At 39.0% G+C, this 72,089-nt stretch overlaps 2 protein-coding genes across 3 annotated transcripts in view; one reads left to right on the top strand and one right to left on the bottom strand.

Moving 5' to 3' along the window:
* Positions 1-11,942, bottom strand: part of CD83 (CD83 molecule) — a 16,958-nt gene extending 5,016 nt beyond the window's left edge. Inside the window, exons 1-4 of the mRNA XM_070942494.1 lie at positions 11,900-11,942; positions 11,599-11,729; positions 5,259-5,472; positions 5,061-5,167 (exon numbers count right to left, since the gene is read on the bottom strand). Of these exons, the coding sequence (XP_070798595.1) occupies positions 5,061-5,167; positions 5,259-5,472; positions 11,599-11,729; positions 11,900-11,942 (495 nt within the window). The remainder of the gene's footprint in view (positions 1-5,060; positions 5,168-5,258; positions 5,473-11,598; positions 11,730-11,899) is intronic.
* A 22,821-nt stretch (positions 11,943-34,763) lies between these two features.
* Positions 34,764-67,367, top strand: RNF182 (ring finger protein 182). Of its 2 annotated transcripts, none has more exons than XM_070942493.1 (2): positions 34,764-34,847; positions 66,033-67,367. In XM_070942493.1, the coding sequence occupies exon 2, from the start codon at positions 66,242-66,244 to the stop codon at positions 66,980-66,982; it is 741 nt and encodes a 246-aa protein (XP_070798594.1). In that variant the 5' UTR covers positions 34,764-34,847; positions 66,033-66,241; the 3' UTR covers positions 66,983-67,367. The 2 variants fall into 2 exon arrangements, with proteins under 2 accessions (XP_070798594.1, XP_070798592.1); XM_070942491.1 differs by lacking the exon at positions 34,764-34,847 and adding an exon at positions 35,139-35,212.
* Positions 67,368-72,089: the final 4,722 nt, after the last annotated feature.

The raw sequence follows: 72,089 nt of genomic DNA, 5'->3' as shown, positions 1-72,089 counted from the left end.
GGTAATTCTTTATAAATTCCAATTCGTGAGCCCCCCAGTTGCACAGAAGTGTAAAAGGATTTTTGCAGGATGTCATTTCTTATTTCTCTATCTGTAAAATATATGATCACATCTCTGGGCAATTGTCTTTGTCTGGCCACCCAAGAATTCACTCTGTAAATTTTATCTATTTTGTGAAAAACCACATCAGGATTAACTTGTAGAATCTTGGCCAGGGCCTCAGAACAAACCTGTCTCAAATCCTGTCTTTCCTCTTCTCGAATTCCTCGAAGCCGTATGGCAAACTCCATTGCCCTGAATTGTACCATCACAATCTCATTTTCAACTCTTTGCATTTTATTGTCAACATCAGCAATTTTATAATCATTGTCTTTCATCTTAACATTAACTTCTGATTTAAGTTCTTCAACTTTAGAATCAACTTTCATAATAAATTCTGCCAGGCCAGACGCCACTTCTGATATTTTTTTGGTCACCTTGTTTTGATTCTGTTTCACCATATCTTTAACTTCATTAATTTCCTGCATAAATTCCTGATGTGATTTTTGAAGTTTATCATCTATCTCCTGTTGAGATTTTTGAAATTTATCATCCAAAGTTTTAGAAATAAATTCTTTTAAATCTCCCACATCAAAATCTTTTTTCTGAGTCTGTATCTGTTGTGCTGGGGGAGGCTGTGCTTTATGTGTGGGAGATCCACCTCCTGTTGCCTTCGCTTCCTGCTTCTTTGAGGCCATCCTGCCACGTAGGCTGGTTTTACTAAAAAGGGAAGTTCTTCTTCCTCTCCCACCTCCACAAAGACTTCTGAAAAAGTCCCCCAGATTTAATCAAATAAGAACCAAAGTAAAGCAAAGTCCAGTATTGAAAAAGGAGAAATTTCTCTCTTATTTCTCTTGTTGCAAGCGAAGCAACTTCGTAGCAGTTTAGAAACTTTGTAACAAAGCAAGATGAGTTCAGCAATCCACACTCGCCAGCTCATTAACTCTAAGGCTAAGCGCCATGTTTTTACAGTTCACTTTCACTCATCCGCATTTTTTCACTCAGATTAGAAAGCCAAGAAAACTCTAATACTTGCGATTCCGAGTTTCAGGGTTCAAGTAACAGTATGCTGCTTATTAAGGCTGGTTCCTTTTCTTTCAGTTAGAAGTTTCCTGTAGCCGGCTTGTTCTGCAGAAGCAGACTTGTCCCACGCCGCCCGGAGTTCCAGCAGGTTGAATGGGAGCCGCTCCTGTTCCCTCCCCAGAAACTATTCCCTGGGGGGGTTGCAGGGGCTCAACCTGTGCCCTGCGATCTCTCTTCAAAAATCCTAGAGATTTTTGAAGTTTTCGAGCCGCTTCTTAGTCGCGAAGCGGCTCTACAAGCGGCGGGGCTGGCAGAGCTTCAAAAGGCACCCCCGCCGCCGAAGACAAGGAAACCGGAAGTCCCGTAGTCCAGATTCTTATAGAGACCTTAAGGCTTAAGCTTTCAATAAACCTTTATATTCATTTGAACTGCCTGGATTTTCTGATTATCCCAGCACTTGATATTCAGGCTTCATTATCTGGAAGTTCTCTAAGCTAATTATCATCATTACATCTAGGGTTACTATATTCCACAAGTTAATAGTATTGAGTTCTGAAGAGAGGCATCATCTATAGCCTGATTATGCCGCCAGTTATTCTTAAAGAGTAATCTAAAGACAAAAACACCTCCATGGGTTTCCTCTTCTCCTTTCATATTGATTTTAGTTTTATAAGCCTGTATACAATCCTGTCTATTTATCTGAAAGGTAACTCATAAAGGGGAGTTACCATAAAAGTGAATATGTTGGTCCTGGCTTAGATGTCCCTATCCTCATTTTGAAACAATATTAATATCTTATTGCCGTGATGGCAAACCTATGTTACGTATGCCAGAGGTGGCACACAGAGCCCTCTCTGCTGGCACATGTGCCGTTGCCCCAGGTCAGATCTCCATGGCGTTTCTTTCATGAGCTTCTGTTTCCCTGCAAACGACGAAACAGAAGCTCACAAAAGAAAAAGATCTTACCTCTTGTCGCGCTGCCAGTGTTGGGATGCCCCGCCTCCTGTTGGCCAGCTGGTCTTTGGGTTTCTGCTGCGCATGTGTGCATGTGTGTGAATGCACATGTTTGTGCATGTGCATGTTTGCACACATTTGTGCATGTCCGCACATGTCTGTGCATGCACATGTCCGCACATGTCCACACATGGGCGCATTTGTGCACATGCGCACCTTTCAGTTTGGGCATCCGCAGGCGTGGAGCTTGGGCACTCGGTGTCTAAAAGGTTTGCCATCACTATCTTATTGGGTCCAAATACTGTTGTGGACTATGTCTATTAAATTTAACAAAAGGTGTGCAGGCAATGTAAGTAATAAATAAATAAAATAAAAGTCTTAAATGTTCTTTTTTTAAATTTAAGCAGTTGGAAATCCACCTAATGTAAGTTAATTTTGTGCAGGTAAGGCTTTATTAACATAAAGAAATATACCATACCATTTTTTTTCTTGAAATAGTCATTTCTAGCATAAATCTCAGCTTTCTTCAATTTAGAAAATCCCACTACATTTCTACCTCAAATAAAGTTTAGGGTTATTGTTTTCTTAAAAAAAAAACAACAGGAGAAACAAGAGGTACTATAGAAATAATCTCAATTATTTTCAGGCAAGCGAGCAGAAAAATACTATTTTTCTGTTCTGTCTTCCTGTGTTTCAATTAAGCAATTTCCTTCAACATTTATCAAGCCAAATTTTATACTGAATGGCACAAATTAAAACCAAAGATTGATGATATCAAAATATAAACATATAACAGCTACTTACAAGATCAATGAGAGGCAGATTTTAGCTAAGATAAATTATCTCCTCAGCAGATAATGTTTGATTTATGCCAATGGATATGGTAATGAAGCAAAGGCAGAAATTATACATGACAGCCAATTTGGTATATGGGTAGAAACTGGGAGACTGTGAACTCTAGTTTTGCCTTAGACATGAAAGTCAACTGGATGACTTTGGCCTATTCACTTTTTCTCAGGCCTAGCAAGAAAGAAATGGCAACCACTTGCCAAAGAAAACTGATTAATTCAGGCAGTCATGAGAATCAACAATGAATGCAAAGGCAAGCAAGCAAGAAATTATGTACAGTACATCATATATATTGTATTTGATGTTACTTTACTTTATCCTTAATGTGGTTTATTTCAGACATACAGTTCTAACCCATCCTTGATAATAAATCAATTAGCAATAAGGTGGTTACTATGTTTTCCACTTCATTGGGTACAGTTTTTTATTTGATGCTCTTTCAGTGTACAGTACTTCATCAATAGGATGCATAGGACTGCAGTGGCCTCTCAAAAATATTGGATACAGTTGCAGGATCCCTCCAAAAGTTGTCACCAAATTGTCATTTTTAATGTGTTTGAGAATAAGAGAAGTATTACAATCATTGGGTGTAATTTTAATTGTCCTTAATGGATGTACTGAGGTTTTAATATAAAGCTCCTTGAATCAGCTTTAGTATTTTGTTCTGGCCTTTCCTGTCTCAGAAACCAAATACATTTTCAATCTGAAAAAAAAAAAGATCTAAAGTGCCTAATTTGAAGGGTTGTGTAGTCCACCCTTTCACCTATGATGAAAGATCAAGAATGAGAGAGAACAGGAAGTTGCCTTTCAAGACTGAGCAGATGAAAATCACACTATGCAGGTACTTGGATCTCTTGATTAATCATGTCCTTAATTAGGACAAAGTCTCTTATATTAATGATTTCTAAATTAGCACCTATACATTAGTATCTATACATTGGCACATATACATTTTGTGTGCATTTCTATATCTTATCTTTTCTCCTCCTCCTCCTCCTCCTCCTCCTCCTCCTCCTCTTTATTTTGGCTGATGCATCTCTTCATGTATGTAAGCAGCCACCCTTAAAAGCAGCAGATTGAAACAGAAGTTCTGAAAACTCTTCAGAAGCTTCAACCATCTTTCTCCTTTTTCTTCTGAATGATATTCCATAGTGAGGCAGCACCAGGACTCAGGAACTGAATTTGCTCTGTAACAGCAACTTCCAAGGAACTGGATTTGATAATACAGGTAGTCCTCAATTTACAACCATTTGTTTAGTGACCATTCAAAGTCACAACAGCACTGAAAAAAACGATTTATGACCTTTTTACACACTTACCACCATTGCAGCATCCCCTTGGTCACATGATAAAAATTCAGACACTTGGCAACTGGCTCATAGTTATGCTTACAGTGTCCTGGGGTCATGTGATCACCTTTTACAACTTTCTGACAAGCAAAGTCAATAGGGAAACCAGATTCACTTAATGACTATATTACTACTTTAACAACTGCAGTGATTCACTTAGCAATTGTGGCAAGAAAGGTCATAAAATGGGACAAAATTGATTTAACCTCTGTCTCAGCAACAGAAATGTTAGGCTCAATTGTTGTAAATCGAGGACTACCTCTATAAGGAACCTATAAAGGCTTTCCATGTGTTTATTTTTTTTTCAGTCCATGATTAAAATAGCTTTGTTATTGGCAATTTTCACTAGGCAGAAGTTGTTCCCCTAATTCAAGGTATTTTACAACCCATTGTTAATGCATTAGGAACCTCAGCTGCACTTCACTATTTATGCAGGCAGTCTGTTTCCTTGGAGGTATTTTTCACCCTTCTGTGGTTAGCGTGACCATTTCAGCTCCATTCATTATCTGCAATCATCTCTCCCTCCCTCCCTCCCTCTCTCTCTCCCTCTCTCTCTCTTCCCTTGCCCAGCACAGAAGCTTAGCATCTTGGTCAATGAACTTCCAATGGCCTGTATTTGTGTGTGTCTTACTTAACAACCAATAATGCTCCACAATCATGCTAGAAACTTCCTTCAGAAATTAATCCTCTAAATCCTAGAAGACTGGGAGTGAAGCAAGATAATAAACAGGAGATGGGGAACATGCCAATATATCTGCATTTTCTTGTTATGCAGGAAGGAAGAGAACACTTGAAAAAAGGCAGTAAATAAAATCCTAGGGTTAAAAAAAAGTGGAAAACACTTACACAAGTAAGGATGATAAGTAACAAATAGAAGGTCCCAATAGAGCTCAGCAACATAAGTTCTGTGGTGTATTTTTTGAGTTTCAGATTTTGTGATTCCTCAGGACAGCCTGCAAGGCAAAACAATAATCTTTACGTGATTAAAGTACTTTGAAAGTTCCAAATGCAAGAAAAAGAAATTGGCAAACAAGTGTATCATACCTATTATTCTGAGTATAATTGTACTTTGGTTGTATTTCCTGACTGGTTCCAGTAAGATACATTTATAAGTTCCACTACTTAAGTGTGTAGCATGTTTAATCTTCAGAAAATGCCAGGTGCCATTAGAAATCTCTAAGGAGTCATTAAATCCTCTTGAATATTCATGTTCTTTATTATACTCCACATCCTTCAGTCCTTTGTTGTTTTCATCAATCTATAAAATAATGACAAATTAACATAGAGAGTTTTGATTGCAACTACATGAAAGTATTTATACGCCAGTGCTAAACCATTTCAGCAGCCTTCCCACTGTGCTGCCCTTCATAGGTGTTTGGACTGCAATACTCAGAATTCCAGCAAGCATCTAAAAGACTCGGGACTGGAAAACCTTGTTTACAGGGTTTGGTTATGCTACATTTTAACAGATTAACAAGACTTTGGAGGTCTTCTGGTCCAAACCCCTGCTCAGGCAGGAAACCCCATACCATTCCAGATAAATGGTTGTCCAATCCCTTCTTAAAAATTTCCAGTGTTGGAGCATTCAGAACTTTTTGAGGCAAGTTGTTCCACTGATCAATTGTTCTGTCAGGAAATTTCTCCTTAGTTCTAGGTTGCTTCTCTCCTTGATTAGTTTTGAAGATTTGCCTTTAAAAACCTCATCTGTCTTAAACTTCAGCAACTTCGGTCACTTATATTAATTTTCAATTAATATTAAATATTTCTCGTTTGTAGTTCCTATAATACCAATAGCACTTCTTTGCATCCTCAGAAAGAGTTTCAAGCTCACCTCTCACTGCCACCAGCCTGAATATCGGAAGTATGAGGACCAGATTAAAGAATGCAATAGGTAGATTCCACTGCTTTTGCTGTCCTCCTTCCAAATGTTATTAACCAGTGGGAAAACACCTACCAATCATAGTCATGCTGCAGAAATCAGGTGGGTCTGATCAGTGGTGGGATTCAAGTAATTTAACAACTGGTTCTCTGCCCTAATGATTTCTTCCAACAACCAGTTTTCCAAACCGCTCAGAAAGTTAACAACCAGTTCTCCCAAAGTGGTGCGAACTGGCTGAATCCCACCACTGGTCTGATTGTAAGATTCTATGTGCAACTTTATGCTCATTCCTACACCTCTCTTCCTATGCCCTATTCTAACATAACCCAAGTAAAATAAAGTTTTAAAAACAACAGATAGATGCCACAATGGCAGCTGAGGGTACAACCCAGTGGTGGGTTCTACTTACCTTTAGTACCGGTTCGCAACGGGAGCGCACATGCACAGAAGCTTCAATTATGATGTCTGGGTGGATGGGCGGAGCCTACCGCCGCTTTTACTACTGGTTCTAAAGAACCAGACAGACGGGGAGCAATTCACCACTGGTACAACCACATATCCCCTACACTTTGGTCCCATTAATTAAGGATGGATCTATATCAGCGGTCCCCAACCTTTCTGGCACCAGGTTTTGTGGAAGGCAATTTTTCCATGGATGGGGAGGGGGGGTTCTGTTTCACTTGTTCACCCGCCACTCACCTCCAGCTGTGGGCCCAGTTCCTAACAGGCCACTGACTGGTACCATAGGATGGTGATCCCTGATCCATATAACACAGCTTTCCTCTTATCTATATTTTTCAATATATTAAGCAATCAATCTACAGCCCGTATAGTCAAAGCTGCTTTACTTCAGGTTTTCTTGATCTGATGTGGGGGTTCCTCTTTATGAATGATTCCTTATGAATGGTTTTTGTCACTTAGCCAGTGATTGTGGTGATGGTGTGCCAAGGCTCATGGCCATTTTGGTTTGTGCTGCTGAAATGTGATGATAATACAAGGACAGGAGCAGCACAGCAAGACTTGTAGAGGAAACTATCACGAAAAGGTTGTTTTAAGCCGACAGGTTTCTTTAAAGAAATCCTGGCATGTCACTTCCTTAGCACTCGTTGCTTTAGTGATAGCAAAGGATCTCTATATTGCAACCTGAGAATCAGATTCCTGTATAATTCTTCATGTGTGACAGGCAACTCAGTGCCTAGAGGTCCTGGTCTCCCATTTAAAGAGTACTGGTTTATCTGCTATTATTTTAAAAAGGCCCTTTATAACGCAAAATACAGCATTCAAGAGATAATTAGAGCTGTTCTTAGAATTCATGGGTTCTGTCAATGGCTAAACCTGCCATCCTAAGCTCGCCCAGGGTAGAGTGACTGGTGAAAGCTTTTCCTGCAGTGAGGGAAATTTACCAATTGCTGCACTTTAACTTGCCATTTTTAAACTTTCAAAAGGGTATCACTCACTGATTAGAGACCAGCTCCCTAGACAAAGCAACTTATATTTCTATATTGTGCTATCTCAAGCAGTTGGAAAAGAGCACGTCCAAAGCAAAAAAATATTGTCAAAACAATTTTTTTACCATGGATAGATGCAAGAGGGGAAAGGCTCAAAGTGTTGCAAAAGCAAACCATAGTTTTACTGTAATTTTGGCTGCCTCAGAACTGAGCTGGAAATAAAAGACTCAACTTCCAACCCTGCTGACATTCTAGAATCAGACAGACACAAGAATTGCTTTCAAGTCACCACAGAACCCTGGTATGGAGCTGTTTATTGCTGCTAATGCAGCTTTAAATTGATGTTGTTGCTGATTATGAGAATGAGCAGTGGGCAAGAATGAGGGGCACCTGCCTGAAATGCTTTGTGCCTGAGGTGCTGTTTCAGCTAAGTCTGGCTCCAATTTGATTAATATTTAATACATATTTTAATCTCTTCCATTTGGATAGTCCTGGTGGCAGAGTGGGGTGGCTCAGATGAAGCAGGGCCAAAAATAAGCCATGTTAGAACTAGACAAGTAAACTTTAAGATAGGAAGCCTTTTCTAACGATTAAATAATCTGCTTTAGTAATCTGCTAAATCCAGTGTATATAGGAAAACAAGATATAGAGGTAATATGTGCAAACTGTTATACCTTCATGAAAAAAATGACAGACCCCCCCCCAAAAAAAATGGCATAAGGCAATTAGTGTCCTTTCCAGCGACAATTCTTCGAAAACATAAATGCAATACACTTATTTTTCCTTTTAGGATAAATTCTTTCAAAGCTATCTAATAACATTTGCCTGTGGGGACATCTAGTGGCCATGTCTTGGTTTGACAAGAATTATTTTTGCCCTGATTTTTTACAAGGAAAAGCTTTCTTTGTTTTTATATACTGAAATTGTTAATTGGAAACTGTATTATAACCACTCTTTCTGTATTATAACTTTTAGGTGCTATTTTTTTTAACTTCTCTGACATACGGTGTGTGTGTGTGTGTGTGTGTGTGTGTGTGTGTGTGTGTGTGTGTGTGTGTGTAAAAGAATAGTATACTAAAAATTCAGAGTATAAAAATGACTTTATAAAAGAAAAAGTGGGGGTTTTTTTGTATTTCTGTTATCCTAAAGGACTTATGAGGAGTCTTATAAAATGGTTTAAAGTCTTCTTCAATAAATTTCTGTAAAATCCCTAGAGAGAAAGAGAACCTAAACAGTTCGTATATGAAGTTTATATACAAACAGTTTGTATATAAATTATTAATATTTAATAATTATTATAATTCAGAAACATGATAATTAGTTTTAAAAACTGCAAAATTTTACAATACATCCCAAAGTATCAATAGCCAATAATTCTGCCATGAAAAATTGCCACTATTAAATGTGTATTTATTATCACTGCTAATATTGCTCAGTATCCAGTTCAATAAAGTGTACAGAACCATCATTCATCTATCTCATCAATCAATTTTTTGGAAGCCAGCTAGACAGAATACAAATGGATTATTCCTCCTGCTAATCCAGAGCACCTCATTTCAATAGTCCCATCCTGAACCTTTATTTTTTCTGAAATAAGAAACTATTTTGGCATAATGTCTAGGAAGGCCATCCTACACCCCATGAAGATCATGGAGCTGCCCTTACTCTCCTACTGATTTGCTATAACCTCTTCCTTATGAGGTCATTATGAGAGGAATTCACTATCCTCAACTTTAAACTATTGGCTGCAATTTACAGAAATGGGAAAACAGCAACCTTCCAGATATATCAGATTTAAGCAACTTTTTAGAATATACATCTCCCAATATTATCTGTTTTGGGGAACTTAACTGATTTATTCTGTCTCTCTTTTGGTTATTTGAAATCACAGAAAAGTTTGTATTTTTTTTTTGAATTGCAGCTCTGCAGATGGGTGGTGTTTTTTTTTCTTCCATTCCTAGGAACTCTTTGTCTTACTCATCTCCCAGTCATCACTTTCTCTTCTCCTTATCTCCTCCATCCCTCCCACACAAAGGATTCAGTATTTGGTTCCTGGAACTTGTCTCTTCCTGTATATTTAGAATTTACCTCACCCTGCCATTGATACAATCACCACAACAACATGGAACCATTATACAGCACCTAGGGGCTAATTTGCTGCCATATTAGTATTCCACCAAAGAGCTAACATGGCTGGAAATCTTTTGGAAACAACCACAACAAATTGAATTTGTTTGGCTGCAAAGAATTTTCCTAACAGGTGTTTTTTTTTTGTTTGTTTGTTTGTTTTTTTAAAAATTTACAGCAAAAATGCATAAAAATTTATTGCATTTATTACAGTCTAAAAGATAATAGATATAGTCTGGCTTCATCAGATACCATGCATTGTTTTAGTTGTTAATTGATAATATGGTTACCCTTCTGAAAATTAACCTGGATCACTATAATCTTGTTATATGTTAAGATAAGTTGATGTGTATTTAACACAATGTCTATTCTAAGTCTTTCATAGGTACAGTATAACTATTAAATAACTGCATATATATTGTACATCTTATTATTTCTGAAAGAAAAAATGCAGTGTTTTCATTCATTTACATTTTGTATCCTTTGTTATATGTTAAGATGAACTCCAACTAGTGTTTTTAACCCAGCTATAGGATGAGCCTTTAACATATTTAACATATCTAGTTAATGGGTTATTGTTATTTTAGCTAGGAGAAGATCTTTTTAACAATGTATCACACAATAAGCTGTAAAATCTTGTTTTTGTTACAGTCTGATCATTAATTTGACACGAAGTGCAGTACACCCTGCAGAGACACATTGTTCTCATAATTCTTAAGCAGCAAAGTCAAAGGTTAATTGTTTGTATTTACTACATGGTTCACAATTATCCCGTACTTGTGACTTAACCTAAGAGCTATTTGAACTTTACAGTGCAAAATGTCATGCGATTTGTTGGAATTATTATTTAATAGTCCCCTAGAGGGCTTAAATACACTGCTTATTGATTAGGCCCTTAATAGTTTTTTAAGTGATTAATTCTACTATTTGCCTGTTTGCCTGACTACATTCTATCATGTTTGCAGCTCAGTGCTGCCATTATCTTGAAATAATTTCACTTATTTCTTTTTTTAAATGCAAAAGAGAGAGAGAGAGAGGCAACATGGAGTGTTATTCCAGCTGTTCAGAACTGGTACACAGAAAAAAAGACATCCTTGTTCTGAATGTTAGGATCTCACGAAATAATTTTGCTTTCATCTGCAAAAGCCCTATTCTTCAACCTGGAGACCCCTGGGTGTGGGGAACTACAGCCTGCAAACTGTGTTAGTAGAATACAGGTAGTCCTTGACTTATGACCACAATTGAGCCCCAAATTTCTGTTGCTAAGTGAGACATTTGTTAAGTGAGTTATGACCCACTTTACGACCTTTTGTGCCACTGTTGTTAAGTGAATCACTGCAATTGTTAAGTTAGTGACCCGGTTGTTAAGTGAATCTGGCTTCCCCATTGACTTTACTTGTCAGAAGGTTACAAAAACATGACCATGGGACACTGTAGCCATCATAAATGTGAGTCAGTTGCCAAGCATCTAAATTTTGATCCCATGACCAAGGCGATATTGCAATGACCATAAGCATAAACAACGGTCATAAGTCACTTTTTGCAATGCCATTGTAACTTTGCTCACTAAATTGCTTAACGCATTGTAAACCGCCCTGAGTCTCCGGAGAAGGGCGGCATATAAATTAAAGCAAAAAAAAAAAAAAGGACTGTTGTAAGTCGAGGACTATCTATATTAGAAGTTGTTCTTCCTAATATTCATGCAGGCCCACTCATCAGAGTATTATTTAACCATTTTCAGATAAACACTCATGGAGGTAATAATGCAATATATGAACTGAAGCATCTGCAGCAATCTATATGATTATCGCAACATATTTTTCACCCTCTCAGTATGGCATCAAAAATCACATATAAGGCATGAAACAGAATCCAGGCAGGTGTGGGAAATGAGAAGAAAATGAATTGCAGCAGTTTGGGTTTTTTTTACCTTATACCAGGAGATAGTTCCAGTTGTGAGCTGTAGATCCTGGAAAACCTTACAAGGGAGAAAAGCATCTTCATTACAGGTTGCCTCAACTTCTTGTGGGACACCAACTACTGCACGAAGCCCACACCAGACTGAAAAACAAAAGATACCAGGAAAAAAAAGACATTAAAAATGAACAGCTATAGAATGGTTTTTCAAATGAAGGATGCTTTTTTTTTTTTTCAAATCAAGAAAGATCCTGAAGGTGTGGAGAAAATGAAGAGGCAGAGAGTAATAAAACATTGAAAAGAAAACTATTTACTTTGACTTAGGAAGACAAGCTGATAGCAACGCATTGAGGCCATGAATGCTCAGGAGAAGGGGCGATCTTGATTCTTTTCAGGAGAAGGCAAGAAGTGAAAGAGACGCTGTCTAGCAGCCTGTAAAGATCACAGGAAACACATTATTGGGGATTCCCCCTCCTCCCCAACCCCAAATTAAGGAAGTCTTAAAGGCCACAGGCTGGAGGCAGAAAGTCCCACAGGGTAGCCTTCATCTTCTTTTTAATAATTTAAAAATAAATATAATAAGAGATGTCGTATTATAATAGTCTTATCATAAGGCCCATAAGCCTACTTCGGAAATTATTCCACATTTTTCCCAAATGACCCCTCAAAAACTCAGTAACTCACCCAATCCTTCACTTGGGACGTTTTGCAATATTTTTATATGAGGTTATTCTAGAGAAGGGATTTTTTTCCACCCTTCGTGGTTTTTTCCCCACACTTCATGCAATATCACTTTCATGGTTGAAATATCATTAGGCAGCAAAAAAAAAAAAAAAAAAGGAAAAGAAAAGAGTATCTCACTCTATTATGGTAATTCCCCTTTCCTGTGAATTTGCAGAGTTGTAGATTCAAAAGGGAGAAAGTACAAGCAGGGGTATGGCAGACACTTATATTGCTCCTGTCAGCAGCTAATGAAATCAGCGGTATTTTTTTTCTCCAGAATCATGCAGCTACCCTCCAAATATTTAAATTTATCAATAAAACATTGTAAGGAAAAAGCCTCCATTCAAAAGTAGGAAACAAGAGACTATGCAAAATGAACGATCTGGGGAATGAAATTTATCCATTCTTTTGTAAGCTCCTGTCAGGCACAAGCAAAGAGATTCATATGTGAAAGGTTGAAGTCGACTACTTTATTCTTCCTAGGTATAGTACAAGGATCTCCCCAGATTACTCACCCGTCCTTGGGAACAAACAAATAATGTTCCATGGAATTTAGGGGATGTCAGTCCTAGATCTCTTGCAACTGCACAATGACTGAAGGCTAATTCCCTGCTTGATCACTCCTCCTTGCCCGACTGATAGTTTTCCAACATTTCCTTTACATATTCAATATTTCTATTCCAAAAGACATGGTAAAGTTGATGATACTCTATCAACTGCCATGCTATTCAGTTTTATGTTATTTATTTTCTTTTCCTTCTTTTGTGTAGAGCAGTGGCTCTCAACCTGTGGTCCACAGATCCCTCGGGGGGGGGGTCTGCGATGTCCATGAAAGCTTGAAGAAATATTGTGATTTAAATCTTGAGTTAAGTCTTGGTGGTTTGGGGCCATGGTCAGGGGCCACAAAAGGTATTTAATGGGGGTCCATGCTGAAGAAAAGATTAAGAACCACTGTTGTAGAGGATATGGGAGGGGGGGGTTGTTTTGTTTTGTTTTGATTTGATTTGTTTTGCTACTTTGGTACATGCAACAGCTGAGGACGGAGCAGTGATTTTTGCTCCTTGTTCCCAAGATTTCAAGTCAGCAAAAGAAATGGCAATCAGGGCTTTCAGAATATAGGTTGCAGAGTAAAACAGATTGTTGAAAGCCTAGTTAAAAGGTAAGAAATGCATGCAAAAGAAAATGGGTTCATGGAATTATAGAGTCATAAGGTTGGAAGGAACCTTGAAGGTCTTCTAGATCTCATTCCATCATGGACAAATGGTCATCCAATCTTTTCTTGAAAACCTCCAACGATGAGCACTCACAACTCTGGAAAGTAACCTGTCCCACCGCTTAATAGGTCTCAGGGTCAGGAACATTTCTTCTTATTTCCAGGTTAGATCTCCCTCTGAGGAGCTTCCACTCATTGCTTCTTATCCTACTCTCAAGTGCTATAATAATCATCACCTTCTTTACTATGGTAGCCCTTCAACTATAGGAAGATAGCTATCATGTCTCCCCTCGGTCTTCTTTAAGTTAAACATACCTAGTTCCTTTAACTATTCTTCACAGGATTTAGCCTCCAGACCATTCATCGTCTTGGTTGTTCTTCTCTACACTCTTTTTAGGACCTCAGCATCTTTTTTTGTATTGTGGTTGATTAGAACTGGATGGAATATTCCCAAATGTGGACTCAGCAGTGTGGGATAAAGCGGTACTATCATCTCCCTTGATCTTGATGCTATCCCTGTCTTGATACAGCTCAAGATTGCCTTGGCTTTAGTTTGGCAGTTACAGCACAGTTCTAATTTATACTTAAGCTATGACCCATCAGTACATCTAGATCCCTATCACAGTCATTACTGTTTTTAACTAGGTACTGCCCATCCTGTACCTATGCATCTGGCATTTTCTGCCTAAGTACAAGACCTCATTTTCCTTGCCACTGAACTGCATCTTATTAGTAATTTGTTCCCCATGTGGGGAAAATTCACATTATAAGTTTCCAGCCAGTGACATAATGTAGGGGAGTCATTAATTTAAGGTGATTGAGGTGACAAATTGTGAAAGAAGAAGCAGAAACTCTGTGGTTTTAAAAAAAGTAGAGTGCAGTGGGAAATTGGCATTTGTTTTTTTTTAAAAGAGGAAATGAAAACTATAAATTTTATTTAGTTACCAAAATTGGACTTTAGGTATTTTCAAAATTGGACATAATGAACTAGCAATTTTTATGTAAACTAGGAGAGCAGGTTTCTTTGAAATTCTAATGGCACTTCTCATACATTTCACAAAATCTATTGACAACAATGTTGAGAGCGAGGGAGAGACGCAAAACTCTCTCTGTTTCAGTTAACGTTTAAAATTAGCCAGGAACTTTTAAAATGTGCTGAACACAAACATTATTTAAATTAAAATGTTCTTTCTATTTCCTTAAACCAGCCCTAGGTGGCAACAATACATCATATATGATTGCCCTAATTCAATCTAAGTGTCTTTGAAAAGTTAGAATTGTAAAGAACATTTCATGTAAACATATTTGTGATTTGGGGCCCTGGGACAAGCCACAATTCCAGAAGCTTTTATTAGTTTCAGTAGAGTCGCTTGATAAGCAGTGAAAAGAGATTCATATTTCACATCCCTGTACAATTCCTGTACATTTATCATACAACAAGGTTAAGTCACTGCTCTAAGAGTCTGCATTTCTCAGAGAGCGGGGTGAGTACCTGAGAATTATACCTATGCTCATAAACTTCGAGGGCTACCCAGTCTAGTACTAGGCCTGGGTTCTTGGTGGGTTTTTATTTATTTATTTTACACTTTTTGTATGTCATCCCAATCATTATAAGCAAAGACAGAAAACATAACAGAAAGAACAGAAAGAATATTTTTATTACATTGATTGATTGACTGATAGACTGATAGATTATTTGATTGTTGATTGATTGATTGATTGATTGATTGCTTATGTGCCATCAGCATCCACAGAAATAGATTTTTTCCATGACAACCTGTTCCCGACCTAGCCCTTCTGATCTTCCAAAACTGTACAGTTAGCCCTTGACTTATACTAGTTCATTTAGTAACCGTTCAAAGTTACAATGGCACTGAAAAAAGTGACTTATGGCCATTTTTCATACTTACGGCTCTTGCAGCATCCCTTTGGTCACATAATCAAAATTCGGGCACTTGGCCACTGACTCATATTTATGAAGGTTGCAGTGTCCCAGAGTCATGTGATCACCTTTTGCGACCTTCTGACAAGCAAAGTCAATGGGGAAGCCAGATTCACTTAACAACCGGGTCACTAACTTAACAACTGCAGTGATTCGCTTAACAATTGTGGCAAGAAAGTTTGTAAAATGGGACAAAACTCACTTAACAAACGTTTCATTTATTAACAGAAAATTTAGGCTCAATTCTGGTCGTAAATCAAGGACTACCTGTATTCAGTGCTACTGTAACTGACTCTATTCCCCTTGATGGTGGTTGACCTCTTCTTCCCTTTTGGTCTGGTTTTGCTATCATTAAAGCCTCCTCCAGAGAGCTAGGCCTTTGCATAATATGCCTAGAATAGCTTGGCAATTTTTATCTTGATTGAAAACTCTGGGTTGATTAGTTCAAAAATCTCTTCATTTGTTTTTTTGGCATTCTTAAGTCTTTTTCCAACACTAAATTTCAAAAGCATTAATACACTTTCTGTCCTGCTTTTTCAAAGTCTAATTTTTGGTTTCACGGAGTATCACAGAGAATAATACCACTGTTAGTATTCTGAATTTTGAAGTACAGACACATCAGGGCATATGAAAATCTTTTTCAAGGCCTTCTTGGGTACACTATCAAATACTAGTCTACAGTGCATTTCCTGACTGCTTGTTCATTTACTATAAATAGTTGATCCTAAAAAAGCAGAAGTTAGCTACCACGTGCATATCTTCATTGTCATTTCTAAGGCAGGTTGTTGTACCCATTGCCATTAGTTTGGTCTTCATTGTATTTAATTGTTATGTCAATCAGTGCAACACAGTGTTTCTTCCTCCAGTTTTAAAAATACACTCTTCTTCCAGTCTAGTTCCCTTAATATTGTACATATTCAGTATATAGTTGGAATAAATAAAGAGAGAGTATACATGTATGACCCCTTTTTTGCCAAGCAAAAGCAAGTCATTTTCTATCCAAATTGCAAAATCTATACACCATATAGGTTTTTTTCATGAAGACAATGAGATTTTCTGCTTTTCACATTTTTCTAAATATATGCCGCAAGTTGATGTGATCAACACAACTGCGGGTATTTCTGTAATCAATCATACACATACTGACTTTTTTTCCTTAGTCTTTGTCTTTGTCTTTGTCAATTATCCAGCATGCAAATTGCAAAACCTATACACCATTTAGGTTTTGCAAGAAGACAATGAGATTTTCTGGCATTCACATTTTTTCTAAATATATGCCACAGCTTGATGTGATCAACACAATTGAAGGACTTTCTGTAATCAATATACACATGCTGACTTCCCTCCCCCCCCAATTATTCTTTGTCTTTGTTTTTCTCAATTATCCAGCATGCAACATCAAAAATCAAAAATAACAATGATGATGATGATGATGATGATGATGATGATGATGATGATGATGGAAAAAATCATGAAATATCGTAACCTGGCCATCAAAACTACGCAATTATGGATGAAACATGTAACAGTGATACCCATTTTCATTGGGGCACTTGGTACAATGTCCAGGAATTTAAATATATATATCAAGAAATTGCATCTTCCTACAATAACACCAGCGGAACTGCAAAAAACTGTGCCACTCGGAACATCGTACATTTTAAGAAGATACTTGATTGATACCTGGGATACTGGCAGCAACCTGTATCAACCATCAGCACCACTCAATGATATTTGTGATACATCTTTAAATGTTCAGTTGACTGAGTTTCATGTTATAAACTTTCATTATAAACTTTTATTCATTAAAGTTTATAATAATAATGTTTTGTGTTCTGATGTCTTTTCTAATGCCATCTTGAATATCTGGCATCTCTTTTTCCATACAGAGCTCTAATCTGAATTGGATGAACTTTAAGCATTATTTTGCTAGTATGTGAATTTAAGGATATTGTACAATAATTTGCACACTCTGTTAGGTCTCCTTTTTGATATTGGAATGAAGATTGATCTATTCCAGTCTGTTGGCCACGATGTTATTCTCCAAATTAACTGGTTAATTTGCATTAGCTGGTTAGATCTGATTCTGATTTTTCTTCTGTTGCTTGTCATAATTCTGCGGGATTTATACTTCTGTAAATTATGTTTCTTTCATCACTAAAGAGGATCAAATCCATGACCATTTTTGAAAAATATTTTCCCCCTCGAGAACTTCTGAGAAATTATCTGCACAGAAAATTATCTGTCCATAAATCTAGTGGAAATTTGAAAAGTCATTTATGCTCAACTCCGGCTACAAAAAACAGCAGACAGAAAGATTCCTTTGTTTGTAAATTCAAAAGATCTATGTACACATTTGAGTGAGCATACAATTTTGAATTAGGTTGATAGCTTAACTTTCATTTGACTACATTTTAATACAATTAGGAAATAATTGTATTTTAAGTTATGGTTACTCTCTCCTGTGCATTCTTTCTACATACTATGCTGAATGAACTAATCATACATTTACCCAAAGGGCACAATTTAACTAAAGTTAAGCACTTGTCTCATTGATTTCACTGGTAGAGAGTTAATAATATATTTAATTTTCCAACAGAAATCAATGGGACTTAAATATGTTAAACACTCCCTGCTTTATGTCAACATGTCTAGACAGATCAATTTAAATACAATGGATTTTTTAGCAGCTGTTTCTGTCATAAATCTACTTGTTGCTTAACAAATTGCATCACTTTTAAATAAAACATTTGCTGCTTTGGGATTTTAAAACGAGCTTGATAAATTTTTTAAAAATGCCAGAGTGAGAATAGACTTGGTGAAACAGAAGATGTAGCAGTAAGCGATGAGTTAAAGTGTGTAAATTGTATGGAAGTGATTTCAATGCAAATATGTGAGGAATCTAGTGATTTTATGTTTACGTGGATTCTTTATTTTAGTCTAAATTAGTCTTGAGGGGTAATGAAAAAAGGGCTAAAAATCCAGATCTGATTCGATGCTTGCAATGAATTCTGGAAGTTGAAGTCCAGACACGTTGCCTAAATTGAGAAAGATTGCAGTAGACCAATAAATAAACACAGTTGTACAGAAACACTCTGGTCACATATTGATTTCCTCCCTCCCATTTAGACTGTTTCCCTTTCTGTTGTTTTACATCTTTTTTCTAAACCAGCTTGTTTCTTTTGTTTGGAGGGCATATGGAACATTCCTTCACACGCTCCAAAGAATGCGTAATCTGCAGTCCACGAGCAGCTTCTGGCAATCGGTCTTCGGTGACTTGAAAAGCTCCTATTTGATAGTCTCGGCCAGTAGCTGAGCATAGTGACAGCAGCTAAAATTTATAATGCAGCCTGAGAGTTGTGTTCGAGCTGTTGGTCTGCTTCCCATCCTGATCTGTACAAAACTAAGAGATTATTATTATCAACTTCCTTTCAAGAATAAAGAAGCATGGAAGAAGAAAATCAAGCAAACTAGCTCGTGATATATTGCTGAGAGCATTAAATTAAATAACAGAGCAAGGAGACAAGGGAAGAAGACTTAGAAAACTTGTTTCTACTACATACAAAGAGGGCTGGGGGGCAGGGTAAAACAAGATTTGTTTAAAAAGAATAAATGAACAGATTGTTTACATTTAGTTTTAGCATTTTAAGATGCACCGAGTTATTAAAAGGGCCCAATGTTCTATAGAATCAGAATGAGGCCTGAATAATTTGATCTAAACCTTATATATCTGTTCTGTGATAGTAATACTCTGCTGCCTCTAGGTAGATCTTTTGAAATATACATGATTCAGTGATTATATAATGATAGCCACCCACCTGTAGCAACCCTTAGCTGTTAATCAGCAGTCCCTTATCAGCTCCTGGATAGACTGTTAGAATTTCCAAGGCTTCAGATCATAGATGACATCAGTCTCCATTCTCTGGAACAGGAATCCCATATAACGTGACTTCATGCCTCAATATACATGGGTGGGCACATATCAACCTGGTCTATTCCAGTATTTGAGGAGCTGCCACCAAGAGGAGGGGGTCAATTTATTTTCTAATGTATCAGAGAGCAGAACAAGAAACAATGGAAACTAACCAAGGAAAGAAGCAACCTGGAATTAAGGAGAAACTTCCTAACAGTGAGAACAATTAATCAGTGGAACCGCTTGCCTTCAGAAGTTGTGGGTGCTTCATCACTGGAGGTTTTGAAGAAGAGATTGAACAGCCATTTGTCTGAAGTAATATAGGGTCTCCTGCTTGAGCAGGGGGTTTGACTAGAAGACCACCAAGGTCTCTTCCAGCTTTATTCTCTATTGTCTTTATTTTGGAGAAGATGAGACATGATATGAAAATGGAAGACATTGCCATCAGTCACTTTCATAGTCAGATCATTCATAATGTATATCACAGATCCCTGGATTTCTCTGCATGGGTAACAACTCTTTAGATGGGTCCATCCTAGGCAATTAATTGAGCCAGAAAGATTCCAGAGGGCATTGAGGATTTCTCTGACAATTTGGCAGACTGTTTCATCTCATGCCTGGCAGATCTTTGAAACTCTGTGAAGGCTAGAACTCTGGGTGAGTTTGCTCCTGCAAAGCCTTTTCCAAGTTTTCCCCCCAAAGCAGCTTTTTCGATTTCCTGGGAAGCTGAGGGACATGAAGCACCTACAGGCACTTATAGTAATGGGGGGAAATACCAGAAATAGATGCAACTGCACATTGGTAAGAACCGATGTTTGGTAATTGTGGCAAAGTATCAGCTTTTCTCTCTACTGACTATGCCTACAGATTTCTGCCTGGTAACCTTATATAAAATGTTCTACACCCTTTTAAGAAAGGATAGATGCAACAAAGTTCCTGAAAGCTTCCCAGATGAATTTGCAATTTTCTTAAAAGATAAAGTTGCTTATTGGATACAACTGTGGCAAGCAAGGAGTCCAGGTTTCAAAAGCGGTAGAACCTCAGGAAATAATTATAGTTCTCTGCAGTGTGAATTTTGTCACCTGCAGATTAGACAATGTACCACCTAATTCCTTCAGATAGAATATGAATGGCTTTCTTGAGAGGAAACCTAATGCTACTAGGTTCTCTCTTGAAAAGGTCTTACTTGAATCTTCAGTCTTTGACAACTTCTGCTTGTTCTCCAACCTTCTTTTTTCAAGAAGTTTATTCAGAAGGTGATAAAATTCAGCCATAAGGACTATTTGAGTTGAAGGTGTCATAGAAAGCCTATGGAGGTAGTCAGGGACTAGATGTGGCAAAATCTCATTCCATTTGATGGGATTTAATCTAGCTGAGATTAAATCCCATCAAATGGAATTGTTGTTGATTATGAGACTTAAGTCATCCCTGAGAGGTTTAAAAACTCTTATCTGAAGGTAGCCCATGCTTTGATCACAGTTTATTTGTACCACTATATTAATATGTTGTACATGTTTGCCTTTAGAAATGACTTGGAAGCTCCAGGTGGTACAGAACATAGTACTTAGGCTGTTGGCAGGTCAACCTTTCCACTGTAGGATATTACCAACTTTAAAGTCACTGCATTAGGTATCAGTAGGCTTTGGTTCAAATCAAGAACGCTGGTGAATACCTATAAAGCCCCATATAGCATAGCACCAGAATACATCAGGCATCATCTTACCAGAATTAATTGGCACATCTTATTGGATAGTTAGAAAGGGGCTACAAAGAGTCCCTTCTGCATTAGATAAACATGGGATGCGGATCTGATGGCAGGAATTCTCTATAGTACATGGACATTCTAGAAAATATCCCTCCTATGCTTAGTCCTTTTGCTTCTGCATTTCTCAAAATGGCACAGCCTGTTTTACTCCATTGTATTTTAAGCCTTAATTGGCTGTGGGCACCCATCTTCAGTTGTATGTCTCATTTTTTAAAAAAACTGGTTGTTTTTATATCTGCCTTGCTGTTTACTGCCCTAAATCTCAAGGAATGGTAGCATTCTACAAATATTGCAAAAAATTAATTATGTTGCTAGGCCACCTCTCCTTCCTTCTATCTTTGGATAAAAATATATTGTGTATTACTTGCTCTCAATAACTTCGTTACATCTTTTCCCTATTCAATTTTTCAAATTGTTTAAACAGAAGTGGGCATTAATATTGACTTTTGCCTGACAAGGCTGCATCCGGTTAATTGGCACATAAGAGTCCAGAAACTTCTGGTAAGTAACTTCTGGTAAGAAATTTACTGTAGAAAAGCTAGGAATCTATTAAATAGGAAGTCACTCTGGAAACTGCACAACAGTACACCATAACGAGCCCTATTTATTGTGAAATGAAAATTCATAGTTTGGTGTTTTTTTCTCCTGCCAAAGTATTGTTTGCAGTGAGCTAAACAGCCTTCCATGTTCAGTAAGAGCCCAATTTTTCTGTTTCTTACTCTAACAATAGACAGGCTTTGTTCCTCCTTAGTTTGGATAAGAACTAACTCTATTAGATAAATAGAAGTAGTGCAAAATCAGAAGATATGGAGAAGCCTGGCCCATAGAATCTCCAAGAGTCGGATATGACTGAATGGGTAACATCAGTCAGTTATCTATCGTTAGATAAATGCACACCTATAAACAGGCTATGCTTGATTTTTAATAGTTCAGAAAGGGTTTCTGATTTCCAATTTTTTATAATAATAGCAACAGAATTATTGTTCTCTAGCCTAAATTGTAGTGGCAAAAGTGTTTGGAATATACAGATAGAAGCATAGACTATCTTGAATACATCTCAAACTTCAATCTTGATATTACTTTTATAGAACAGTTCACTTGCACTTTGCTCTCACTGATGGATTTCATGACTTGTTTTTTTTTTTAAGGTGAAAATCTAGTCACATTAATTCTGATAAGATGAGCTCTAATATATTAGAATTCCCTACTAAGGAATTCCAATTGTAATAATTGTTGTAATTATTGTCAAAAATTACTAAAAAATTCTGTAGAAATACTTCAGCAAGTATAATAGAATTCTTTATTGGCCAAGTGTGATTGGACACACAAGGAATTTGTCTTCTGTGCATAAGCTCTCAGTGTACATAAAAGCTATAAGGGATAAATCATGATCATAGTCATCATAAATATACATTCATCATAAATCATAAGATACGATCCACTCTATGAATTTGTTTTAAAATAGATATATTGCTGTTGCATTTTTATATGGCATTGAATGAACACTTTGATTCCACAAATAATAATGGATTTATATGAGTATTAAGTATGTCTGTATTAAAAACAAAAACAAGAAGCTATGGGGATAGTTTATCTCCTTAAGTAAACAAAAATCTCTGCTTATCTAAAGCTGTATCTAGAAATTATGTTATTGGGAACAGTATGAGACTAACACCTAAGTTTGGGAGAACTCAAGTTTTATTAAAGATATGATGTATTGCAAATACTGACTCACACAGCAGAGGAGGTTCTCTGTAAGAATATGCTGGATTACCTCAGGGGTCAGAGTAGCCACAAAAGATTTTCCTGGTGTTGCTCATTTTAGCAGTTCTTGGGATTTATCCAGCTGCCCTATGTAGCACAATTGCTTTGTAACTTTTAGCACAATCTTTAAATACAAACAAGACATTCTCCACTTATCTACATAGCTGCCTGGAGTTTTCCTATCAGTTCTTTTTTCAATTTTCCAGTTGACCCCATTTCTGCATTCCTTTGCTTGCAACTTCATGACCTCAATCTTACCGAATCTTTAGTAAATGCTCTCATTCCTTCTTCATTCATGCTTCAGGGGGCTTAATACATTTAGAATTTATGATAATAAGGATCAATAAATTCCTGTAGAATAAACCAGACAGCAACCCAAACACTGTTCCCCATTGTAGGGATGAATCAGAAGGCCAGTTTACATCCCCAGAGATGTAGAATAATTTTTCCTTAAATCAATGACTCTTTACTCTTTATTTAATAAATAAATGAAGAGAAATGTTAGGCTGCAAGTGGGTTGTTTAAACTAAATATTTTAACTGCTGATTGGTGTTATGTCCTTATATGGGCATCCTGGCCGGATTGGCTAGTCCACCGGCGGGAGATTTGAAGATCTGTCATTGGCCGGCTTGCCTGCCGGCTCCCTTTATAAGGCGAGCCCGGCAGCATAGCCGGCTGTTCTGTTTCCCTCTAATAAAGTGCTGAACGGACCACTCGCTGCTTGCGTATTCTTCCCCTGCGCCAATCTAACACTGGCAACGAAGGATTTCAAGAACTACAGCGAAGAATCTCGTGGCACGATCGCCACCGAGCCCGACTCAACAGAGCAAGTCACTGAGCTGGAGTCACTTAGAGCTGATAGCACTAGAACCATGGCAGCGCCACAAATCTCGCTGGCACCATTCAACCCCTATCAGGAGAAGTGGAAAGCCTATATGATTAGGTTCCGCCAATTCCTGACCGGCAACGGCTATGAAGATCTGGAGGACAACCGCAAACGAGCCTTGTTCCTGGCACATTGCGGATCGGCAGTCCTGGAGATGGCCATCGACCTCGTGGCACCCCAGGACATTGAGGCCATGGCATGGAGCGACCTCCAAGACATTCTCCAGGAACACTACGCCCCAACTGGCACACCGATGGCGAACAGATTCACCTTCAGCCAACGGATTCAACAGGGCGAATCCATAAAGGACTTCGTGGCAGCACTATGGAAGTTAGCTGCCAACTGCGAGTTCGACCACGTGGACAACGCCATCCGAGATCGCATTGTCTTTGGGATGCGGGACATCTCCCTGCAGAGAAAGTTGCTGAGCAGGAGAAAGATCTCGCTAAAAGACGTAATCAAAGAGGCCACAGCCACAGAACATCAGAGGTGGCAGTGGCAGCAATGCGGAAAGCCAAGGCAGTCCACAGAATTAAGAAAGCTCCCCGGACCTCATCTGAAGAATCCGCCACGGGATCCAAATTGGATGAGGAAATAGCGGTCCATAAGGTCTCCAGACCACTCAGATGTGAGACCACACAAAATGGCGGCTGAGGGGAGAGATGTGCCAGCTGCAATGGCGACCACATGAGAGCCAGATGCCGGTGGAGAGATGCGACCTGCCGCCATTGCCAGCGAAAAGGCCACATCGCAGAGGACTGCAGAGCTCCAGAACCAGTCTGGGAGAAAGTCAAGCCGGAAAACCGCGATCACCAGAGGACATCCAGATGGTCCTACCAACCAAGGCACGAGGGAGACGGGTACCCGCAAAGCAGAGCGGTCCACCAAACCACCATTGCCCACACCGATGACCACAATGCCACAAAGTTCATCGTGACGGTGCACGCGGAAGGGACTCCATGTGCCATGGAAGTAGATTCGGGCTCAATCTACTCCATTATGGACTGGCAGCATCTCAAAAAGTTGAAACCGCGAATTTCAAAGAGCCAACTGCAGCCGCTACACGCAAGGCTCGTCGATTTTGGCGGAAACCCCATCGGGGTCCTGGGGAGAGCTTCACTGAGCGTCAGCTACCACGTATTCAAGGGCGATCTACCCATCACCATCGTCAAGGACAGCCGCCCGACCCTGCTGGGAGTAGAGTGGTTCAAGCCTCTAGGGCTCTCAATCAGAGGAATTCATCAGATTTGGCAGGATGAACTCGACAAGCTCCTCAGAGAGTTCAAGGACGTCTTCGATGGCAGCTTAGGTAAATTTCTGGGGAAACCGATCTCTTTCAATTTAGACACCTCAATCACTCCAATTCGGCTTAAGCCTCGCAGGGTTCCATTTGCACTTCAGCCTAAGGTAGACGCTCAGTTGGATAAGCTGATTGCCCAAGGCATATTGGAACCGATCGAGCATGCTGCATGGGAGATCCCCATTGTGACCCCACTGAAGCATGATGGGTCTGTGCGCATCTGCGCCGACTATAAATGCACCACTAACCGGGCATTACAGCAGAGCGCATACCCAGTTCCAGTGGTGCAATATCTGTTGCATTCACTTGGGAGTGGGACCATATTCACGAAACTGGACCTGGTCCAGGCTTACCAGCAACTGCCAGTCGACCAAAAAACTGCGGAGGCTCAGACTATTGTCACCCACCGGGGCGCATTTAAATGCAACCGCCTCCAATTTGGAGTCAGCGCAGCCCCTGGCATTTTCCAATCAATGATGGAGCGCCTTCTCCAAGGCATTCCAGGGGTGGTGCCGTACTTTGATGATGTACTAATCTCCGGCACCTCCAGAGCTCAACTCTTGGAATGGCTTAGGCTCACCCTGAAGTGGTTTCAAGAGAAGGGCCTGCATGTGAGGAGAGACAAGTGCATCATTGGGGTCCAGGAGGTTGAGTTCCTGGGCTATATAATAGATAGCACTGGCATACACCCCACCAAATCTAAAGTCAAGGCAATTCATGAAGCTCCGGCCCACAAAAACAAGCCAGAGCTTCAGGCTTTCTTAGGATTGCTAAATTTCTATAGCGTTTTCCTTAAACAGAAAGCCACGATTGCTGAGCCACTCCATCGACTTCTGGGAAAAATGGCCCCTTGGAAGTAGGGCAGAGCCGAGGAAACCGCATTCAAGAACATCAAGGGGCTCCTATCCTCGGACAGTGTGCTGATACAATATCATGAAACGCTTCCGTTGGTATTGACCTACGATGCGTCTCCATATGGGGTCAGGGCTGTCCTCAGCCACTGACTGCCCAACAACATGGAAGCCCCCATCGCCTTTTTCTCTAAGACTCTGGCGGCAGCTGAGCGCAACTACAGCCAGCTGGATAAGGAAGCCTTGGCCATCGTGGCTGGCATCAAGCGCTTCCACGAATATCTCTATGGGAGGGCATTCGAAATCGTCACAGACCATAAGCCCCTCCTCGGACTCAACGCAGGCGACAAACACCGACATACATGTCACCCAGGATGATGCGCTGGGCCATCTTTCTTGCCAGGTATTCATACACCCTCACGCACAGACCCGGCAAAGCCATCAGCAACGCGGATGCCCTCAGTAGGTGCCCAACACAGGAGCCGGTGGAAGACCCCGCACCCACCCTCGGCCTTTTCCACGTAGATGGAGACCTGCTGTGCCCAGTATCTTCCAGGGATGTAGCAGCCCACACGAAGAAGGAAAAGACCCTCAGGCAAGTCATATATCCTGGGTCCTGAGGGGTTGGCCAACAGAAAAGGTGGGCAAGGAGTTCAGCCCCTTCTTAAGGAAGCAACAAGAACTTTCAACCATGAAGGGCTCTCTACTCTGGGGCGACAGAGTAGTGATACCGCGACTGCTGCAGAAGAGGACCCTGAAGAGCCTTCACATTGGGCACCCGGGCATCGTAAAGATGAAGGCGCTGGCCAGAAGCTACGTCTGGTGGCCCTCCCTGGACAAGGACATCGAACAATGGGTTTTCAGATACACCCTGTGCCAGGAGGTCAGACCAGCGCCAGCCCAGCCCACAGAATGGGAGACGCCTAGTGTCCCCGCATCCACATTGACTTTGCGGGGCCTATGGCAGGCAAATACCTCCTCATCATGGTGGATGCCTTCTCCAAGTGGCTGGAGGTCATCCAAATGCCCACCATCACCACCGAGGCAACCATCCTGGCCCTGCGCAGACTCTTCGCCACCCACGGCATTCCGGACATCCTAGTGTCGGACAACGGGCCACAGCTCACCGCCAAGCTGATGGAATCGTTCCTGGCCGAGTTGGGCATCCACCATGCCCTCATTGCCCCATACAGACTGGCTGGAAATGGACAAGTTGAGAGGATGGTGAGGCTCACCAAGGAAGCTCTCACCAAGATGGGCACTGGGGATTGGCAGGAGAGGATCGATAAATTCCTCTTCACACAGCATATCACCCCGCACGCCACCACGCGCAGAAGTCCAGCCGAGCTACTCATGGGGAGGAAGCTGAGGACACCATTGGACCAGCTACACCCCCAGTACAACCCCCAAGAACCAGCGAGCACAACCCGGCCGCCGCGCACCTTCACCGAGGGAGACCTGGTCTACGCTCTCAACTTCCGCGAGCCTCCGAAGTGGCTGAAGGGAGTAATCAGCTGAACAACAGGCCTGAGGTCATACCAAGTGGAGCTGGGAGACAGGCAGATCATCAAACACCATGTTGACCAGCTCCGGAAAAGGTGCAGGGAAAGCGGCGGAAGCGGCGAAAACCAACCTGTTGAGGTAGGCCTACACCACCCAGATGAGGTAGTCCTGCGCCACCCCAACAAGGTAGGCTTACCACAGCCAGAGGAGGTAGGCCTGCTCCACCCCGACAAGGCGGGCCACCACCGGAACGCGGGGACCCCCAACAACAACCACAACAGACGCAGCGACAACCGAAACCAAGGACCCGGACGACGGCGGACGCCTCTAGCACTGGAAACCAGCCACCGGCTGAGAGGAAAAGAACCATTGACTTACCGTGTTCTGGGCATCCAGTCCTGATCAGCGGTGAGTTGCAGCGGCCGAGGCGTTCCCTGGGGCTGCCGGGAGTTCAGCTGGTGGTGCTGGGCCGGAGCCCGCACACTCGACGGCCACGGTGGTGCTGGGCCGGAGCCTGCACACTCGACGGCCGCGTTCCAGACGGTTCCAAGACGGGAACCGGGAGAGACAAGAGCCTCGTCTGCACGGGTCGACAGCGAGGCAAGAAGTGATCTGCGCAGGTCAGATAGGATGGGGAGGCGCCCCGCCTACCTGCGCAACTGCATCACGTACGTGGCAACTGGTGAGACGGACTAAGAACTAGGAGGGGAGGGGTGTTATGTCCTTATATGGGCATCCCCGCCGGATTGGCTAGTCCACCAGCGGGAGATTTGAAGATCTGTCATTGGCCAGCTTGCCTGCCAGCTCCCTTTATAAGGCGAGCCCTTTATAAGGCACAGCCGGCTGTTCTGTTTCCCTCTAATAAAGTGCTGAATGGCCCACTCACTGCTCGCTTATTCTTCCCCTGCGCCAATCTAACAATTGAATTTTTCAATGATGATGATTGTAAAGTGTGAAATTTTCCAGGCTTTTGCTCTTCAACGTGGCTTCTAAATACTTCAGTAAAATAGATTGAATTCATAACAATCTGGCTTCTCACATGAGAATTTGTATTGATATAAAAACAGGGGAACAGAAGGGCAACAACCAAAGGGTTGTTTCATCTGGACTCTGTTGCAATATTTTCAGGATCAGACTCAATAAAGATAATAGAAGTTATAGGTTTAAATATAATTCTCTTTAATCATAATAGGCATTCTATATTCGCTGAATATTCAAGATAGAAGCAAGGAAAATGGGGAGGATGGCTCCTTTTATATACAAGGGGCGGAGCCAGGAATGGGAGTGGTAAAATATGAATACATTAAAGCTCAAGTAATAAGTTAACCCCTGATGTTCCATATATACATTATTTACACATTAGAGAATAAGGCATTTACATCTGACAAATCCCCCTCTAAATGCCGGTTCGTTATACAACACCAGTTACATTCAGATTCAGGACAATATAATACATATAATTTAGAAGTTAAATATTTGTGTTGTTTAGAAGGTAAGGGTTTTGTTAATATGTCAGCTAATTGTTCAGAAGTATCACAATGTATTGCTTTGATGAATCCGTCTTGAGATAGTTGTCTCACGTGCTTAAATTTTATATCAATATGCCTGGACCTTTGTCCAATTGCATCGGATCTAGAAATTTCAATGGCCGCTTTATTATCTTCATGCATAATAAATGGTAAAGTAGGTTTCTTCCAAACATCTGTGATCAAATCATTGAACCATACAAGGTTATTTGCAGCTTTAGACAAGCAAACATATTCTGCTTCTGTGGTAGAGGTGGCTACCAGTTCTTGTTTACCAGTATACCAGTAAACTGGACAATCGTTCAATAGAAAAACATAACCAGAGGTACTCTTTCTGCATGATGTATCACCAGCCCAATCTGCATCAGCATAACAAGTAATTTTTGGTTCTTTGTCATTATTGGGTTCCAATATTAAACAAAAATCTAATGTACTTTTCAGGTATCTTAAAATTCTTTTGACAGCTTCCCAATGATACAAGGTTGGTTTGCTAACATATCTTGACAATAAATTGAGAGGTAATGCAATATCTGGCCTAGTCCAATTAGATATATAAAGGAGTGAACCTATAATTGATCTGTAAAATGTGTTGTCTTTAAACTCAGGGGAAGATTCATCATTGTTTCTAAGAAAATCAGTTTGCATAGGTGTGTCACATGTTTTGGCATTATTTAAGTTACATTTGTTTAGGAGTTCAATGATTTTATCTTTTTGAGTAAGTTTGAATCCCCTTTTTGTTTTGTTAATTTGTACACCAAGGTATTTATTCACTCTACCTAGTGATTTCAATGAGAAGTGTTCGTTTAACTTATTTACAAAGATTTCCCTGCTCTCTTTATGCTTTCCAATATATAAAATATCATCCACATAAATTAATACAAATTCAATATGATCATTACTCTTTTTTACAAAGAAACAGTTATCAGCAGTGGTGGCGTTGAAATCCATGGTCTTTAGTACTTTTACCAAACAATCGTACCATCTTTTGCCAGATTGCTTCAATCCGTACAGACTCTTATTTAGTAACCAAATTTCGTTCTTATTAGTGTATTGACTGTGTGGTGCTCTTACATATATTTCCTTATCTAATTTTGCATGTAAGTATGCAGTCTGTATGTCATATTGAAACACGTCTAGATTGAGTGCAGATGCTACTACAAGAGCTGTTTTGACACTCTCTGTTCTCACTGTGGGTGAATATGTGTCAGTATAGTCTTCTGGATATTTTTGTGCATAACCTTGTGCAACTAGTCTGGCCTTGTATAAGGTATTACCTCCTTCTAAATTCTTAATTTTATAAATCCACCTGGTACCTATAATTGTTTTATCCTTAGGTGCGATCGCAGGTGTGAATACATTTAATCCTTGTAAACTTTTCATTTCTTTTTCCATAGCTAGTTCCCATTTTTCTCTTTCTTCACGGGGAAGTTTCAATACTTCCTCATATGTATTAGGTGTTATTTGTTCTCCATCCATATGCATAATATAATCTTTGTATTTGTTTGGTATTTGGTTTCTATTATTTCTAATATTTCTTTCAGGTTTGCTATGGTTGTCATGCAAATATCTGGCTTCCTTTTTTGTTAATGTGTCTGTCTTTATTTTATGCTGACTATTTGTCCAAATTTTGGTTTTGTTCTTACTTTTGTTAATATTTTGATTTTCTGTTGTTCCTTCCTCGCAAGATATATTATCTTTGCTTTTATTAGGAAAAATTTCATTAAGGTGCAACTTAGACCAATTGGCCTGCTCATGAAACACAGCTGTTCTGGATACTATAAATTTGTTATTATTATCGATGAATCTGTACCCTTTGGTTCCAGTTTCGTATCCCATGAATCTTAATCTCCTGGATACGTTTTCTCCCTTTCTCCTCAATTGTTTAGGTATGTGCACGTCTGCAGTAACTCCAAATATGTGCATGTGTGCTAATTTAGGTTTTCTATTGTACATCACCTCATATGGTGTCTTATTCACAATACTGGACCATGTTCTATTTTGAGTGTAATTTGAATAATGTAAGGCTTCTGACCAAAATTGTTTGCCTAAACCAGCATCCTCTAATGTGCATCTAATCATGGTTTGTAGTGTGGAGTTCTTTCTCTCTGCAATCCCATTTTGAAAGGCAGAAAATGGATTGGACGTGAAATGTAGCATCCCTCTATCCTTTAACCATTGGGAGAATTCTTTAGACATGAATTCACATCCCCTATCTGTCATAATTTGTTTTATTCTGATATTATGTTGTGTTTCTATGCGTTTGTAGAATTCCTTAAATTTCTGAAAGGTTTCATCCTTGTGCTTTAATGTGTAAACAAAACCATAGCGACTGTAATCATCCACTATTGTTAGGAAGTAACGTTTTCTATAGGTAATTGATGGAGTCAATGGACCAACTAAGTCCATATGTACCAAATCAAAAATATTGTTAGTTGATCTGTTAGATTTTTTTGGTCTAGGACTGGTTTTTAGTTTGGTGGATTTACATACTGAGCATTCTAAATAATTTTCACAATTTTTTATTTTTACACCTTCTGCGTGTTCAGTCATTTTTTGTACTACAGGAAAGCTAGCATGTCCTAACTTCCTATGTAAGATATGAGCACACTCATCATGAATTGGTTTACCTATTTTTGGTTTCTTCTCATTGTGTGTAATTTTGTTATCATGAGTTAATTTACATTCATCATTGTCACTGTTACTGACATTTTCATCATCTGCTTCAATACAATCTTCCATATTTGAATCAATGTTATGTAACCATCTTTCTTTGGTTATCAGATAGGGTAGACCCCCTTTTATCATCACAGTGCCTACATTTGTTTTGTTCTTTTCTATAGTTGCTTTCCCCTTTGAGAAAACTATATTGATGTCAGATTCTCTGCTTAGTTTTATAGCACTTAGTATGTTGTGAGGTATTTCTGGGATTAATAATACCCCCTCTATTTTCCCTAAACCAGGCAAGGTCACATTTCCTCTGCCTAATACTTGAACCTTTTCTTGATTAGCTACCTTTATCACAAACTTATCTTCTGTAAATGAAGATAATATACTTTTGTTATTAGTGGTGTGATTTGTTGCACCAGAATCAATAAGCCAATTATTGTTCTCATCTTGTTGTGTTTTGGTGCTGTCTTGTTTATTTAGCCCATTTAGTGACCCAGATTTTCTCTCTTTTGAATTTTCTCTACCCCCTCTACTTTCTCTGTAGTTTGGTGGACTTCTATATTTGTGTCTATCTGTGGAAGATTGTCTGTAATTGTATTTGCTCCTATATTCTGGCTTATGTCTCTCCCTTGGGACTTTGGGACAGTCTCTTCTACTGTGTTCCCTGGATCCACAATTGTGGCATCTAAAGGCTTCATTATATTTATCTTGAAAGACTACTTTCCTAAAAGATTTGTGTTCTGTTTGGTTACTGGAACGATTTTTTCTTGAATTGTCTTCTGCTATCAATTTGTTAGATAGACTTTCTATTGATAAATATCCCAAATTAATGGTATCTAAGTGTGACATAAAGCTATCCCATGATGGATCAAGTGAATTGATAATAACACTTTTCATAGTTTGATCTGAAATCACTTCCCCCCTCAATTGCAGCTCAGCTCTTATTTTGTTTAGATTTATCAAGTGTTCACTTATAGAAACCCCTGGTTTCACTCTAGAAGAAAAGAAATCCTTAGACATTCTTGTGGTTGTGGCTACGCTATCGCTGTGAAATAGATTAAACATGCATTGAATTATTTCTGATACAGTTAGGTTTGGTTTGATGCTATGATACATTGCAGGAGACACGCTAGAAATTATTATGAAAAATGCTCTATGATGTAAACAGTCTATTTTTAAAGTCCAAGGTCTTCTTGGAGGACTAGTTATAAAGAATAGTAAATTTTCTTTCATAAAAATAACCTGAAGCTGTTGGTACCACTCTTGTAAATTAATGCCATCAACTCTAAGTTTTGGGAAGTCACTGGGTAAGTTCCCCACATTATTTTGTCCATTACTTACAACCTGAGGCAGTCCGTGGTCTCTCAAGTGCAGGAAATTACAGAACGGCATTGGGATGCTTGTAACGAGTCTGCGCGGTTCTCTGGCCAGTTCAAGTCTTTCGGGGCCGTCTACGTAGTTTTGCACATGCGCGTTGCTCATTTCTTCTTTGGCGCCGTTGTGGAAGGTTCTCTCCATTTCAGCTCTCTCGATCCGCTCCTCTTCAGATGAGTCGGTCTCTGGCTCGGTTTTTGGGGCTTTGGTGATGGCGGCGGTTCTTCTCTTTCTCTTGTGTGTGCTGGCACTCGATTCTGTCTGCGGTGTAGGACGGAATCGGCATGGCTCTCTGGGCTCGGGTGTCGTCGTTTTCGAAGTCAGGATGGGAGCGTGCAGGTCTTGAGTTGTCGGTTTGATTTCTTGCTTCTTCGTCGATGTCTTGGAGATTTTCAATCTTGGCCCAAAAGCAGCAAAAAGCGTTTTCATTGCTGACTTTACTTGAGACTTTGTTAAATCGTCTTCACTTTCTGATTTTGGTTCATCTGAAGAGTTTGAGACTTCTTTTTCACTTTCTTCGTCTGATAGTGTTTTTCGCGCCAGAAATTTTGAACTGAGCGTTTTGATTGGCTCTGCTTCACTCTCTTTTGAAGTTCGTTGAAACCAAGATGGCTGCCGTTCAAAATTTCGCGCGGGGTCACATCTTTTCTTTTTTACAACTATTTTCTCAGTAGTCATTTCACTCACAGTTTTTTGATCTTTGGGTTTTTCTTTAATGACGTTTTTCTCTCTCGCTGCTCCGCTGTTCCTCAGCATCTCCTGGAGGTCCGCGATGAGGCTTTCATCATTCTTTTGGCTTTTTAGTATTTTTAATATTTCTGACCTGAGTTCGTTATTTTCTATCTCGATTTTTTCCTGGTCGTTATTTTCACTCATCAGTTCTTCTTCTTCAGTGGTGTATTCTTCGGATTCTCTCGAAATCGCATTAGTGGATTCGTTGATCATCTCTTGATCAGTTTCTATTTCTTTGTTGTAGGCCCTGGTGTTGGGCCTATCTTTCTTGGACATTTTTAATTACTTATTGAGTCAATTAACCATCCTCTGCTACCAGCTTGTTGCAATATTTTCAGGATCAGACTCAATAAAGATAATAGAAGTTATAGGTTTAAATATAATTCTCTTTAATCATAATAGGCATTCTATATTCGCTGAATATTCAAGATAGAAGCAAGGAAAATGGGGAGGATGGCTCCTTTTATATACAAGGGGCGGAGCCAGGAATGGGAGTGGTAAAATATGAATACATTAAAGCTCAAGTAATAAGTTAACCCCTGATGTTCCATATATACATTATTTACACATTAGAGAATAAGGCATTTACATCTGACAGACTCGAATCAAAGAAATGGGTAGCTGTCCCCTTGGCACTCTTCTAAAAGGTCTCCCACCCTCATCTTTTTCACAGAGGCTGCTTATTCCCGTAGAAGTCAAGCTCGAAATAGATCATCCCTCCGTGCGTTTGACCATCTCCTGGCTGGATCCCTTAAAATAATAACGGCGTGTGTTTGTGTTTGTGTGTGTCTGTGTGAGAGAGAAAGAGAGAGAGAGGAGGCTGCAACGAGAGGGGCAAGCAACCTTTTCTCCCTCCATCTGCCTGACAGGCTCCCCTCAGGTGGAGGGGGGGGAAGCAGAAGCCCGAATACTCCTCAATGAACGGCTGAAAGCGCTCTCCCTCCCCACCCCACCCCACCTCCGCCCCGACGTCGCTGGCGGCGGGAACAGCCAGTTTCTATAGCGACGGCACTGATCCGGGCTGCTCTCCTCCCGGTAGTAACAAAACCAGGGAGCCCCGCCGCTCTGCCCGACATTCCCCGTGGCTGCTGCGGCAGAACTGGGTGAGCGAGCCAGAAGGAAACGCGCCGTCTCCGGCACAAACCCCCGCCAAGCAAGCAAGCAAGCAACCAAGCAAGGTAGGGCGCGAGGCGCGCCGGGCTGCGCCTTCGCCCGCGTCCCGCTCGCCGGGTTGCAGGGAGAGAAACGGCGCTCTCCGGGCTCCAGCAGCCTCCGAGCTTCTCTCTCCTCTGGCCGCTGACGGTGGTTATGGAGAGGAGGGAGGGAGGAAGGGCGCGACAGGCGGGTCGATTCGATGGAGCGAAGTGGCGTGAAGTGAGGCGAAAGCAGATAAAGAAAGCCACAGCCTCAGAAGTGAGGAAAGTTTGGCTGCTCCGGTTGCGGCTCAGCAGCAGCCAAAAGTGCTCAGGTCTGCAGGGCTTCGGGAGATTGGGGGTGGTGGTGGGGAGAGCATTTGGTGGGCCCACTGAGGAGATTCCCCTCGTGCCTTGTATTGATGGAAGCGGGTCGAAATCATAGCGGTCGTTTTGATCGATTGTCCAGGTCTGAAATCAGATTCATTAATAAAGGGGAATATTTGTAGGTCAGGGCTGAAATGAGGGGGGAGGGGTCCCCAGTGTTCTCTGAGGTTGCTTGTTTTCTTGCAGACGTTTCATTACCCAACTAGGTAACAGCATCAGTGCTCGTAAGGAGGGCTGTTTGCTGTAAGCACTCCTTACTAGCACTGATGATGTTACCTAGTTTGGGGTAATAAAACATCTGCAAGAGCTCAGAGAGGACCCCCTCATCTGATTCATTGACATCTGCCAGATTGTAACTGAATGTATACATTCAGAGCTGAAGCCCTTCTTGATTTCTGGGGGATCCATTTTTACCCTAAGTCTTCTCCCACCCATTGCAATGAAACTGCTGTTTGTGGAGATGTTGCCTCCAGGAATTGTTGAAAAAGATGGAAATGCCCTGTCTTCCACAGTGCACTTGTAGTACTTTACTGTTTGCTGGATGAGGGTCATTTTCTAGCTTGATCAGGGGGAACAAGTTCATTTAGTATAAAGAGTATAAAGATAACTTTACAAGGAACTGATGCTTGTATACTTCCATTTGCTCACTCCATTACATGTAAGAGGCACAGCATTTATTGGTTTTCTTGAATACATGCTTAATGTAGTTTTGCAGTAAAGGAATAGGTAGGTCCTTTTTAGAATATCTGCCTAATGTTTTGATCATATCAGTGGTATATTGTGTTTAATAATGGATTATAATTGGAAAACTGTTCAAACAACATTGGGTATTATTTTTCTGATGGGTCCTCAAGTTAACTTTGAATTTTTAATGTGAAATGTTCTGTTATATTTACATTTAGTTATTATTCTAAGAGCACACTTTTCTTTAATACTGTTTAATAGGCTGACAAACTAAGATGGAAGCACTTTGCTACTTCAAAGTAAAATAGTTTAATTCAGTGACAAAGAGAATAACAAAGGAGTAATTTATAAGCTTGTACATGCTTGCAATACAAATAGTTTGAATTGTATTTAACAAAACTGTTAATGTCAACTGTTAGCTTTGCTACAGTTTATTCCTACGAACAAGTAGCGTTTGGTGGAAACCCAAGAAAATAATGTAACAATTATTCCTTCAGAATAATTGTTCTGATCAGGTATTTTTAATTTATGAGGTACTTCATTAGTTACAATCTTTACAAAAGGAAAAGAATGTTCTGACTTCAAATAATTGCATAAAAATTTTCAGGAATAGATATAAATAAGAAGAGAGGGTAATGAATTAAAAGGATTACAAATTACAAAGATCAATAATTTTTAAAATAAGCAGTTTACTCAGATTTAAGTATGCAAACAGTTTTCTGGCAGAATTTATATCTAACAATAGTTATAGGTAATTTTTTTAAGTATTCAGCTATTTCTAGTATAGTACAAAGGTGCTGTTACAGATAAACATTTAATCTGCCACGTTTCTGTTTATTAGAACTTCTAAACCCATTATTCTTTAGCAAGGTAGCATGGGCATGAAAAAATAGATGATAGACAGATAGTCAGGCAACCAAACGGATGATATAGGGGAGAGAGACAGAGAGAGATCAGAGGTAAGGGCTGCTGTGTTCAGTAGAATTGCTTCATTTGGGGGCTTGGATTGCAGCCTAAGACATTATGGGCACTTTCAGACATCGCATTTGCATCACTCCAAGATCAATGGTACCCTTGTGATCACATGCCACAGTCTCGGTTAGATGGAAGAACTGATTAACTTCCAGCTTTGCTTGATACAAAAGGAATACAAATAAGTCCTCAACCTACCGAGTTCACTTAGTGACCATTCAAAGTTCCAATGGCAGTTCCTGTCTTTCCTTTTCTCTGTGGCTAAACCATCTAATATCACACACTATTTTTGCACAAGATTAAAGAAACGCAAGTGGGAAATGTCATGGCATCTTACTTTCATGTCAATCTTTTTTTATTATAATTGTTGAGGGGGAAAAAAGCATAAAGTGAATGAGTGAAGGTGTAGTGATTTCCCCCCCCCCCAAGTTTTTTAATTACCTTGTCAGCTGGAGGTAACACTGGTTGGATCACCCAGAATTCTCTGCATTTCTAAGAAGGCAGTAATGATTATGACATTAATGCTTTCATAAATTGATTTTAAGAGTTTGAAAATAGTGGTTCTGTGGGAACGGCTTTTTGCTTCAATGACTGTCGAGTTTAAATAGGTGTATGCGACTAGACTATTTCTATGGTAAAGAATTTATATCAGAGATACAAAAATAAATTTAATATTTCAATATCTTTCCATGAAATTTATAGTAAAAATGAATGCTGAAATATTGAGAACAACAGTGAATTCCCAGATGTTTAGAATAAATGTTGAAATAGTGAAAAAAAAGCAGAATAAAACACTCTTGACAGTACTGGATTTGCAATGGCATATGCACTGTGTCAAATAATATTTTTCATTCACTGCTTCTTTTTGTATTTACTTCTACTGTATTTCCTTCTGTTGGTGTATATTCTTATATAATAATGTGATACCTTTTTATCTGTGAAACTGACTGAAACCTATGTTAGTAGCCTAGTACAAAAGTATATGATTAGGATTTTTTTCCTTACTGAAAATTACAAATATATTATCTGGCAGCAAGAGGTGACGTATCAGTGTAAAAAAGCCATGGATCTCACAGTGTGTATGGCCCAGATAAGGAAAGCATGGAAAGTTAAAACATATTTAACTTTAAAATCCAAAAGAAAATTCACGCCTTTCCTAAAACATTAATAATCAAGCTTTATTAAAACCCAGATGTGCATTGATAAATTATGTTATTCTCTGCATTTTAATTTAATGTCACACACATAGTAAAACTATGTAATAAAAGTGAACAATCTATGAGTATATACATACTCATATACCAGTGCATAATTGCTATCCTTGCCATATGAAACCTCTGTTGCTTAAAATGTGCTTTTCTTTCTGGGAGGATGGGGCATAAAATGTACACTCTAATCTCTTTGAAGGCATAAGCAAAAGAGTCAGTATATTTAGAATCCTCCGAAAGGCCATTCTATATCCTCTTGATCGAACTATACCGACCATTAGGATGAAGTGAAGGAAGCCCAGAAGCCAGGAAGGAAAATACAGTATGAGATTGTGGGCAGAAATAAAATTTAATATTTTACGTGCATACTCTTGAAGATTTGGGTCCCTGCCAAAAAGCAACTTCAAGCACATGTAGGCACTTGCCAATGACCCCTAGAGCCTGTGGTTTTACTGTTGCTATGGTACTCTGTTGGGACCTAGTTGTAAGCTTTGCAGGGAAATCTCCTGTGGCCCTCACACACATTCTGAAGTGTATCTACTTCTGCCTATTTATTTAGTTAATCACACAGCGTTAACAAGCTATTGACATACACCTGCATCCTAAGGTGTGCTTTCCCCAATTAGTCCTCAAGTGTTGCTATCTTAAAACATTCAGCTGTTTGGATTTCATCGCTAATCACTTGTTCCTTGCTAAAACACCAGTGGCATGTCCTATTTTGATGATGGGCTCATATTTCAGAACATCACAGAGAAAGGTGGGGGTTTTGCACAGAATTATACCTTCTCGTTCTTTAAATAATGTCATCAGAATATTCTATTTATAGGTAATATATATGAACGTGGAGTAAAGTGGACTCCTCTATGTGCATTCCCTTGTGTAAAGTGGTATATGTGCATAAATATACTTATAGTCAGAAGAAAATACGTAAATATATGATCATAAAATAAAGACCTAAAGTAGAAAAACTGTTTAATAGTATTTTCACCACCTTGTTTTCCTCCTACAGTATTCACCTCAGTGCTGGATTAATAAGTGTGTTTTATTTCTACTCTGGCAGTGAGAGTTACAAGAGGGACAAGTGCTGGTAGTCTTCTACTTACAACAGTTCATTTAGTGACAGTTCAAAATTACAACAGCACTGAAAAAAGTGACTTACAACTGTTTTTCACAGTTACGACCTTTGCAACATCTCCATTGTCATGTGATCAAAATTCAGAGGCTTGGCAACTGATTCATACTTATGACCATTGCTGTGTCCCAAGGTCACATGATCCCCTTTTGCAATCTTCTGACAAGCAAAGTCAATGGGGAAGCCAGATTCACTTAACAACCAGATTCACTTAACAACAACATCAACTGCGGTGATTCACTTAACAATTGTGACAAGAAAGATCATAAAACGGGACAAAACTCACTTAAATGTCTCAATGAACAACAGAAAAGTGCACTGGTATCTCTCAGCAACCCGTCCTTTTGTTATATAAAAGAAAATAGAGCAACGAGCAAGAATGAGAGTGAGAAAAAAAAATAATTTTAATTTAATTTAATTAATTAAATTTATATGCTGCCCCTCTCCGAAGACTCAGGGCGGCTCACAATACATTTAAACAATCATTACAAAAGAGAAGAGCAAGGAAAGGAGAAAGGTATAGGAAGAGAGAATGTGAAAGATGGAAAAGATGGATCATCTATAGAGTAGGTGAGGGCTTCCCAATAACATAGATGTCTCAATTGCCATATGATTCAGGTCTGAAAGGTGAGTGAGGGTCTTCCTGGAAAAGCAGAAAAAGGTGAAAAATTCTCCTATCCACTTTGCGGATGATATTGACTAAGCCATAATCTATCAATCCTCATCTTTTCCATTCTCATTCCAAACCCATGGTTAGAAAGAACATCTCTGCTTGATCTTTTATTTATAACCAGCAGAAAATTCACCCATTTTTTTTCTTAACTTGTCTCACATGAATATTATAACAGATCTAGATCCGTTCCAGTCGGGCTTCAGGCCTGGGTACAGCACGGAAACGGCATTGGTCGCATTGGTTGATGATCTCTGGAGGGCTCGGGACAGGGGTTGCTCCTCGGTCCTGGTCCTGTTAGACCTCTCAGCGGCTTTTGATACCATCGACCATGGTATCATGCTGCACCAGTTGGAAGGGGTGGGGGTGGGAGGCACCGTGTTGCGGTGGTTCTCCTCCTTTCTCTCCGACCAGTCGCAGTCTGTGTTGACAGGGGGGCAGAGGTCGACCCCGAGGCCCCTTGTATGTAGGGTGCCACAAGGATCGGTCCTCTCGCCTCTTCTGTTCAACATTTATGTGAAGCCGCTGGGCGAGATCATCCATGGTTTCGGGGTGAAGTACCACCAGTACGCTGATGACACTCAGCTGTGCATCTCCACCCCGGATCACCCCAATGATGCCCTTGAAGTGATGTCCCAGTGCCTGGAGGCCGTGCGGATCTGGATGGGGAGAAACAGACTCAGACTCAATCCATCCAAGACCGAGTGGCTGTGGTTTCCGACATCCCGATATAGTCAGTTGATGCCATCACTGACTATTGGGGGCGAGTCGTTGGCCCCCACGGATAGGGCTCGCAACTTGGGTGTCCTCCTGGATTCACGGCTGTCTTTAGAAGAGCATTTGACAGCTGTGGCTGGGAGGACTTTTTATCAGGTCCGCCTGATTCGCCAGTTGTGCCCCTTTCTGGATCGGGACTCGTTACATACGGTCACTCATGCCCTCGTCACCTCACACCTGGACTACTGTAATGCTCTCTACATGGGGCTCCCCTTGTGGAGGACCTGGAGGCTCCAGCTGGTCCAGAATGCAGCCGCGCGGGTGGTTATGGGAGTGACGTGGCACTCCCAAGTACTCCCCTCCTGCGCAAGCTGCACTGGCTCCCGGTGGTCTTCTGGGTGCGCTTCAAGGTTTTGGTCACCACCTTTAGAGCGTTCCATGGCTTAGGACCAGGATACTTACGAGACCACCTTCTGCCACCAGTAGCCTCTCACTGACCAGTACGCTCTCATAGAGAGGGGTTCCTTAGGGTGCCGTCAGCCAAACAGTGTCGACTGGCGGCCCCCAGGGGGAGAGCCTTCTCTGTGGGGGCACCTGCCATCTGGAATGAGCTCCCCCTGGAGATACGGAGGATCCCAGATTTGTGCACTTTCCGCCGCGCCCTCAAAACATTTTTATTCCAGCAGGCTGGACTGGCTTGACTCTCTCTTTTAATTTGCTTTTAAGTTTTATACAAATTGGGTGTTTTTAAATTCATTTTTTGGGCCAAAATTATTTAATGTACTTTTAATTGGTTTTTAACTTTTGTATGATGTATTTTTAACTTGTGGCTGTTCACCCCCCTGAGTCCTTCGGGAGTAGGGCGGTATATAAATTGAATAAAATAAAATAAAATAAAATAAAATAAGGGCAGCCCCACTTGTTGGTCTTTTTCTAAGAGAGATTAGAGCATGGCTGTCAGGATAGAACAAATGATGAAAGCAGGCTAGCAGGTGTTTGAGCCCTAAGACTACGTATTTAATTGCTCTCCTACAAGTACAAAGAGTGATGAAGATTTTTCCATACATGGTATTTAACTGAGAAAACGTTGGTACTACACTGCTGTTTTTTAGAGCTTTTGCAGATCAGGGCAGCAAAAATCCAGATGACTGGGTGATGAAAGAGAGATAATATAAAAAAATCTCTTAACTGTTTAATTCCATCCAGCAACAACTTGGATTTCTGGAGACTAAATAAGGTATCTTTATTGTTTTCCCATAATGTCCTCCTACTTGAGCAGCCAAACCAATTTTCTTTTGGTTTGGCTTTGGTAGGATTCAGTACAAAACTTGTATTTTGCAATTTCTTGCCAAATCTCAACAACTTAAGGTTGACAGGAATGAAGATAATCATACAGCCAGCTTCAAACTACTTTACAGGGGACTGGGGAATGAAAACAGCACCATATAAATGCCCAGAGAATGAAGTTTAGATCCTGTGAAGATGGATAAAAGCTCTGTGGAAAAATCCATTTCAAGTTGCAAAGATTTCTTTGGATGGAATGACTAAATCACTACTGTATGTGAAATGTCCTTGCAATGCTTGGGAGTTGCAGCAATATCTGCAAAAGGGATACATTTATGATAGGCATTCCATATTGGACCTGCAAAATTGTAAGCAAAAAGTTTAGATAACAAAAAGTTATGGAAACTCTAGCTCTTTACTCCCACCTTGTGGTTGTGATGATTTTTGCTACCTTTTGTCATTTCAAACCCTTGCCATAAGGTAGTCTTTGACTTAACATGCCCAGTTACCAGTGGTGGGTTCCTCCCGGTTCCACCTGGTTCCGCCAAGCCGGTAGCGGTGATGATATGACTTCACCGAACCGGTTCTGCCCCCCCGCCCCCTACCCCCGCATTATTCTTACCTTTTATTTGGCCCCACCCCCAATCTATTGCTGCCTCCTGAGTCCCAGCTGATGGGCTATAAGGAAAAAACCTTTAAACTCTTGCCGTGGGGCTTCAAAGGGCCGCCCTACAGCTGATCAGTGGTAAAAGGCAGTTTGGTGGTAGACCGGTGCCTCCAAAAACAAATGAGTAGACCGGTGCCTGCAAAAATACATGAGTAGACCAGTGCCTGCAAAAATAAATGGGTAGACCAGTGTTTGCAAAAATAAATGAGTAGACCGGTACAGCTCTGCAAGCAGTTAAAAGCCTGATAGACCAGTACCTCTGCTAAATCCTAAAGAATTGTCACATGACCATCAAGCCACGCCCACAAAATAAGCCACGCCCACAGAACCGGTAGTTTAGAACCCACCTTTGCCAGTTACGGTCATAAGTCAATTGTAAAGTAGACCATCACGTGGCCCACCCAATTTTACAGCCTTTTTTGCAGCTGCTGTTAAGAGAAGCACCATGGTCATTAAGTGAACCCATTGTTTGCTACGCTTCTTTGACAGAAACTAGAAATAAATGCTGGTTTTCAGCAAAAACATTGTAAATCACAATCATGTGTTTGTGGGACTCTGCAAACAGCCATTAATGTGGGCCAGTTGCCAAGTGCCTGGAATGATCATGGGAGGGGTCCAGCCATCGAAACTTTGGAACTGGTTCATAAATACTTTTTTTGAGGGGGGGGGAGTCCATTATAACTTTGAATGGTTGCTGAGTGACTGATTGTAAGTCAAGGATGCCCTGTTTTCTGTCCTTTTGCTTGACGCCTCAAGTATGGGACAGATATTTGTGTATGCTTAGGTAATTAGTTGTTAATTAAGAAAGCTGATATTTGTCACAAAATTGTTTGATAGCCCAATCTTTTACTGTATCATTCAGAGCAACAGATTGGCAAGAAGAAGTCCAAGCAGCACATTATACTTCGTGCAAGCAAAAAGCCATTTTGCAAGATTCTGTGGGAAACATTTTACAGTACAATAATCCAACTGATCGTGTCTGCAGGTGTTTTGTTTACATGAATATGCAGTGTTATTCTTTTGTAGGCATAGGCTTATCCCTGAAGAGGTGATATATGTTAATACCGTTTCCCTGAAAATAAGCCCTAGCATGTTTTAATGTGTGTGCCTAATATAAGCCCTACCCCCAAAATAAGCCCTTCTTAAGAGTCTGCACAGCCACCTGGCTACACATTCTGTCTGGTTGTTCACCATGCCGCAGCCACAAGGAAGGCAGGAGGGTGTGGCTGCTCCATGCGTGTTGTGGCCCGTCAGCGGCCTGTGCAGCTAGTAGCTGATTCCGACAGCAAGGAGGCTGGTGTGCTGCTGCACCAGCAGCCTGCACAGCTGGCACTCGAGTCAGACAATGAGGAGGCTGGAGAAGATGTGGTGCCAGAGGTGGGGATTCAGCCAGGACCTTCAGAACCTCCAGAAGCTCCCATAAGCGAAGAGGAAGAAGAGGAGGAGCCACTTCTTGATGCACGAGCGCGCAGAACTGCCAAAAGGCAGGAGTGGCTCCTCAGGACGAGGTCTCCTCGAGAGTAAGGCTTGGGGCTAATTGGCCACTCCCTTAGCCTATTTAAGGAAGGACGACGACTGAGGCAATTTGCAGGGAACAACTTCGTTCACTCTCCTTCGTCTTGATCTTAGTTCTCTTATCAGCTTCCTGCAAATTGCTTCTGGGCTTTCTGCCAACCATAGTGAGATTACGATTATTTATTCTTTGGATTCTTGTAGGCTGTTAAGAAAGTTAATTAACAGTCTTTGTTTGAAAAAGACTGATTTAATTTAGTAAACTAAGGTTTGTACAGACTTTGTGTGTGCTGTGTTCTTTGGGGTCCATAGCTGGGGCAGAACAATGCACATCGCACCGGTTTACCTTAGGGCCCCTGGCGTCTAGGCTATCCACATCCACACCTGTCTTGCGGCGGCAGCACCAGCAACCATGTGCAGCAGGAGCCCATGTGGCAGCCGGCCCACTTCTTCTGCTTGCTTGCAGCCGCAATGGAGAAGGAGGCCAAGTGGTGTGCTGGTTTTGGTGCCATGACCGCAAGGTGAGGCAGGTGTCGGGACATGGATGGCCTGGCTGCAGGGGCCCTGATGTAAGATGGTTCAGGATGAAGGGGGCAGCTCCAACCCCCCATCTCACCTTGCGGCCGTGGCACCAACACATCACTTGGCTTCATGCTCCGCAAGCAAGCAGAAGAAGTGGGCCAGTGGCCACACAGGGTCCTGCTGGATGTGGCTGCCAGAGCCACCACTGCGAGGCAGGTGTCGGGGCGTGGATGACCTGGCTGTAGGGGCCCTGAGGTAAGCCAGTGTGGACAAGCAGAAGAAATTGGCCTCCCATATATGGAAAAAAAAAACAAAGACACCCCCCCCAAAAAAATAAGTCCTAATGCTTATTTTGGGACTCAAAAGAAAATACGACATGGTCTTATTTTCGGGGAAACACAGGTATTTTAAATCTGCCTTTGAGAGCACCACCATCATTTTTCAATACCTATTTATTAATAGTATAAAAAACTTATATGTAATTGGCAAATTATTTTTCCCAGCATTGTAATTTCATGTCAAGAAAATCTAGGTTTAAAAAAGTGTCTAACACAGGACCCTTGCCAAAACTAAAGATTTATAAGGTATTCTTGAGGACTTACTGTAATATGCTATGTTTTGTCAGAATATGCATGGTTGTTTTGTAAAGCAAGCCTAAATTTAGAAGCAAATTGCCTATATATAGTCTAAATACTATTTGTATACGCAGATAGCATTTAGACTATATATAGGCAATTTGCCTCTAAATTTAGGCTTGCTTTACAAAACAATCACTTATTAAAACAGTTATTGTGCCTGGATGAATGTGAATCACTAAAATACTATTATTAAAAAGCTACTAGAAAAGGACTGCAGATTTCCTAGATATTTCACCTAGTGTTTAAGATTATGTTATTCATGCATTTTTTCAGAAAATAAATGATTACAGGTAGTAGACTTTTATATATCCATCATTATAAAAAGGATTTAGAGAGAAGAAATGGGATAAAAGGAGGAAGGGTGTAGAATTTCACAGATAAATCAGTTTAATACAAAATATATGCATTTGGAAGAAATGCAGTTTCAGACTAAAATTTGCACTGGTATCTATCAGTGTATTTAATATTTTGTTATTTTTACTTTAATAATATTTCAATGTGGACATACAATTTCACACAAAGTGATATGCTGATATATCATGGTATATGTGCATAAATATACATATAGACAGAAGAAAATACATAAATATATGATCATAAAATAATGATCTAAAGTAGAAAAACTGCTTAATAGTATTTTCACCACCTTGTTTTCCTCCCTACATTATTCACCTCAGTGCTGGATTAATTAGCAGGAAGAGAATTAATATTTGAATGTATATTCATGGGAGAGAAAGGGATTACAAGAGAGTACGCAGGTACGTATTGGATGCATAACAGATACAGTGCCCTTGCTGACCTTAATAGGGACACTAAAGTGACAGGTGAAGGTTGTTGTGTTGATGATAACTCAAATAAGCAGGGGATTATGGTCCAAGTTGAAGAACTTGCTTTGGATAGGGACAAGTGTGAATCAGGTATTACACATCAGTCATGCAAGAAGAGCAAAAAGAGATTCAATTGTAGGTTGGTGATTCAATTGTAAGGGATGTAAATTTAGGAAATGATACGGAAGTTTTGAAAGAGGTCAGGTGTCTGCCAGGTGCTACTGCCAGCAAAGACAAGAGGTGTATCTTTAAGATAGTCAAGAATGCCAGTAAGAACTGTGATGTTGATGGTATTATAGATCTTGGCACAAATGATCTGTCCCAAAAAGATGTACTTTCTGTGCAGAATGATTTCCAGAGCTTGGGGTACGAACTTAGTAGTATAGGCTGTATGGTTACCTTTTCAAAGGTTTTACCAGTATATAAGGAAAAGGCCAGCATATAGCATAGTTTAATGTGTGGCTGAAGGAATGGTGTAAAAGGGAAGGCTTTGATTATATTAGTCATGATATCTGCACCTGGTCCAATGAAAAACTGTACAAAACAGATGGTTTGCATCCATCAAAGAAAGGGACTGAGTTACTTGGCATTAAATTCACAGATTTTCTAGATAAACATTTAAACTGAACAGCAGGGACAGAGAATTAATTAATACAGAACATTTCTGTCCCCAGCAATCTAAAATTAATAGTGCTATCAGTGCATGTAGTGAGTGCCATACCACGTGCACTAATCAAACAGGTGGTAAGGCAGTAGGGAACAACACAGGTTATGTAGAAAATAAACACAGGGTCAGTCAAAATGGACTCAAATGTCTATACACCAATGCACAGAGTATGAAGAATAAACAGGGTGAATTAGAAATTCAAGTAAATGAGGGCAGATATGATATTGTTGCCATTATGGAAACTTGGTGGGATGAAACCCACAAATGGAACGTACAGCTAGAGGGATTTAAATTATTTAAAAGAAATAGACCAAATAAAAGAGGAGGTAGAGTTGTACTATATATAAGAAATAACTACATCTCTACAGAAATAGAGCACAACTATGATGAAAACTGCCTGGAATGCATTTGGGTCAATGTAAAAGGGAGGGAAATTGACATTGCCATAGGTGTATACTATAGGCCACCCAACCAAACAAAGGAAATAGTTAAACTTTTTGCTAATCAGCTAACTAAGGTATGTAGGAAGCACACCACAATAGTAATAGGGGATTTTATCTACCCTGACATCAACAACTGCACCAAGTGGAAGATCAAACAGGTTCCTAATAAACATAGCAGACAGCTTTGTTTCCCAAAAAGTAGAGAAGGGAACAAGGAAATCAGCCATATTGGACTTAATTCTCACTAACAGATGAAATGATAGAAGGTGTTGAAGCTACAGGAACCTTGTGGGGGAGTGATCATGCAATTTTGGAATTCAACATTATGCAAGCACAAGCAATAGAACAAAGTCTAACTAGAGTCTTGGACTTTTAGAGAGCTAATTTCAATAAACTTTGAGAGAGCTTGGGAAGGATTCCATGGATGAGAATCCTCAAGGGGAAAACAACTCAAGAAGCTTGGAAAATTTTGAAAAGTGAGATTATAAAAGGCCAGTCTAGCACAATACCAGTGAAGAAGAAAAATAACAGTTCTCAAAAGAAACCAGCATGGTTGCATAAAGAACTCTCTGACAAATTGAATGACAAAAAGGACAAGTTAAAAAGTGGAAAGGGGGGCACATAACTAAGGCAGAATATCAGCAAATAGCCTGAGCCTGCAAAGATGAAGTGAGGAAAGCTAAGGCTCACAACAAACAAAGGCTTAAGACAAAAGTAAAAAATAACAAAAAAAGCTTCTTCTGAAATTTTAAAAACAAGAAAAAAGTCAAGAAAAACAATTGGTCCATTGCTGGGAGAAAGTGGCAAGAACGTGGCAAGCAACAGGGAGAAAGCAGAACTACTTAACTCTTTTTTTGCATCTGTCTTTACACAAAAGGAAAAAACAGTCCAACCTATCAAAAACAGCATCACAAAAAACAAGTTAAAATAGGGAAGAAAATGGTAAGTGAGCACCTATCTAACCTTGATGAGTTCAAATCACCAGGACCAGATGGATTATACCCCAAAATTCTGAAGGAACTGGCAGATGTGATTTTAGGACCACTGAACTATATCTTTCAAAGATTCTGGAGCACCGGGGAACTGCCAGAGGACTGGAAAAGAGCTGATGTAGTTCCCATATTCAAAAAAGGAAAAAAAAATAGATCCAGGAACTACAGATCCATCAGCCTGACCTCAATACCAGGGAAGATTCTGGAAAAGATAATCAAGTAACGAATCAGCAAACACCTAGAAGCATAATAACCAAATAATAACCAAAAGCCAACATGGGTTTGTCAAAAACAGATCATGCCAGACTAATCTTATTGCATTCTTTGACAAAGTGACAAAACTAGTGGACCAGAGGAATGCCGTTGATATAATTTACTTGAACTTCAGTAAGGCATTTAACAAAGTAGACCATAACCTACTACTTGATAAAATGGAAAAATATGGATTAGGCAGCATCTCCACCAGATGGATTCGTAACCGAGCGACCAACCACACTCAACGTGTAGCCCTCAATGGAACTGCATCTACATGGAGGAAGGCATGCAGTGGGGTAGCCAGGGCTCTGTTTTAGGCCCAGTACTCTTCAACATATTCATCAATGATTTGGACGAGGGGATAGATGGGGAACTCATCAAATTTGCAGATGACACCAAGCTAGTAGGAATAGCCAACACTCCAGAAGATAGGCTTAAGATGCAGAAAGATCTTGACAGACTTGAATATTGGGCGCTATCTAACAAAATGAAATTCAATGGTGAAAAAAGCAAGGCTTTACATTTAGGCAAGAAAAACAAAATGCACAGGTACAGTATATGTGGTACCTTGCTCAAAAGTGGTGACTGTGAGAGAGATCTTGGAGTCCTAGTGGACAATCACTTAAATATGAGCCAACAGTATGCTGCAGCCAACACAGTTCTAGGCTGCATAAACGGAGGGATAGAATAAAGGTCACATGAAGTGTTAATATCACTTTATAATGCCTTGGTAAGGCCACACTTGGAATACTGCATCCAATTTTGGTCGCCACGATGTAAAAAAAGATGTTGAGACTCTAGAAAGAGTGCAAAGAAGAGCAACAAAGATGATTAGGGGACTCGAGGATAAAACATAAAAAGAACTGGATGGAACTGGATATGTTGTCTTATGAAAAGAAGGACTAGGGGTGACATGATAGCAGTGTTCCGATATCTCGGGGGTTGCCACAAAGAAGAGGGAGTCAAACTATTCTCCAAAGGGTAGAACAAGAAGCAATGGGTGGAAACTAATCAAGTAGAGAAGCAACTTAGAACTAAGGAGAAATTTCCTGACGGAACAATTAATCAGTGGAACAGCTTGCCTTCAGAAGTTGTGAATGCTCCAACACTGGAAGTTTTAAAGAAGAGATTAGATAACCATTTGTCTGAAGTGGTGTAGGGTTTTCTGCCTAAGCAGGAGGTTGAACTAGAAGTCCTCCACGGTCCCTTCCAACTGCTATTCTATTCTATTCTATTCAAAAGAGGGCAAATTTATTCTTTTTTTTCAAAAACAGGAAAACAGGAAAAAAACTAACTATGGTCTAGTTAGTTTTCATTCAGACTGTCTATAGCAGGCAGAACTTCACAATATATTGTTAAGTGGTTAGCTTGGGAATAACTAGAAAAAAACTTTTGCTTGGCAAAAGCTAGCATGAATTTATCAAGAATAAATCACGATAAACCAACTTGATGAACAGGAACGGAGTGGATGTACTGTACCTTGATTTTCAGCAAAGCATTTGACAAAGTCTCCCCCAAGATCCTAGTAGAGAAAATGACAGAAAGTAGTTCATGAAATGGATACAGAAGTGGTAGAACAATTATACTCGACAAGGATCCATCAGTGGCTCCATTGAAGGGAACAGTCAAGTGGCATCCTTCAGGACTCCATTCTAAGTCCTGTATTGTTCAACATGTTTTAAAAAAAATGGTTACAAGAATTACAGATGAAATAAATAGGGGGAAGGGAATAAGGATCATTATTTTTGAAGATAGGTCAAGATTCAGGAGGACCTATGGTTATTAGATAGAAGCCAGCAAGATGAATTTCAAAAGGGACAAATGCAAAGTTTTAGATTTGTATAGGAAAATTCAATGGCATGAATGTAGAACGAAGGATCATACCAAACAGCAATACATGTAAAAAGGAACTGAGTGTTTTTATGAACATGAATCAATGCTTTACTGCAGCTGCGGAGAAAGCAATGAAATTGCATTGAGAAGAACAGGTTCCTCTCTATTCTGTATTGGTCAGACTGCACCTAGAATATTGCATCTATGTGGGAAGATCATTATCAGATTGTAGCATGTCCAGAAGAAAGTAATGAAGATAGCAGGAGGACTGGAAGGAAAAAATACCCATGAAGGGACAATTGGAGGCATTGATTGTGTTTAGCTTTCAGAAAAGTAAATGACAGGAAGACCTACCATATTATTCGGGCCATTTTTGAGGCTTTTTACAGCCCATTTTGGGGGCTTTTTGCAGCCTGTTTTTGAAGCTTTTTTCAGCCCTTTTTGGGGGGCCGTTTTCAAGGCTTTTTTTGGCCCTTACTTGAGGCTTTTTTGAGGCCATTTTTTCCAAACATCAGGAAAAAAATTACTGAGCCCATGAACAGTGGAATAGACTGTACCAGAAACCAGTAGATTCTCCTGTGGAGAATATATTCCAATGTTGAGCAAGTGGCTAGATTAGATGGTTTACAAGATCTTTTCCAATTCTTATTTTCTAATTACATCATTGTTTTTTGACTTTGAGTCAGAATGATATATTCTGTTCTACACTCTGGAATAGAACAGAATAGATCATCATCATGCATGAGGCTGCTGCTTTAAAAAGCATAGTATATATTAATTAAATCAGTCAGCACATTTTATAGTAGCAAAATCTTTCCTTAACCTTTGACAAGGACCTCAGTGGAGAAAGTGATGATACAGACTGGGAACATGAAATGTTTGTAGATGGGGTCTTGTGGTCTTATTTTTTCTCTAAGCTTTTTGCATGCAAAAATAAATACAAATTATAAGGTAGATGCAAATTGGCCATGTGTTTTGATTATGACATATTTTAAAGTCTAATCCTTAGTTCGTTATTTGAGGTTTTTACTATTTTATGCCTGTTGATGATTAATGTAGTTTTAGGTTTTGAATTGTCTATATATTATAACACACAAAAAAACCTTCATAGTTTTAGCATTTTAATAGTTTAGAAACCCAATATTTTAGAAATCTATTTTTTTTTCCTTTTTGAGCCTTCGGGTCATTGTTGACTTGTAGCAACTGCCTAGATTAGTCCCTGCAATTTTTTGGCAAAGATTTTAGAAATGGTTTGTCATTGCCATTCCTAGCAGTGCTGTGGAGTCGAAGTCAGAGTCGAGGAGTCGGAGTCAGAGGAAATTTTGGGTACCTAGAGTCGGAGTCGGAAGTAAAAAAAAAACTGAGGAGTCGGAAGTACAAAAAACTGAGGAGTCGGAGTCGAGGAGTCGGAGTGGGAGGAAATTTTGGGTACCTGGAGTCGGAGTCGGAAGTAAAAAAACTGAGGAGTCGGAGTCGGAACATTTATCTCCTGACTCCACAGCCCTGATTCCTAGGACTGAGAGAGAATGATTGGCCAAAGATCCCCCAGCTGGCTCTGTTCTTAAGGCATAACTAAAATTCATGGTTTCCAGCTTCTAGCCTTATGGCTAACTACTAAACCAAATTGGCTCTCTTTCAACATAGTTAGCAGTGTGATAATTAGGTAAATTAGCCTTTAAGTATTTCAGACTCTCTTCAATTTTTTACCACCTTTAAGTATATTCTATATAAGCTTTTCTCTATATTTATATATTATGTATAACTTGTGTAGAAACTTTTCATCTTCTTAGAATTTCTGTGCTTGTTCACGGAACTATGTGATTTAATACAATTCTTTGAAAACATAGATATTAACCAATTTTGTTGTACACATGATGTACAGTGATAATAAAAACTATTATTATTATAACTTACAAAAATATGCTGCTGTGGCACCTTCAACATTTTTTTAAAATTAAGAAAAAGATGATGCAGGAGACAAGAGAAAGAGGAGGCCTAGGACTACCATGTTGGGAGAATTACTATTCAGCAGCGTTATTAATGTGGGTAAAAGAATGGATTACCTTGGGTAATAATCGTCTTCTTAAACTAGAAGGATACGATCTACAACAGGGATGGCACATGGCACTCTGGCAAAATGGCTCCCCACAAAGTAAATGGTTTACTAGACATTACATAAGAAATATTCTAATTCGAAATTGGGATAAGATCAGTAGAAAATATTATATTAAAACACCATGCTGGATATCTCCTGTGGAAGCATTGACATATCCTAAACTTTACAACCCAACAAAGAATTTAATATACAAGGATTTATTGAATGTACAGAGTAAACTAAAATCCAAACAGGAATTGAATGCATTAGGAATACAAATAGATTGGTGGACCTATTTGCAGATTCAATCCAAATTCAAAAAAGACAGAGACGGAAAAGGCATATATGTGGAGTTACAAAAATTAGATAAAATTTTGATGGGCCAAGAAAAAGGCATGATTTCAAAAAGTTATAAATTACTAATGGAATTAGAGATAGGTGATGAGATAATCAAAGACACAATGATTGCTTGGGGGAAAAATGTTGGGTATCCTATTCATTTAGATAAATGGCAAGGGATATGGTGGGAAAATATGAAATTAGTAGTCTCCACGACCTACAAGGAAAATATCTATAAGATGATATATAGGTGGCATCTCTCCCCTGATAGATTGGCTAAAATGTTTGTTGGACAATCGGTGGTTTGTTGGAAATGTGGGCAAGAAAAAGGCATGTATTATCATCAATGGTGGACATGCCAGGAAGCAAAAAATTTTAGGGGAAAATTAAAAAATGGTTGAATGAGATTTTAGTGGAAAAAATTGAATGGTCACCAGAGACATGCTTGCTCGGCTCCAAACCGGATAAGATCAAGAAAGATTCATGGTATTTAGCTCTACACATTATTACAGCGGCGAGATTGATATACGCTCAATATTGGAAAAACCAGAATATCCCATCAGAGGAAGCAATCATAAAAAAGATTCTGGATTGTGCAGAAGCTGATAAATTAACCAAAAAATTAAAAGATAAAGTCCAAACACAAACATGTTTATCCTGGGAGAAATTATATATTTGGCTAGAGAAGAGAATATCATAACCCAAAATAAATATGGAAGGATTGTTAAGAAGGAAACTACATTAAGTGTGGTTGGTTAGACCTAATCGAAATTTTAAGAGGGATGAGTTGCTCTTTCTCCCCTGGAATGTAATATTATATTGAATACTCAGATATGAAGGTACCATTTGTACCTATCACTTGTGTGTTATTTGTAATGTTCTTTGTGTTGTATGTTATTTATATGGTGTACTGTTATTTTTTTTTTGTTTGTTTTTAAAGGAAAATGTAAATAAAGACCATTTTAAAAAAAAACATTTTTTAAAAATTAGATTTATATCTCAACCTTTCTTTAGGAAATCAAGCCAAACTTAGATTGAAATCTTTATTATTATTATTATTATTATTATTATTATTATTATTATTATCATCATCATCATCATCATCATCATCATCATCATCATCATCATTTATTAAATTTGTATACCGCCCTACTCCCGAAGGGCTCAGGGCGGTGAACAGCCAAAAAATAAAATACATATAATACAAATGTTAAAAAACTATTAAAATACAATTAAATAATTTGGCCCAGAAAACAAAATTTAAAACACCCCAAATTTATAAGACAAATTTAAAATTTAAAAAATTTAAAAAACAGTTTAAAAAAGAGGTTAGGCCAGGCTGGCCTGCTGGAATAGGAATGTTTTGAGGGCACGGCGGAAAGCGTGCAGGTCTGTAATCCTCCGTATCTCCGGGGGGAGCTCGTTCCAGATGGCAGGTGCTCCCACAGAGAAGGCTCTTTCCCTGGGGGCCGCCAGTCAACACTGTTTGACCGATGGCACGCTAAGAAGCCCCTCTCTATGGGAGCGTACTGGTTGGTGAAAGGCTACTGGTGGCAGAAGGCGGTCTCGTAGATACCCCGGTCCTAGGCCATGTTATGTTATGTTATTCCTGCAACAACAAGGAGAAAGTAAGTGACTGATGCATGGTCACAGTCAGCGTATTACATGTATCCATTTAAATATTGATTTATTTTATTAGAGTGAGTGCCTTCAGAAACTTAAGACAACATATGTAGCACTACTGTATCTCATCTACTTTTTCTCAGAGCAATAATCTATGAAATAGGTTGTTCTTTGGTTCCAGTCCAAAAATATAACAACTTATATCATGCTGGCTCAATTTGTATAATTTTCTTAGCTAAAGTTATGACTGTGTGCATGACAATTGAGCACAGAAAGGAGGATTACATTACTTTTTCAGAAAATCTGCAAACTGGAAAAACGGTTCTTACACAAAGTTATTTTAGATTATTGAAATAAAAATTGAAAGGACATTAAAGGAAGATCATTGGTGCTGGAACATTTCATTTAGTTCTGCCAAGAAACTTTGTGCATTTTATTTAGAAATGCTTTTATTTAAAAAATATTATAATCTACATTTTTAATGCATTTATTTCTTAATCATTTGGATATTCTGGTGTCTCCTAAGGAAGCACTGTTACTGAAAATGCCATCCAATTCTGTTGTTGACTATGTTTAGCAAGCTTTAAATTGCTCTTTTATCATTCTACACAGTTTAAAGTTGCTTCAGCAAGTGAGTCAGCCAATAAATTGGCTAAAAAGTAAAATAGTTACATTTATTTGCTAATTTCTCAATCAGCTATTTTCCAACCCTTCAAATCAGAATTTGAATCAAACCTTGTGTTTTGTGTACAGATGTATACTGAGTCATTTATTAATGTACCCTTAGCTTTGTTATGTTATGAGGCTGTAAAACCTTCGACAGGAACATTTTGCAAAATGTATTAACATAAGCAAAATAATTCTTTTTTGAAGCATTAAAGCAACTATATCATTTCAAGTTTTTCTAGATGCACATGGATATACAGTACATCAGTGGTGAAATTCAAATTTTTTTTACTACCGGTTCTGTGGGCGTGGCTTGGTGGGCGTGGCAGGGGAAAGATACTGCAAAATCTCCATTCCCACCCCACTCCAGGGGAAGGATACTGCAAAATCCTCATTCCCTTCCCACTCCTGGAGGAAGGATATTGCAAATCCATTCTCACCCCACTCTGGGGCCAGCCAGAGGTGGTATTTGTGGTTCTCCGAACTACTCAAAATTTCTGCTACCGATTCTCCAGAACCTGTCAGAACCTGCTGAATTAAATGTCCTTTCAATTGGTTTGTTCATCTATAATATCTTAGGCTTTTTTTTTATTAAATTATAAAACTTGGCCAAGAATATAAATTTTTATTGTAAACCAAAACAGTATTTTTTTCATGATACAGCTGTTTCATATCACAGTACTGTAGTTTTATAAAATAAGATAATAATCTTGTCTTGTTCACAATATCAGTTGCTTCTGTTTCATTGGAAAGTAAAAAACTTCACAAGAACAGTGAAGCCTGTGCATGTAGTATAGTATAAAAACTGCATATTTTATAATGTCTTCATATTTGTACATGAATAAATAGTCTATTTGTACTGTGCAGAGTTTCAGTTCTGATTTAGGAAATGTGCAGCCGTTTTAAGATGTTGCAGACATGTTTGTACTTCCAATCCAAAATACTTCGTAACTCTCTACTGTTTCGTTAAAATCTGTGATTTGAGACACTATCTTTAATTCACATAAATTATTTTGTTACAGATAGTAGTTTTGTTATCTAGACTGGACAGTGGTTTGGTTTTTTTTATTAAGAGAGGGTATCTAATTAATTCAAAATAAATGGCTGCAATTCTAGCATAAGATTTTCTAATCTCATAAAGAAAAAAAGAGAACCAAGCTTGCAGTATGGGTCTTCTCTACCTATTTTAACAATAAGTACCTTAATCATGATGCAAAGTTTCATGTATACATTGTCCTTAATATAGATAAATGGAAAGAGATTTTTTAAAAAAGTTTCGAATGTAATTTCTCAGTAAGAGCAGATCAATATAAAATTGTTCTGCATCTGACCAAAGGGCTACTTAATCCTGCCTTTTCCATAAGGCCAATCAGAATTGGGTAAGAGGGCAATAAGCTTATGCAGTTCTACTGGATTCTGTTTACAGAGATACTCAAAAAGGGGAATGTGATTTTGGTGAATCTCTTTCCTGGCTCAATGGCTTTTGATAGTAGCATTGATTATGGTATCATTCTGGACCAATACTGTAGGTTTGGGAATTGATAGTAGAGTTGCACAATAGTTCCACTCTACAACGTAGACAGATGGGTATATCTTTGGCTGACAATGCCTCAGCCCGACAGCATTGGATTATAGTGTTCCACAAGATTTCATTCTTTTTTTTTAATCAAGTTTTTATTTATTTTTTTAATGTATACATATCATTGTGTGAATGGTGCGATGTTTGAATATCATACATTTCAATACATATAAACATATTCCTAATTATTATAAGCCATTTTCCTTATTCCATATTATTTACTCCTACCTTTTACACAAAATTTTAATTGTCATATAAATATTAACTAGTATGCAATAACATCTTCTAAACCGATGCACAAGATTTCATTCTGTTCCCCGTGCTATCTGTAAGTCAGGAATTATTTGTACCGGGAGCTAGGAGACCTTGTCCCTAAAAGGGACAAATATTGATTATATCTATGTCCCATCTTGCCTTCAGGGGTTCAAGTTGATGTGTATAGTATCCTTCCATTTTTCCCCACAACAATAAACCAGTGAGATTAGTTGGGCTGAGAAAAAATGTTTGGGTTAAGATCAACCAGGATGGACTTGAATTAGCAATAGCAATAGCGCTTAGACTTATATACCATTTTACAGTGTTTTACAGCCCTCTCTAAGCAGTTTACAGAGTCAGCATATTGCCCCCAACAATCTGGGTCCTCATTTTACTCACCTCGGAAGGATGGAAGACTGAATCAACCTTGAGCCAATGAGGATTGAACCCTTGGCAGTCAGCAGAATTAGCCTGCAATACTGGTGTTTTAATTAGAACATAGAATAATGGAAGGCACCTTGAGGTCATCTAGTCCAACTCCCTGCATGAGCAGGAGAATCTATACCATTTCAGACAGGTGGTTGTCCAGTCTCTTCTTGAAAACCTCCAGTGATGGGGCACCATCACTTCCCTCCCTCCTTGGTGCCAGTCCAACAGCTTGGACTCCCTGGTGCCAGTCCAACACCTTAAGCACAACACTACCTGGGCATTAATACAGTTAACAATAGGAAAAATAACAACAACAACAACAACAACAATAGGGAAATTCAGTAGTCCACCATCAGAGTTCCATTTACGTCAGATGCTAGATTAAATGAACCCAAAATGAAATAAGGAAGGAAAAGCCCTTATCTTCAGGCTGAGGAGGAATTTTTGCCACGGGCATCTTGTTTGAGTATGCTGGGGGAGACGCCTGCTTTGGCAGTCTTCTCTCATCCAGTGTGCCATGACCAACCTGTTATTATGTTGAAAGGAGCCTTCTTTATTGCTCATTCAGTGCGGCATCTTAGTGCTCCTAAGTAGGCTTCCCCCACCCTGTGAACACTGAGCCTTTTATGCTGTTTATCCACAGCTGCAGCATGCCATTCATTTGTTCATCAGCACTGCAGCAGTTTGAGAATCCAGTGTTTCCCCACCTATTCACTTCCTTTCTCTACGCTCATCCTACAACGAGTGTGGTTAAGGGAACAGATCACCTGCGTCCCACCCTCCCTGATACAATCACCTATATATGAAACTGTTGGGATAACTGTGGAAAGCAAGTGTCATTAATATGTTGGTGACATGTTTCTGTGCGTTATCTAAATCAGGAGAAAGAAGAGGTAATGAAATAGGTTGCTGATATATTTCTGGGTATTTAAATCGGGAGAAGTCAGTAAGGCGAATCTGAATCCCAGATTCAGATTTAGTCACTGTGTATAGGGGGTTAATTGGGAATTAGAAGGACTAACTGCTATTGCTGGATTTGCATATTCCCCCGAAGGAGCATGCGCTTGTAAGACATCATTTAGAACAGTGGTGAAATGTAAAATTTGTTATTACCGGTTCTGTGGGCGTGGCTTAGTGGGGGGGTAATGTGACTGGGTGGGCGTGGCCAACTTTTTTTTTTTACTTTTAAAAGCATTCTTTTTACAACCTCTTCGTCTGAAGAGGTTGTTAAAAAAATGCTTTTAAAAGGCCCTGACGATCCCAGCTTAGTTGCCTGACTGTCAGAACCTTTTTTTTCCTTTAAAAGCAAAAAAAAAAAAATGCTTTTAAAAGAAAACAAAAGCCTCTGACGATCAGGTAACTCAACTGGGATCGTTAGAGCCTTTTAAAAGCATTTTTTTACAACCCAAGAGATTGTAAAAAAAATGCTTTTAAAAGGCCCTGACGATCCCAGCTGAGCCACACGATCAAAGAGGTTTTAGAAAAAATGCTTTTAAAAGTAAAAAAAAAAGCCTCTGATGATCACGCGGCTCAGTTGGGCATGGGGGGGGGGCAGGGATTTTTGCTACCGGTTCTCCGAACCACCCACCGCCATCGCTACCGGATCGGGTGATCCAGTCCGAACCGGGAGCATTTCACCCCTGATTTGGAAGCAAAACGGCTTCTATTACAAGGGGCGCATGAATTCAACTCTACCTACAACTGTTCCTGGAGAGGGATAACCTGGCCAAATTAGGGATTTTCCTTAAGAAACCTGCAGTTCCTTTGGTTGAGAAATTGCAGTATTGCCAAATGCAGGTAGTCCTCGAATTACAACCACAATAGAGCCCAACATTTCTGTTGCTAAGTGAGACAGTTGTTAAATGAGTTTTACTCCATTTTATGACCTTTCTTGCCACAGTTGTTAAGTGAATCATTGCTGTTGTTAAGTTAGTAACATGGTTGTTTAAGTGAATCTGGCTTCCCCATTGTCAGAAGTTTGCAAAAGGGGATCGCATGACCCCAGGAATACTGCAACATCACAAATATGAACCAGTTGCCAAGCTTCTGAATTTTGACCATGTGACTATGGAGACGCTTCAATGGTTGTGTGAAAAATGGTCATGAGTCAGTGCCATTGTAACTTCAAACGGTCACTAGATGAATGATTGTAAGCTGGGGACTATCTGTACCACAAATAGGTAGATGAATGGAACAACCTAATTCATATTATACCTATTGTCATATTACATTATAATATGAATTATGTTGTAGTGTTGAAGGCACCCTTCTCACTGCCAGTTAGTTATGGAGTTAAATTCAAAATAAGTATAATAATATATCATATGCATTGTAGCTTAGAATAGGGGTCTCTGCGGGACCGGTCCGCAGCATTCCAGCAACCAGGCCGCACAATCAAACGAAGCCCCATTCGCGGAATGCAAGCAGCATGCAAAATCATGCCCCCTCCGGTCCGCGGAAAAACTTCTCACCACAGAACCGGCCCCCGGTGCCCAAAAGGTTGGAGGCCGCTGCCTTGGAACATCTCCTTTCTGAAGAGGTTCACCAATTGGATGCCAAAATATGCTCATGCTCAGTGCAAAGCATGCAAAGAGGCTTGTATGAAAGCGCACTGCTCTTCTTCTTTTCAACGCAGTGCATTTACCTTTCAACCCTTTCATGGTTGATTGGAGGAGTAATAATGTCTGGAGGGCATGAGGCTTTTATGCAAACTGCTGACCAACCGACCTGACGCTCAATCAGCAGAGAGAATCACAATGAAATGGAAGGAGGAAAGGGCGAGGGCAGCGTTTGTGATCTCAATCTGATTACCCTGGGAGAGAGAATGCCATAAGCGATTTACAGGCTGCTGGTGTTTTGCAAACAGCAGCAATTTAAGAGCAGATTAAGAGAAACACCTTTTCTTTTGTTTTTTTCTGGACTCTGGTGAATAAGAGAGATTGCCTTTGAAGTGGAATCCAGATTTCTATAATTATGCAAAAAGTAGCATGGCCATCCTTCCCATTGCAAATGTATTTATTTCCAATGACATCGTTTTATTTCATAAAGTTGTATGGACATTTACTTATTAAAAGTTCCATTTTTTCCATTAACCCAATAAAATCATTATATGGATGGATACAAAATACATTAACTCACTTTAGGGAATGATGTATATCATCACACAGTTATGAACTCTTACTTTGATATCTGACAAAACAACTTCTCCCTTAGTTGTTTGTCTGTAACCAGCATTCTCTTGGCCATGGTCTCATTAAGATTCCTCATTTGCCAAGAAACAGCTGCATAGTGACTTAAGACAGGACATTTGCAATACAAATGCATCAATTCAAGAATTTCTTCCTGTCCTCAGTTCCTAATCTTTAGAGCTTTCTGCAACAGCTTCCTTCTTTCCAGACTGAAGAACAAATGCTATTGCTTTAAGAAGCTCCTTGTGAATTGAACTCTTGAAGAAGTAGTACTGTTTGTTTTCCAGACTCATGTATAAAATCAGGCAACTGTAATTGAACAGCAAAGAAATATGACACTTGTGCAAGGACCAAGTGAGGGAGTTTTTGTACTTACCGTACTTCACAATTCTGGAGTCACTGCCTTTTCTGCAATCGATTGTATTTGATGTTGCTCTCTAAATAAGGTTTTATTGTCATTCCTCCTGCTTTAGTTTATCACTACTATTTTGATTTCTACACATTTTAATCTTATATTTTATATTTTAAATTTTATGTCAGATAGCAGGGGTGTCAAACTGGCGGCTCACAGGCCAGATGCATCACACACAGGCCGCACCCACCCCAGCTCCGCAAAGGGGAAAAAAGTCATGAAATGTCATGTAACAAAGCGAGTTTGACACTCGTGTCATATAGTATGCCTTATTTTAATTGTGATGCTTCTATCACAAATGAGCTACTGTCTGGATCTGAGAAAGCTCTAGAAACAAAAAGCTTTCACTTGAACTGTTAAGACTGTTCTGTCTAATAATAAAGTTTTTTGATTGAATCAAAAGAAAATCAAAACATTTCTGTACTAAAGAAAATGCAAGGGTTAAGCATTCAATACAAATCTTTTCAAAACACCATCCCTCAACATTAATTGGATCATAGCTAGAATCCAGCAATCCTAGGATTTGTGATGCAACAGTTTTCTTGTTTCTTGTTTTCATTAGCCTTTGTGTTCATTTATAATAGGTTTCTTCAGGCAAAAAACTCCAAAAAAAATAATAATCATATAACATATTCATCTGATGCAATTTTTAAAAGATTGGTCGTTTTGTAGGATCTGCTGGACACAATACGGTATTTGAGATAAGGATAAGTAAAAGCTGCACAAGCAAGTATCAGTTTCCCATTGGGTTCTCTTTTTTGTTTCAAATGGAGTATTATGACTTTATCATATTTCCACACATGTTTATAACCCTCTTATGGCTTATTACAAAGAGCTTAGTTGTCATTCCATCTCCAAATGATGTCACAAACATAAGTAAGATATATTTCTACTGTTTTCTGAATACTGTAACAAAATCAATGGAAGCCTTGTCATCAGCTTCCAAAAAATGAAAGTTGTAGCATTCATTGATTTTTGCTGTGGTTTCTGAGAAAGACCCATTTTAAAAATGTGATTCCTCAACAGATAAGTGATACATCTGTAGAAAACAGCAAATGATCTGGTATTAATTGAACTCTAAATTAATCCAGATCTGCATATAAAGTCACTGGGCAGAGTAATTTCAATTGCAATTGTAAACCTGACACATTTCTAAGAATATAAAGAAGGGATGATCCAAAGTTTGTTTCTCAAAAACAGGCTAAAATAAAATATTTTATTATTTCTATTGAAATATGTTTTATATACAACATTATTCTGCTTCTATATTATAATACTCCATGTTTCTTTACTTCATCCAAGCTCTCAAACCAGCTGAAATTTATTTAATCTGACACACATAATCGGGTCCCAGAATTCTGTATGCAGAATTTCAGTTGTCTTACCGTTATTGGTCACAGAATATCTGGTGGAAACTTGTGTTTGCTGTGAGGCAGGTTTGAAATATATGAAGTTAGTGCCATTCTACCATTAGATATCACATTGCCTCTAGTACTTCTCAGAACTCTTCAAATGCATATTGCTTGTATGTATGTAAGTATTGCTAGTATTGCTAGTATTGCTAGTTTCTATAGCAACCTAATTGCTAATCTAATCAAAGAAGTTAATTTAATAATCTCTGCAAGTTCTATAATCTTCACCAACCACTCTTCCTTTGTAGGTATAGCTAATTCTCAACTTACAACCAGTCACCTAACAACTATTCAAAGCTACACTGGCCTGGGAAAGGGTGCTTTTTGGCATTGTAAAACATTATGCTGGCTGCCAGTTCCTGATGTCACATGATTGCATTTCATAATTGACAACTGACTTTCAGTTACAACTGGTAGCCAAGTACCCCACAATTTCATGATCACCATTTGCAATCTCCTCTGCTGGCTTCCCTAGAAAGTCAATGGGAAGACAGCAGGGAAATTTGCAAGTGGAGGGAAGGAAGGGGGCCTGAAATCCTTGTGGGACTGCAGGAACAGAGCTGAAATCTTCAGAATTTCATCACTATTCCTGCAGCCTGCGAAAGGATTTTTCTCCCCCTCCAAGCAGAAAGAGGAAGAGAAATCCTTTGTGGGGCTGCAGCTGAAATCTTCAGGATTTTAGCTCCACAAAAGGTTTCCCTTCTGTGCATGGAAAGAAGCTAAAATTCTTTAGTAGCTGGGAACATTTGAGAGCAAATGGGCTGCCTCCTGGTTGGGTTGCTCTTTTACTCCATCTGCTTAACCTGGGAGATCACCTAACTACCACAACCAAGAGTGCCAGAATTGTGGTCATTGAGTGAAGTAGTCACATAGGCATCTCACTTAATAATCACTTCATATGTTCATTTTATCATACTTTCTTTCACTTCTTCTTCTGTCTTTCAACAAAGTTTATTCATTTTAGCAATAACATGTTCATTATTAGTACAGCTTTCTGTTTCAAACTCCATCTTACATTGTTCAAAACTATAAAATCCTTTATCCGCTTCAATCCTGTCTGATAATTGTATACAAGAAAACCATTGACAAATATATCCTTAGTTTGTCAAATCTTCTCTGATTTTATTTTACAATCCTCTTGACAAAATTTTAGTACATCGTGGTAAGTTAACCATTTGTGTTTACTTATCATTTCTTTACTATAAAATGCTTCTTGCACTGAAAGTCACAAAAGTGTTTTCAGGCACAACCTATGTTTATATTTATTCCATACTCTAAAAATGGCCCATCTGGCATAATGAATTTTGAAATCTACATTAACCTTAAGTTTGTCACATCACAGGTATCCCTGTCATACGTTCTCAAAAGATTTTCCAGATTCTCTTTTCCAATAGTACATTAAATGGTAAACCCCAATATTCAAGTTGCCTTGTTCACTGATGCTTTGATTCTTACAATCTTTACATCACTATCTCATTTTTTTTTCTTTACAATATATAGTTGTGTCAGTAAAAACAATGTTAAATTAATGGACTTAAGGTTATAATTCTAATGAAAGCTAGGGAGTTTTGTTACTTAAGCTTAAATGCTACTTCAAGAAAACCCAAGAAGCCAACTGCAGAGACATCAAGGAAAGTAAATGTGACAATAAATGAGGATAAAGAGATTGCAGAAGAGCTAAAGGAATAGTGTGTTTATGGTTTTAGTTTGTTCTTACCATTATTATTTGTCTCAATTTGCATTTTAATTTGTTAATAAATGGGTGTTAGGAGCGATGGTGGACAAGTACATTGGTGATGTCAAATTATTTTGTATAGTTTGCTCAAAGGGGTATATATTGATTGCAAAAACAGATATTTCACTGTAAATAATGACAATATAAAACAAAACAATACAGTTGCGAAATCAGAACTGATGGTGACTGTCATAAAGGCTTTGTGGGCTCATAGGTCTGGGCCCACTTCACATCACACCTTGTGAATTTTTCTCTGCCCTTGTATTAGCAAAGCAAAGCAAGTTCTTAGTTTTGCGTTTATGCATATAAAGCATTTCAGACAGCTATTTCATTACTGCATGATTGATCACTTTCCCTGGCTTTCGTGCATCTCTCCATTTCTGATAAACCATAGCAAAATGCTGGCAAGGCTATAAAACAACAGCTTGATTTGTATGCCTCTGGCCATGCATATTAAAGTTAACCGTCTCTGGGTGGTCATGTGTGCAGACCACATGTCCACTCAATATGCACAATGCTATTTCTGTATTCCGACTTCCTACTTAAGAGTTAAGGAGTTAATTTTGCTGGCTGGCAGGCTCCTATAGCATTCTGACTTTCTTCTGCCTCCACAGATACCATCTAACATTGGGAAGATCTGTCTGTCATTGCCTCTTCTTTCTTCAATAGTTTTTGGATCTTTATCCAAAATCCAAATGTTTTCCCCAGGTTTTGGAACCAATAAGATCTGAACAGCCAACACTACCTAAAATCTGTTTTGGTTTGGCTTTTCACTCCCCACCGTCATCCTTCCAAAAGTTTGTCCTTAAATTTCCAGCTGTCTCCTCCCTGTTGCCAGTAACAGTTTTCCTATGGGAAGACGACTAACTGTGAAAATATAGGTTATCTCTCCTTCTCTCAGCTTCTATCCACTAAAAAATAAATGCATGTATCTATAGGTGACTATGTGATATTGATGTTGTGACACAGTGGCAGAATAGAGAAGGAACATTGGGATTACAATAGATATTTGAATTACAAATATCTAATAGTCAACTAATTCTATTTTGGGGTCTATTTGGAAATAAATTGAAAACATCACTGCCAATATTATAATAATTTTATGTGAGGATGCATAAAGCAACAAGAGGCTCACATTGCTTGGGCATAGAGTACCATTATCAGATAAACTAGTGTAGCAGATGATAGACCAAGGGACAATTTGCTGGGGGGGGGGGCTCAATCCTACAGGTTTGATAAATGTGAAGTCCTTCATATTTCAATAAATGTGAAATCATGTAAAATCTGTTCCGGTGTAAAACCTGGTATTCTCACATGCCTTTCAAAAGAACATATTTCTGTAAATAAGATCTCGGTGGTTTCCTTTTCATGAAAACTGATGACTCTCTCTACATCTTGCAGAAAATGTCTGAAGTATTTTAAATAGTCTAGAAATAAAATTAAAAACCAAAACAAATAGATGGTATGTTGCTAAAACATGAAGCATACAGGTCTTCGGACTGGAATCAAGTAGTCTATAAATCTAATAAATAAAATAAATGTTCTGTGGCATAGATAATCGTGTTGAATAAACAGGATAGAAGATTGTTAAACTAATTTTTGTGTGGGAAATGTTGTTCCTTTGGAATGGAGCAAAAGAAAAGAAAATAACAGCTCCAGATTTTGCTGAGACATGAGCTGGATCTGATCTCTTTTCTCCCTGAAATGGTTCCCTTCTAGTTGTCCATCATAACTTTATAATATTAAGAAGTTATATCTGTAGCCCATATGCAAGATAAGCCATAGTACATTCCTTTGTATTATGTTTTTTTCAGAATAAGATTTGTTTTTTCTGCATACAGTAGCTTTTCCCAACTCTTCCCTATCTTATGCGTTGAGACTGTAACTCTCAAAAACCATCAATGTTGAATTATAAGATTGCAAAATAAAGTATTTCAGTGACAGTTTGCAAGATTTTGAATAAAGATGTAAGGATTTCACATTAATTATGCTTCTTTTTTTTATCTCTGCAGAAATTTCATCTTATATTTAGAACACGGATATAAAAAAAGGCATTGAAGAAAAAAGCAGATAAATATGAACGAATACCATCGCTGCTTCCCTTTATCTGGGTGGATATAAGTGATGTGATAATCATATTCTTTCGGATATTTTTTTTTTTAAAGAAGATAAAGGCTTGGCTGACATCCTTCTCCAGAAGTCTACAGCATATTAAAAAGAAATGACAAGCTTATTGGCAGAAGATAACGTGGAGTCCCAGGGCTCAGATGAGCTTGAATGCAAAATCTGTTACAACCGCTATAACTTGAGACAGAGAAAACCTAAAGTCCTGGAGTGTTGCCATAGAGTATGTGCCAAATGCCTTTGCAAGATCATAGACTTTGGGGAATCTCCTCAGGGAGTCATCGTTTGTCCATTCTGTAGGTTTGAAACATGCCTGCCTGATGATGAGGTGAATAGCCTTCCAGATGATAACAACATCCTGGTCAATTTGGCTTATGGAGGAAAGGTAAAGAAGTGCCTACCGGACAATCCTACAGAACTTTTGTTGACTCCCAAAAGGTTGGCATCCCTTGTCAGTCCTTCCCACACCTCCTCCAACTGTCTGGTTATTACCATCATGGAAGTACAAAGAGAAAACCCTCCAACACTGAACTCCACCCCGGTGGTGGAATTCTACAGGCCTACAAGTTTTGATTCTGTGGCATCGGTACCCCACCATTGGACAGTGTGGAACTGTACTTCCTTGCTCTTCCAGACTTCCATTCGAGTCCTAGTTTGGTTGCTAGGCTTGCTGTATTTTAGTTCTTTGCCTTTAGGGATCTACTTACTGGTATCAAAGAAAGTCACTCTGGGGGTAGTATTTGTCAGCCTTGTTCCCTCGAGTCTTGTTATTCTCATGGTTTATGGCTTTTGCCAATGTATATGTCACGAGTTTTTGGAATGTATGGCTTCTTCTTAACAGCAGTCGCAATGAAATAAGCAATGAAACATATGAAATGGCCATAGATGTAGCGTAGGTAACTTACTGTATACTTCTCTTTCATATTCTTGTTACTTTTATCCATTGAATAAGAATACTGACCAGTTTTGTGGTCCTTTTATTACTTTTAAGAGTAAATGAATTGTTTTATTCTGCTCTATCCTGTTTATCAATGAATAATAACTTTTAATAGACTAAGCAATAGAAAGAAGATGAGTCCAGAATAACTTCTTAACTAGGTGCCTGATGCTACATTACAATAGTGCTTTCATTTAAAAGAATTTCTTCATTTAGGAATACGACTGGCCTTTCTGGACCCATTTCAGATGAAATATCTATTGCATTAAACTGTGTGTTATTTCTACTGGTGTTTGAGTAATGTTCTTTGGGATGTTATGAACTGGAGCTCTCCGCTGCATTAGCTCCCTTGAAATCATTAAAGAGGTTTATTAGAGCGCTTGGACATTTCATTAGAATTCCATAGATATCTATGGAGATTCTCAGTCATCCAGGCCACGGTTGTCCCAAAGGTGCTTTTTCAAGAGGCAACTGGACTTTCTGGTTTTTCTTTGAAGACATTTTGCTTCCCATCCCAGAAGTTTCTTCAGCTCTGACTGGATAGTGGGCAGTGGAAGGATTCAAATAATTTATTTATTTAAATAAATCCTTCCATTCCACACCATCCAGTCAGAGCCGAAGAAGCTTCTCGGATGGGAAGCGAAACATCTTCAAAGAAAAACCAGAAAGTCCAGTTGCCTCTTGAAAAAGCACCTTTCGGATAGAATTCCATAGGTTTCCCTGTGGAAGAATAGGTTTCTGAGCATTGGGTTCAGTTTCTACAGTCCACAAAGAGAATTAGTGATATCTCTACACCAGACTTCAGAGAAGTCAGGAAAAAAACTGTAAGAGAAAGATGGATGCTTAGATATTAAAGCAACCCATACAGGCAAGAGGCTGCAAAAAGCCACCATCTTTGGCCATACACTATAATAACATAATCCTCTGCTTATATTTCTCCTCAATTATTTTCTGTTTGCAGGAAAACAGAATTGATTTCACAATTGATTTCACAGATGGCAATTTATTGCCATTCTTCATTATTATATACATAGCTTATGTATTTTTCTTTCCAGTTGCGACCAAATAGATTAAAGCCTTTGGCCTTTTCCTACTTGCATTCAACTGTGACACAAACGTGGCACATTTTTTTCTACCATGACCACATGACATGAATCAGAGGACCTTTGAAACGGTGTAAAAATAGCAATATTTGCCCTCATTCCAACACTTTGCATCGCAGTACTCTGCCTCTTTTTCAAACATTGCAATTGATTTCCTCCAAGACAGTGAGGTGAAAAAACCTAATAGGTTTTATAAAGATGGAGATTGTCCTTGGACAGTGTTGGAATGACAATAACTCAGCAGATTTTGTGTTAATATAGGTTTTTGCTGACTCAAGGATGGTGGATAGCACTTCAACCCAGCAGTGGAGAAAGGCTCTTTATACAAAAAGTATAAGGTTGAGGTATAAGAACGAGAAGAAAGCGCAAATGGAGGCAAAGAAGGAGGAACACATTTAGAAGATTTCAGCCAGAAGATTTCAACATAGGGAGGATTTCCGTATTGACTATCTACAGCACGGGTGTCAAACTCATGGCGTCACGTTGCCCGCATGTGACATATTGCAACGTTCTCCCCATTTGTGGAGCTGGGGTGGGCGTGGCCTGCGTGTGACACATCCAGCCCATGGGCCACCAATTTGACACCCCTGGTCTACAGAATGCATGGTTTGCTCGGCACATATCAAACCAAATAATGCGCTAAGTGTCATAAGCAAAAAACATGGTTTCAGTTTGCAGGTAGAAATCCAATTTTAAGATTTATGATGGAGAATGTAATTGGACTGTAATAATGTGAGTTTAACTGAATAATGATAATTTGCTGTTTTGTTCTACTTTAAGTAAAGTAACTTACTAATATTTAGATGATTTTAAGGGACTTTAAAATACAAGGGGAGCATTAGGGGTCATACGCAGTATGTCGTAGAATGAGAAAAAGCAAACAATGCAAAGAAGATTTTGGATAATATCGTAACAGGAAAGAAGACCAATTCCATTTTTCTACCAGAAACCCTTAACTGTAATATAAAACATTGGTAATGTTGAAATAGCATTACATTAGTGTGGGAAAATGTCGGATATAGCTTGCTCTTACTGTTCTGTTGAAATCACTGATTGTTAAAGTGCTTTTATCTCAACTGATACAAAGCAACATCCCCCCAAAGCCTAAAGAAATGTTAATTTTGCCAATTGCTAACAGCATTAAAAACAATGTCTTTGAATGATATATTAATACTATTAATGTGTTTGTAGCAATGCATGTGTAGTCAGACGAAATGCCCTGGCCAGCACCAGTAAACCACAAAGTATCATCCATGACTCCAATATGAAACAAAGAAAACCATTCAAGAGAAAATGTTTTATACTGTCTGTGACATTTGTATAACTTGTTTATCTGTATATGTGTCATGAGGATTTATATATTTGTAGGGAATCCATACTCGGATTGTTCATACTGTACTATTTCATAATAAATTGATTCTTCATGCAAGATGAAATTAAAGATAAGCATGCACCATTTCTGTAAATGTTTATAAGTTGTGGTTGGCAGTGATACTAATGCTAGGTTTTTGGCCTATGCCTTAAGAATTTATGTTGACACAGTATCATATTCTGTATGTTTCAAAATAGTGCCTTAAAAACCAATTCTTTATTTCCTTTAAAAATGAAATAATAATATGTTAAATTAATGCAGGTAGTCCTTAACTTACAATTGGTTTAGTGACCATTGGAAGTTCCAACAGCATTGAAAAAAGTGACTTATAGCCATTTTTCACACTTATGTCCATTGCAGGTTCCCCATGGCCAAATGATTTACATTTGGATGCTTGACAACTGGTTCATCTTTATGATGGTTACAGTGTCCTGGGGTCATATGAATATCTTTTGCAGCCTTCTGACAAGCAAAGGCAATGGGGGAAATCAGATTTACTTAACAACTGCTATTAATTTAACAACTTCAGTGATTCACTTAACAAATGTGCAAGAAAAGTTGTAAAATGAGGCAAAACTTATTTAACACATTTCTCACAACACAACAACACAAATTTTGGGCTCAATTGTGGTCATAAATTGAGGACTACTTGTAATGAAATAATCATATTGTACTTCATTTCAAGTCATCAAAGTACTTTACAAAATTTTACAACTCTTTAAATCTAATATTACTGAACTGCGTCATAAGTTCTCTTATCCCCTGAACAGTTCCTAAAATGTTTCTTTTTTTTAATATTCTGCTAGCATTATTTTCTATAAGATTTAAATATGTTATTTGACACTTTAAAATCTTTATGATGTGCATATTGTCACTTCTGAACTCACATCAGTGAGTAAATAGTTTTAAAATTGAAGTTGAATTTAGAGGTTTAAATCAGGATATAGAGAAGCAGCTGGTGTCTCTCTGCTGTCAGAAATTATCATAATAATAATTTGTTCATAATAATGAATAATAATATGAGTGTTTTATCTGGCATTGTAATGCACGGATAGTCCTCAACTTATGACCATAATTGAGCCCAAATTTTTTTGTTGCTAAGTGAGACATTTCTTATGTGAATTTTGCCCCATTTCACAACCTTTCTTGCCGCAGATGTTAAGTGAATCACTGAAGTTGTTAAGTGAGGAACACAGTTATCAAGTGAACCTGGCTTCCCCATTGAATTTGCTTGTGAGAAGGTCGCAAAAGGTGGTCACATGATCTCAGGACATTGCAAACCATCATAAATATGAGTCAGTTGCCAAGCATCTGAATTTTGATCACATGACCATGGGGAATGCTGCAACGGTTGTAAGTCTGGAAAACGGTCAAAAGTAATTTTTTTCAGTACCATTATAACTTCGAACAGACATTAAATGAACTGTTACAAGTCAAGGACTACCTGTACAATATTCCTGAGGTTTTCCTTAAAATCTCTTCCTCTTTTGACTGCTTTTGCATACTCGTTTTTTGCAATAACATCTTTCATATGCTGCTGACTGCCAGATATGCAAGAGTTGTGATCTTAACAGTTACTAGTGGAATTCTGCTTGAAGAAGAAAAAGTAGGGCGTAGCTAGGGAAAATAAAAACAGGACAGTTTTCTTATACTTCTGTGAAACTGACTAAGATGCAAAGGCCCTATTTTCTAAGTCATTTTCTTTTTTTTAGAAACCAGGGAAACAAAACCCTACCTTGTGAGTAAATGAATGCATACAGGGCCTATGAAAAGTAAAAGAAAGAAAAACAAAAGAAAAGGTATAGGGCTGCTTGTATAAGATAAAGCAACCTCAGCACAGAATTGGCCCCTCCCTTTCTGCAGGCTTCATTTAATTAGCTTTCCCTTTCAACTTTAACAAATGGGAATCATTAAAGCACAGCATACAGTTGAGAAGCAGCTCTATTGGAAATGAACTAAATCACATTTGTTATAGGATTGTAAATTGGGCAAAGGAGAAATAATAAGCTAAGAGACAATGGGAGGGAAGAGATGCTTTTGATCTCTCCTAGCCCCAAAGGCCTGGTGGATGGTAGGGAAAATTTATTCTTAAATTGTGTATATCAAATGCCTGGGAATGGAAGTGTGCGTGAACCTGTGCGTTTTATAGAGAGAAAACTAAACTTTGTCTAAAAGCAACTATTATAGCAATTTAAGCATGCAGCAATAGCGAATGTATGTTGTGTGTTTATCCCTATTGCCTTATTTATTGTTGTTTGTGCTCCTTGTTCATTTTCTAAACACGGTACCTTCAAGTGACACAACTCTGGTGATATATACTCTTGTTTATGTTATTTTCTTGAAAACAATACATGAGTGGTTAGCCTTTGTCTTCTACTAAACTGTTCTCTCAACTTCCCTGTCAAACTTGCAGCTCTGGAATTGCCTATGAATTTCATTAAAGTATTAACCAGATCTGGGATCTGCTTAAATGTTTTAAGCTCAGCTTAACAACTAAGTGTTGCAGTCATTGTTGCAAAGGCTAGCCAATCAG

This window comes from Pituophis catenifer, unplaced genomic scaffold, assembly GCF_029215685.1.
Source record: "Pituophis catenifer annectens isolate HBS135680 unplaced genomic scaffold, rPitCat1.0.hap2 SCAF_3, whole genome shotgun sequence".
Taxonomy (NCBI): domain Eukaryota; kingdom Metazoa; phylum Chordata; class Lepidosauria; order Squamata; family Colubridae; genus Pituophis; species Pituophis catenifer.
The sequence above is the reverse complement of the archived record's forward strand: the minus strand, read 5'-3'. Positions and strand labels throughout refer to the sequence as shown.

Coding starts and splice junctions, on each gene's coding strand:
- RNF182 (XM_070942493.1), top strand. CDS start 66,242: ATGACAAGCTTATTGGCAGAAGATAACGTGGAGTCCCAGGGCTCAGAT.